The 72,089-nt window shown below is 43.3% G+C and overlaps 3 protein-coding genes across 3 annotated transcripts in view; 1 reads left to right on the forward strand and 2 right to left on the reverse strand.

Annotated features, from left to right (window-relative positions):
- Positions 1-24,901: 24,901 nt before the first annotated feature.
- On the forward strand, positions 24,902-31,958 carry LOC148507830 (uncharacterized). The gene is made up of 6 exons (XM_088445493.1): positions 24,902-25,067; positions 26,123-26,339; positions 26,437-26,528; positions 26,758-26,897; positions 28,267-28,371; positions 31,727-31,958. The coding sequence occupies exons 1-6, from the start codon at positions 24,938-24,940 to the stop codon at positions 31,832-31,834; spliced, it is 792 nt and encodes a 263-aa protein (XP_088301619.1). The 5' UTR covers positions 24,902-24,937; the 3' UTR covers positions 31,835-31,958.
- Positions 31,959-49,121: 17,163 nt separating this feature from the next.
- Positions 49,122-53,483, reverse strand: LOC148507831 (glutamine amidotransferase-like class 1 domain-containing protein 3, mitochondrial). The gene is made up of 4 exons (XM_088445495.1): positions 53,300-53,483; positions 50,922-51,098; positions 50,609-50,810; positions 49,122-49,424 (listed from the first exon to the last, which is right to left on the reverse strand). The coding sequence occupies exons 1-4, from the start codon at positions 53,400-53,402 to the stop codon at positions 49,232-49,234; spliced, it is 675 nt and encodes a 224-aa protein (XP_088301621.1). The 5' UTR covers positions 53,403-53,483; the 3' UTR covers positions 49,122-49,231.
- Positions 53,484-65,817: 12,334 nt separating this feature from the next.
- LOC148507832 (cis-aconitate decarboxylase-like) overlaps positions 65,818-72,089 on the reverse strand; it is a 6,305-nt gene continuing 33 nt past the window's right edge. The window contains exons 1-6 of the mRNA XM_088445496.1: positions 72,035-72,089; positions 70,986-71,040; positions 70,409-70,596; positions 69,902-70,006; positions 69,610-69,815; positions 65,818-67,713 (exon numbers count right to left, since the gene is read on the reverse strand). The exon at positions 72,035-72,089 is cut by the window's right edge and continues 33 nt beyond it. Coding sequence (XP_088301622.1) covers positions 66,792-67,713; positions 69,610-69,815; positions 69,902-70,006; positions 70,409-70,596; positions 70,986-71,040; positions 72,035-72,055 — 1,497 coding nt within the window. The 5' untranslated portion in view covers positions 72,056-72,089 and the 3' untranslated portion in view covers positions 65,818-66,791. The remainder of the gene's footprint in view (positions 67,714-69,609; positions 69,816-69,901; positions 70,007-70,408; positions 70,597-70,985; positions 71,041-72,034) is intronic.

Genomic DNA, 72,089 nt, shown 5'->3' on the forward strand with positions numbered 1-72,089 from the left:
TGAGGTTTCTAGTATATTTATTCAAGTCAATAAACATTTGGAAATTATTTGCCCCTGCTGTAGGAGCAAAAGAAAACTCTTTCTTAAGGAGAGAGATGTCTATATTTGACAATTTATATATTGATAAGTTAAAAATACCCTGTTTTCTTATTTCTACTTCATTTATTGGTGTTTTAGGTATCTTCTCTTCCTTTGATTCCTTTGTTCCTCCTCTGGTTCCTCTCCTTCTCTGTATCCTCTTTTTAATGGCGATGCTCTTTGGATCTCTTCTTTGAATAAGTATTTGGTGTAGCGATCTGGAGGGTGTGGAGTGAAACCAGGTGTCATACAATCACTATCTTCAAAGTCTAATCTCTCAAGACCAACAATTTTTCTGTATTATAGGAAGTGGTTTTTGAAAAGAAGAATGAGTGGATTTTTGATGTTTAAACCTAGAGGGGATCGTGTTCCATATGTTCCCTCTTTCTCTATATGGTTTCTTATTTTCCTTAGGGACTAAATGTCGGTCTTTACTCCAATCATGAACTTTATTGCGTAAACAATCTGTTTTATCCCTTTGAAAATGTTTCTCTTTAACCTGTGTTACCTCTATTTCTACTCTTTCCAGCTTCTTATTTAGTACAACTAAATATATATGGGTTGGGTATGAAATCCCAGCTGTCAGGATGCCGCTGGTCAGAATACTGACAGTGGCATCCCGACAGCCAGAATTCCAACACCCATAGGAAAAAAAGATAAGTGATTTCCTAACCCCTTACCCTAACCCTCCCTTCCCGGTGCCTAACCCTAACCTCCTCCCCTAGTGCCTAAGCCTAACCTCCCCCTCCCCACACCATAAACCTAACACCCCCTCCCTGGTGCCTAAACCCAACCTCCCCCTAGTGCCTAAACCTAACTCCCCCCTCCCCACACTCTAATCCTTACCCTCTCTCCCCGGTTCCTAACCCTAACCCTCCCCCTAGTGCCTATTATTAACCCCGCACCCTAACCTCCCCCTAACACCACAATATTTACCTTCGGGATGCCAGCAGTCGGGATACTGGTACCTTCAGGATTTCGGTGCTGGTATTCAGACTGTTGACATCCTGCACACCACGATGCTGACTATATCCATATATATATATATATATATATATATAAATCCAAAGAGGAGAGGGCCCTCACCATTTGCAGAAATAAGACAGCTATTTATTGATCACATACCACCAGTGTAATAGGCTAAGTCGAACGTTTCGGTCCCCATGTGGGACCTTTGTCAAGGTAAATGCAATACCTCACCCTGCTCAAGCCATCAAATAAAGTGCAACCATATTAGACAAACAACAGAGTTTAAATAACAAAGGCAATACCTACCAGGTGTGAACCATGTAATCAAAATGTCATGGTGTGGCACATGCTGACACGCACGCCATCGTTCTCAACAGCAAATAGGACAAGAAGGGTAGATTGCGTCAGTGGGTCATGTGGGACACTATGTGTCCAGCCACGTGATAACACCAGTCATGTGGGACACTATGTGTCCTGCCACGTGTTAACACCAGTCACTTTAATGGCTCAGAGAGAATGAGCTTGTCAGCAGATCACATGGGAAAAAACACCCAATCACTGTCCAGCCACACAAAAGCACCAATCACTAGGCAGCTCAAGTATCCCAGCAACATAACAACATTGACATCACAGACTTTGTGAGTCATCACATATGCAATCTGTGAGGGCTTGACTCAAGCAAGCCAATCAAGCTATCCAACTGTAGTATAGAAACCAATCAGAACAGGGAGTGGGTGGGCATGGTGTAGAAAGTAAACAACACGCTCATGTATTCAATACACCAAACATTAGATCCATCACAGTGAATGCACCTTATTGTCACAAGGCTCTCCCAATAGGCATGCCAATGCTAGTACAATAATACAAGAAAATATATCATTAAAAGACCAGCAAACCCGAAAACATATAAAAACAAAAATAATTTTACAAAAAAAATTGAATGAAATGTGCTCATTTAGGCCCCGCGGGGCAACAGTGTCCAAGTCATATATCCATTTAGCTTTGCAATGTGAGTGCCAATTCTCTGTCACCTCCCCTAATCAAAGGCGGTTGCCAGTCTATGACCATGCATTTCAAGGATGCCAGTGAGTGTCCCTTGGTGCAAAAATTTTTTGCCACTGGCTTGTTGCTAACACCAGTAGCCAGTGCTTGCCAAACTGAACTTTGGTGATTGGCCAGTCGTTCTCGGAACGGTCTTGTCATTAGGCCAATATATACCAGAGAGCAAGGGCAGATTAGCATATAAACAACAAACTCACTAGTACATGTGAATCTGTATTTAATTTTAATCGATTTGCCTGTATGAGGGTGTTTAAAGACACTACCGACATTCATACCATGACAGGTGATACAATTAATACACCGAAAACATCCTGTGCGCATATCCTTGACATTGGATGGCGACTTCCATAATGTTGGTCTCATCAATAATTGCCTGAGACTAGCCCCTTTGCGTGAAGATATCAAAGGAGTTTTATCCTTGAAGGGCAAGGATATGTCAGTTTTTACTATCTGCCAGTTCTTATGGATTGCTTTTTGAACACTGGTTCCATGGGTATCATATAAACTGGTAAAAATAATACGATTCTTCAACTTGTCTTGACATGTCTATTGGACCATAGCATACTTAAATTTCTTCCTCGCTTTTTGCCAGACAAGATTGGGCAACTTTCTTCGAGTACCCTCATTCCAAATAGTATAGTTCCATCTCATGCAGCTGAGATTCAACAATATCAGGTTCACTATTATTTCTCAATACTCGCAGGAACTGTGACACAGGAAGACTAGATTTCAGATGCTCAGAGTGAAAACTAGTAGCAAGCAAAAGGGTATTCCGGTCCGTCTTTTTACGAAGTAAAGTTTTAGCAATCTTTGTGTCAATCCTAAAGACAGTCAAATCAAGGAAGTCAACTTGTTCATTATGACCGTTTATGTAAACTTAATTGGAGTGGGTAGATCATTGAGTTCACTTATCATTGTCACAAAGCTATCATAATCACTGGACCAAATCATAAATAAATTGTCTATAAAACATTGTAAATATCTAATCCTATCTCCATACCTAGGAGAATATACGTCTGTTCAAAGAAGTGAATATAAATATTGGCATACATAGGATCCCCATTGGACCCCATTGCAGTCCCAGATTTTTGCATATAGAACCCATCCTTATATTGAAAATAATTGCATTTCAACACACACCTTAATAAGTCTATTAAAAATTCAACAGGAGGTGTAGATATTGTATTTTGGACATGCAAAAAAGCCTTCCGTGCTGCCTCTACACCGTCATCATGTGGGATGACATTGTAGAGGGAACCAACATGGATGGTTGCAAACAGCATTGACACAGGGACTTCACCCACATTCTTCAACTTGTGGATAAAGTCACTAGTGTCTTTAATATAGGTGGGTATCTGATCAGCAAAGGCCTGTAAAAATCCATTAAGATACTGGGCAAGTGGTTGCAGAATAGATCTTTGGGCCGATATTATCGGACATCCAGGCGGATGCACAAGCGTCTTATGCACCTTAGGAAGTGTGTATAGGATAGGGCATACTGGAAATTGTACTTTGAGACAGTTTGCGAGTGTTTCATGAGACAGTATCATCTATAATATTATCCACCTTGTTTTTTATATCAAACATAGGATTATAGGTCAATTTTTTATAGGTGTTAATATCAATCAATGGTCGGCAAACTTCAGTATCATAGTCAGCAAAATCCTGTAGGAGAATGGCTCCGCCTTTATCGGCGGGCGGTATCACCAAATCATATTTATGTTGTAAGTCTACAAGCACCCTGCATTCATCAGTAGTCAGATTATCAAAATAAGCTTTACAGTTGGTCTTATGGTCAGCGTCAGTCAAGCATTGAAAAGTTTTGATGCTTGAGTTTATCGAGTTGGGATCAAATGAACTAGGTTGTCTAAGAATCGGCAGGATATCATTATAGGGAAATTCCTGCCGATGGCCAAAAAATTCACGTAATCTCAACTGTCTACCCATTTTATAGTGGTCGACAGCCCACTGGAAGTCACTATGCTTCTGAAGGGAAACAAATGATAAACCTTTATTAAGTAAAGAGATCTCGCTGTTACTTAATGAATGAGATGACAAATTAAATATTAGATCTGTATCAATTTCTTGTGATTTTTTCTTTTTGTCTTCACCTTTTCGCGGGTGGGGTCTAACCCTCGACCTCATCCAAAAGCCTTCCGTGCTGCCTCTACACCGTCATCATGTGGGATGATGTTGTAGAGGGAACCATCATTGATGGTTGCAAACAGCATTGACACAGGTCACTCCTAAAAAAGGTTGTCTCAGGGGCAGGCTCTCCTGAGAATCAGATTCAGAAGCCGACTGGGATGAGTGAAAATCAGGTCTATTAAAACATCTAGTGCGAGTGCCACGTGGAAATCTGCGTTGTCTGGGGTTGTTAGTATCACCTATCAACCATTTATACACAGAGTACTGTTTATAGTCACTACTAACAGTCTCCAATTTACGTCTCTTAAATGCCAGTAATTCACTACTGTAATTAGCAAGATTAGTCTGTAATCTATCAAGCCATTTCTCAGTTTTATCATCAACCAAGCATTTGTGATGCTTATTAGAGAAGTTCTTAATCTCTGGTTTAAATTTGCCCAACTCACTACCCACCTCTTCAATCACCAATAATAATAAGTCAAGCGAACATTTATTCAGTACCCCACACCATTGGCTACTGAACGTTGGATTGTTCCGGCCGATGGTGGGGGTATTGGATACACGGAATAACCTTGGGATCTTTTTAGATCTAAAGTACTCTGAAAGAAATTGACCATGTAAAGTTAAATCAATTTCTCTTTTCTTGAGTTTTAACAACCTATGACAAATATCTACTGGAGTTTCAGCTGGTAACTTAGCAAATTCAAGTTGACCAAACAGCACTCATTCAGCATCATCGTCAGTCAGGCTAATGAATCTGTTCTCAGCCTCTCTTAATATATCCTCATTAAAAGATCTAGACGGCAATTGAGTCATATTACCCACAGAGAAACACTATACCAATGTAATAACCTGAAAAAAACAGCATGCACCTCAATGAACAGACTCAAATTCACCCCCAGGGAAAACAATTGTTTATAGCAGCAATACCATATTGTAAACAAAAACAATGTTTTATAAAATAACCAAAAAAAATAAGAAAAAACATTTTGGGTAGCTGGCTGAATAAAAAATGGCTAAGAGCATAGCATAGAGATTAAGCAACAATTACAATATCATCATTAGTAATATCATATAAAAAAAAGAAATAGGGTGCGAAGGACCAGAGTAATGTCCAATTCAGAACACTCCCATAGATAGTTTTGTAATAAAGTCCGCACTCGCAGCAGCAGTTCCATCCTTCTGGGGTGCAACCTCAATGCGACCCACAAAAACTTGAGGTCTATATGTATAGAAAAAAATCGAAAGAGAAGAGGGCCCTCACCATTTGCAGAAATAAGACAGCTATTTATTGATCACATACCACCAGTGTAATAGGCTAAGTCCGATGTTTCGGTCCCCATGTGGGGTCTTTGCCAAGGTAAATGCAATACCACACACTGCTCAAGCCATCAAATAAAGTGCAAACATATTAGACAAACAACAGAGTATAAATAACAAAGGCAATACCTACCAGGTGTGAGCCATGTAATCAAAGTGTCATGGTGCAGCACATGCTGACACTCACGCAATCGTAGCCACGCCAACAAACTCGGAAGAGGTTTCAAGCCTCATTCTCAACAGCAAATAGGACAAGAAGGGTAGATCGTGTCAGCGGGTCACGTAAGGCAGACACCCGCTACTTGTCCAACCGTGCGATAACACCAGTCACTTTAATGGCTCAGGGAGAACGAGCTATATATATATGTGTGTGTGTGTGTGTGTGTGTGTGTGTATATATATATATATATATATAAAAATAATGGATTTGGGCCAAGTCAGCTGCTCACTTCTTCCCTTCCAGTCACCATGCCCCCCCAATCCTGTCCTGTACCTACCAGTCATGCTTACCTTCCCCCATTCCCAGTCCTCTTCAGTCCCAAAGATAAGGCAATGGTGCATATCCACGCCACGCTCATATACAGGGCCGGATTAAGGGCAGGGCGACAGGGGCGACATAGGGGGGCCCCACACACAGCCCCCAGCCACATCCCCATAAAACATTTAAAAAAATGGTTTATTAATGGTGCTGCGGCCCACAATTAGGCCCCGCCCCTCTCGTGATTTGGCTCCACCCCCTTTTCAAACTGACCGGGCTACCTATCGGCTCCTTTCTTCTCCGCCCACACACAAGGCGGTCGGGGCCCGGGACCTGCTTTCTCTGCTCAGGTCAGAGGGCACCATGGAAGGAGCACAAGCAGCCGGAAGGTAGGGGGGTGCCTCGTTGCTGGTAGTGTAGTAGGGGGGGTGTCTGTGTGTTTTAGTGTAGGAGGGGGGTATCTGTGTGTTTTTAGTGTAGGAGGGGGGTGTCTGTGTGTTTTTAGTGTGGGAGGGGGGTGTCTGTGTGTTTTTAATGTAGGAGGGGGGTGTCTGTGTGTTTTTAGTGCAGTATATGATGGTGGGTGCTGATAGTGAATGATGAGGATTGTGCCTGGACTGTGTGTTGGTGATGAACGTATGATTGGGTGCTGCTGGGGTGTCCTTGGTGCATGACAGAGGAGGGAAGTAATTGGTGAATGAGGGAAGTGTCTGGGTATATACAGTATGTGTGTTAAAAAAAATTATTAAAAAAAACAACACATATATATATACACAGTATGTATGTGTATGTATATATATATATATATATATATATATATACATATACATGTGTTAAAAAAAAATATATATATATATATATATATGCATGTTTGTGTAATAAATTTATATATATATATATATATATATATATAAATTGATATTTGTTGATTGGAATTTGAATTGCTGGCACCACGGTCTTTTAAACTCTCTCTAAAGGAGTGATAACCTCATGGGACTTGTGATATATATATATATATATATATATTTTTTTTTCAACTTTTATTGATAGGGGTCCCCACAGACCTTAATCCAGCCCTGCTCATATATGTATGTATTACACTTAAGAATCCCTTTTTTAATTTCCTATTTATTTTTATTAATATTTTTTTAATCTGCCGTGCAATTAATTGGGTGTTGTTCTGCTTTCTCCTACTATAACACCATATAGAAAGTTTGGAGAAAAGAAGTTTTCTGTTCTCCATAAATAGACTCCCCACTGAGACGTACGGGGTCTGCATCACTAAGATATATGGCAAATATGCTCTGCTTTTTCCACCATATCTGTCTTAGTATTGTTGCTTCCTATTTATATACAATATGGAGTTGGATATTATAAATACTTGTATTTAACAAGTACCTAACCTGGTAGATACAAGGCATGAAGGCTCAATAAGGGATCTTTATCAATCTGCCTGATCTCGTGCACAGTGTTCTTAGTGGTATGTGAATTATCTAGTATGCTCTCTTAGACATCTTATTAAATATATATATATATATATATATATATATATAAAGATGGTGTTAAGTTAGTTTGTATCTTATTGCTACTTTTTGAAAATTTTAAACTATTAAAAAAAAAAAAACGTACCATATACATTAGCCATGTAATGGCTCATTCTATATCCTTGGAGCAAGACAATATGTTACTGTGTTAATTATTATTGTTACAGTCTATTGTTTGAGACTTTGTAAAGCTATATAAAAGAAAATCTATTTTACACATACTGTGATACCATTGATCCTAGATCCATGTGTTGGGTGTCTACAGCATCATGTGACTTTTGTTTCCTGTAGCAAATTGCAGTAGTAATCTAACAATTAACTTATATACAGTACAATAAAAGTCTGAGTACTGTATAAAAATAAAGATAACCTGAGTAAACATAAAGGTACAAAGGATAATCAAATGTTTTTTTTTTCGCAAAACAGTATAATTATTTCCCTGTCATAATTTATGATGTCATTTGTCAGTTACCAGTCAAACACAACATATGAGAATTTTCTATTTATAGTAAATGATTCTGCTGCTGCTGCAATTGTGAGTCTACCTAATTTTTTTGTTATCCTTGTATCCTCTTGGGTGGATTGCAAAATGCATTTTGTAAAATCATGCTGAATATGTACATGTATAGAATGTTAAATTGCACAATGAGTCTCGTCAGAGCTTTACTATATAAAACATGTAATTTAATTTGGGTGGATATAATCTATGTATGTTACATACTGAAAATGTGTACAGTACATGAATAAATCGCCACGTTTAATTGCAGACTATTAGAGCTCACTGCCTAGGGTGACAACTTAGCTGCAGTTCCTGAACATAGAACCAGTGACTGTGTTATTAGTTTTACTGTTAAGTTTCACCCACTATCACACAGTCTGTACCTGCTTTTTGCATGTTTGCAACTGGTTATGTGACCAAACAAAGGATCTGTGAGATATTTGCAAATGTGTATCGAAATCAAATCATTTTAACAGTGTGTTGAACAAGACAGTCACAGGCCTCACTGGCCACAGGGTTGTATTAGAGGAATGTAGTCATACCATAATGTCGACATGGCCATTATGTCAACATTCAGGATGTCGGCATGTATAGAATATCAACATTCAATATGCTGACATTTCACAATGTGGACACTGACATAATATCAACATTGTCAAAATGCTGACATTGCCGGCCCTTGTTAAATACCCCAATGAAACAAAATGTTGCCAAACCTCTAAGAACAGCTATTTTCAGGGGATTGAACATATTTTAAGCTAAATTACTTAATATGAATAGATATAAAAAGTATAAAGAGAAGTCTGTTGATGTATAAAACAAATTGCTGTATACATAAAAGTACTAAAAATCTCCCGTAAAAATGTGAATGGCGTGTGGTGCAGCTGCTATACTGTAGTGGTTGTATCGCTGGAGCCTTCGATCACACCCATCATCCTCCTCAGACTCAGCCTTTATTGCAGTCACTTAATACTTTTTATTTTACAAAGTGCTATTTTGGGTCATATTTTTTCTTCAAGTAATTAATGAATTAAACATGGAAAGGGTTAATTGCTTTCTAATTTACTACTGTACATGTTTATCAATTAGTGGATGGATGGCAATTTAAATCTCCAAACATTAACTGTAAGGTAATAATTGTTGCTACAAAAACCTTGCTGTTATATTACAGTTGCAGACTGAGACATATAGGGCCTGATTCCGCAAGGATAGCAACTGCGATTACTCATGCAATCGGCCGATTGTCGCGTACTGCGCTTGCATCGCAGTGCGCGTGCGCAAACTCAACACTGTGGTCGGGACTGCAATCGCAGTGACTAATCAGACACATCGCAGAGTGATTGACAGGAAGAACCATTTGGGGGTGGTGATGGGGTGGTCGGTGAAACGCAGGCGTGCCATTGCGTAAGAACACTGTTGCAGGGGCGCGCATAGACTATCCACTGTGATGCTAAAGCAGCTTGTGTGCACACTGCGTGTGATGAGGTTAGTAATTCGTAAGTAAGGTCAGAGCTTGTGCAAGTGTGCGCGAGGCTCCGATTGTACTCGATGTTACCGATGGTTTCGCAGTCTTGCTAAGTATTACGGATATGTGTAAGGTAAGGTGGATGTCCTTATGTCGTGCTGCGTTGGCATAGTGATCGCAGAGGATTAGCATATCATCATAGTGAGACTGCGTGTGTAATCGCTATTGCAATCACAGTTGCGATCCGTACTGAGGGCCTGATTCAGAGCCGGACGCTCTGACAAGAGCGCTCGCTCTGAATCAGGGCCCTCCTACCTAAAATTGGAGCAGCCCCCTGGCCGCTCGCATAGCTGTGGGTGACCACCCACAGCTTATGCGAGTGGCCAAAAAGATGGTCGCGATGGTCAAGACCATCGCGACCATCGGGCTTGTGACGAGACCCTGCGGTAGGGTCTCGCTGCCGCAAGCCCAGGAGTGCTTTTGGCTCTATCAGAGCCAAAAGCACTCCCACTGATGTGATGCCAGTGGGGCCGGCCCCAGATGGTAGGCGTTCCCATGGGAACGCCTCCGTCTGGGCAGCAATGCCCCCGGCACGCCCACTAAAGGGGGCGTGCTGTCAGTCACCAATGACAGCACGCCCCCTTTGGTGCGAGACCCATAGCGACGGCTTGGCCGTCGCTATGCGGGTCTCGCGCATGCGCACGATGGAGCTCAGCGCTCGCGAGCGGGTCTGAATCAGGCCTTAAATCAGGCCATAATTGTAGACACGTTTTTCTAGCCCTTAAGGTTCATACACACTGGACGATGTACTGTATGAATGATATTGGTGAAAGATTTCCCTTGAACTTTCTGTAGGACAAACGATATTGGGTGTTCACACTGAAAGATATCTTTAAAGGTATCTTTCAGTAAAGTCATCCTGCCACATCTCTGAACAGGCATTTCTTGACGATATCATCAGATTGGCCTGCATGTACGGACTGCAAAAGACATCATTAATGACCTGCGAACTGAACGATATGAACGATATATCATTGAACAATATCGCTATCGTCCATATCGTTCATAAAATCGTCTAGTGTGTATGTGGCTTACGTTTTATATACAGTGGAACCTTGTTATAGCTTTTCCTTGAGTTATGCTGGGCACACACTTGAACGATATATAGTTCGAAATAGCGACAAACGATATAGCTTTCAATCCTCGGCATATGTGTATACCCGGCCCTGCAGCACAGCCAATGACAATATTTCAAGCAGATATATTGTTTCATATGGCTGTCTGTATTACTTGAACGATATATCGTTCTAACTAGCGATGAACGATATATCGTTCTATTATCAGCCGGTGTGTGTACCTGATATCCCTGTGAACGCCGTTGTTCACAAACATATCTGATCGGCCCTGCAGCATAGCCTTTTAAATCCTAGCAACTGCTGTTGGTGTATCTACAGTACAGTACAAACAGCTTGAAAATACAAAGTACAAAAGAAGCGCTGTCTCCCTTATATTTACATCTATTTCACCTGTTGGGTGCCTTGTTTTTTTTAAAATGAGATACTACATCTATGTATGACAATGGAAAGTCTAAATTGAATGATATCTAAAATTAGGTAATTAGTTTGGACTAACATGAATACAAGTATATACAATTTGCAAATTAGCATAAAAAATAATGCTTATGTCTGTTACTGAATTATTTTTGCTGTGTCAGTTTTGATTTTAATTATTTATATGTTATTTCCTTGTAGGCATTCAAAATGTGCTGTGAACGGTATGTAGTCATTAAGTCAACATTCAGAATGTTGACATTGTCTAAATGTCGACAGACAGAATGTCGACACATCATAGGGTTAGGGTTAAAGAGAGTCTTCAACAATGCTCAGGGCTATGGTTAAGCTGCTATTAGGGTTAGAGCAGAGGTTCCTAAACTCGGTAGTCAAGGCACCCTAATGGTCCAGACTTTAAGGATAACCATGCTTGGTAACAGGTGACTTGATTAATATCTCCATCTTTTGATTTAACCATCTCTGCTTAACCATGAATATCCTTAAAACTTGGACTGTTAGGGTGCCTGGAGGACAGAGGGCTCGATTCAGACCTGGTCGCTAGATGCATTCGGTCGTTCCCAGCGTATGCAAATTCGGCTAATTGACGGCATTGCAGGCGATCGCACGGCAAGGCATAAGCACGCCTACTGTCTGGCCGTGCGATCGCTTTGTGTATGCAGACGCCCACTAGCCTGTCTTAAGATACCCACTTGCGCACGTCATCTCCAGGAAATGTATGCAACCATCATCGAGTACCATCGGCAGCGAATGCAGAGCTTGGGTAGACTATACCCTACCTCAAACACTGCGATCACTTCAGTGTGAACTACAACCAGGTGACATGTACTATGACGCTGCCTGTTAATTATGCACGCCTTTATTTTGGTCAGGCACGCCTGCGTTCACATCTACACTCCCCCGTTTCTAGTGGCCTGCCCCTATTACCATCCACAAACGGCTTCTCCTTTCACTCACTCTGGTGGGCTGTCTATGCTAGGCGAGCGTATGCATCCCGATCTTTCACAGTGGTTCACACACGCGCACTGCGATGCATACGCATGCGTACAATGTGAACCATCGGCAGCTACGAGCTAACGCTTCTTAGCGTCCGGGTCTGAATCGGGTCCCCAGTTTGGTAACCTCTGGATTAGAGTAAGGCTTACCTGAAAATGCCATTATCAGCATATTGCTGTTGACATAAACAAAGTTGACATACTGAACATGTTGACATCCTGATTGTCGGCATTCAGACCATGTCGTCATTTTGCTGTCGGCATTCTGAATGTCAACATAATATACCTTTGTGAACATATTAATCCTGTAGCTAACAGTGGCTATTGTTGACCTTTTCATAATGAATCCCCCTTAGGTAGTGTCCTCGTATAACAATTGAGCCATGTAGGATCCCACCCCTGGAATTCACACTATTACCCTAAATTATCATTATAAAGTCTTTTCACCCAGCCAGTAATATACCTGCTCGATGAGTCAGGCTGGGAACAGGTTGATGTTTGTCCTGAGGACAGTGGAAACTATTAGGAAGGCTGTTTTCTCTTTGCCTCACAGCAACTTCTAGTTTCATGACGACCAGATTGCCACATAGGTGACATAGACCATATAAACATGGCATTTCCTTGTACGTGTTACTATAATGTGACAAATCAACGCATTGCGTATCAGTTAATATTTTACATAGTAACTACTGGTCCAAGGTGTCATTTTCTGTTCAGCAGAAAAATTCCCAGTTGAAATGCAAATTAAGGCCCTCATTCAGAGCCGTACGCTCTGAGCAGAGCGCACGCTCTGAATGAGGGCCGGTCTCCATGAAAATGGAGCGTCCTCCAGGACGCTCGTATAGCTGTGGGTCACCACCCACAGGCTATACGAGCGTGCATTTTGATGGCCGCGATGGTCGTGACCATCGCGACCATCGAAACTGCGAGCCGGAGCCTGCGGTGAGGTTTTCAACCGCAAGCTCCGGAGTGATTTTGGCTCTATCAGAGCCAAAATCACTCCCACTGACATCACTAGTGATGTCAGTGGGCCGGCTTTTGACGGGAGGCGTTCCCGTGGGAACGCCCCCGTCAGGGAGGCACGCCCCCGGCACGCCTACCAAAGGGGGCATGCTATCAATCAACATCGACAGCACGCCCCCTTTGATCAGACACAACGAGCGAAGGACTTTCCTTCGCTCGTCGCGTCTGGCGCATGCGCACGACGGAGCTCCCTCCGTCATGCGCATGCTCAGTCCAGAACATCGACCCACTTGCGAGCGGACAGCCACTCGCGAGTGGGTCTGAATCAGGCCCTAAATCTCTTCCATGTATACGTGATGTTACAGTTGTACCTTATCTAGAAAATCAAACTTGATAGCACTATTGTTGTTTTGTTTGTTTCTTTTTTTTTTTGCGTACATGGATGTATCTGACTGTCAAAAAGAAAGTCGACACATACATATTACTTAATGTAAACCATAATATTTATTCTGTTCAATCACTATGGATGCTGGGTCTATGGGCCTGATTCATCAAGGAACGCACGCTAGCAGTAGCACACACCCAGCCGCTGCGAGAATATGATAATCAATGCATACACACTGAGACCACAGCACAAGATGCAGAAGCCCAGCCCCATATTAAACAGCCCATCTCCTTTTACGCAAAGCCTGATCAGTTCACAAGACAGCATAAACATCGGTAACATCGAGAACTATCGACCACATTTGCATAATAGTGGGTGACCAGACCTCGTGCAGGATCTTGACAACTTCCTGTGTGCAAGGAGTCTCATCACTGCATCCGTCGCACAAAGGGTGTGCTGTCCAGGGTTGTGCTGTCCATCATAGTGTGCTGTCCATCCATGGGCTGTAAAAACAAAAATTAACTAAAAGTAAAAAAAAAATAAGCTAAAAAATGTTAAAATGAAATTTTTTGTGCTGTACCCCACACTGTGGCACTGTTAGCCGTACCCCCCCCCACCCCGTATATCCAAAACACTGTGACGCTGCTGGCCATATTGTGAGTGACACTATAGGTTCATCATACTGCAGTGTATAATTCATAAAGTATTGTGAGTGACGCTGTCAGTCAGTAATACTGCAGTGTAATATTATTCATACAAGTATTGTGACACTGTTGGTCAGTAATACCGCAGTGTAATATATTCATAAAAAATTTTGTGATGCTGTAAGTGGAAACGCAATGTAGTATTCAACACGTATTGTGAAATTTTAAGTGAGTAGTGCAGTGTATTCATAAAAAAATTTTGTTACACTATAAGTGGTAGCTCAGTGTATTCCTAAAAAATATTGTGACTCTGTAAGTGGAAACACAGTGTAATATTCAACACATATTGTGACACTGTAAGTGGAAATGCAGTGTAATATTCAACACGTATTGTGACACTAAGTGGTAGCACAGTCTATTCATAAAAAATATTGTGACTCTAAGTGGAATTGCAGTGCAGTATTCAACACATATTGTGACACTGTAAGTGGTAGTGCAGTGTATTCATAAAACAGGATTTTGTTACTTACTGATAAATCCCTTTCTCTGATTCCATAGGGGACACTGGAGGCTTCAGACAGTGGGGTATAGATGGTGCTAAGTGGGAGCTGGCACTTTACATTTTTCAGTGTGACTAGCTCCTCCCTCTCTATACCCCCCTACAAGCCCAGTCTTAGGAAACGGTGCCCGAGCGGAGCTGAGAAAAACACAAATGGAAGAGGAGGCGGTGAAGCAAGTACACAGAACATTTTAGAAGGTTGAAATAACAGTAAGACAACAAGAGAAGAAATGTCAAACAGTTCTCTAACAGTCATAATATAATATAACCACAACCCTGGCAGGATTGAACTGCGCAGGGTGGGCGTCCAGTGTCCCCTATGGAATCGGAGAAAGGGATTTATCGGTAAGTACCAAAATCCTGTTTTCTCCTCCATCCACTAGGGGACACTAGAGCTTCAGACAGTGGGGACGCGCCAGAGCTTCCATCATGGGCGGGAGAGCACTGAGAACCCTGCAAAACATACCGGCCATACTGCGCTGCAGAGGCCACAATGGTAATCTATATAAAAAAAAGTATCAATGTATGCTGGCCAGACCAAGTAGCCACCCAGAAAAGTCACTCAATGGAAAACCTGACGAGCAGCCGTCCACGAGGAACCCAATGAGTGAGTGGAATGCACTGTGATATAAGGCGGAGGCTCCCTAAATGAGGCCATATACACCTGTCTGATGGTCAGACAAATCAAGCGGGCCAACAACTGCTTGGAAGCTTGCCAACCAGGACGAGCAGCATCCTACCAAACAAATAGAGTGTTTGTTCTACTTATGACTGTAGTCCTCTCCACATAGATATAAAGAGCCCTAACAACATCCAAAGGTCTTGATTAATGTGGATCCTGTGGAAGAAAACAGTACCACAATAGGTTGTTGATGTGGAAAACTGAAACCACCTTACGAAGATAATACATTCCTGTACGGAGTTCAGCTCTATCCTCATGAAATACCAAGTATGGAGGACAACAGGATAGAGCTCACAGATCGGACATCCTCCTGGCTGAGGTGTTACCGTCTATGAAAGGGATCTTAACTCTATGGACTCCAAAGGTTCGAACAGAGAAGACTATAAGCAGGAAAGGACGACCCTGGAGCCATGACACAGGGTGGGCATAACCGTATCATACCCTGCAGAAAAGTCTGCACCTCAGGTATGAATACTATCTTCTTTTGGTAGAAAATCATCAGAGTTGAAAACTCTTAGAGAACCCAAACCCAGACTGGCTGAAAAAATCTGCCAGCAGAAAAAGGCAGAAGTCTGGCTGGGTTGAATTCAGTAGGAGGAGACTTTCTACGTTCAAATATGGTGGTAATGTTTCGAAGTAACTTCTTACCGGGTTCTGAGCATAGTAGGGATTACCCTTGGTGGGATCTCTTTATGTTGTAAGAAGGCCCTTTCAACAGCCATGCCACCAAACCTAGCTGCTTTAAGTCTGAGTAGACTAAAGAACCTTGTAATAAGAGATCTTCTCTTAGACGAAGGAGCCATGGATCGTCTATTCACAGAAGTTGAATGATAGAATACCAAGCTCTACGAGGCCAATCTGGAGCCACTAATAAATCCTTGGCCTTCTCCCTTGTGATGTGTAGAATCTAGGGAGAAGATGGAATGGAGGGAACAGATAGACAGATTGGAACTGCTACAATGCTAACAATGTGAACACTGCCACTGCCTCCAGGTCTCTCATCCAAGAGCAGTGTGCAAACATGCACCAATACCTGACTGATGTCAAAGGACCGTTTTCACTATCTCCTGAATAGAAGTTGCCTATTCCAGAGGGAGGAACACCCACTGACATAATGTCCATGATCATTCCCAGAAAATGTAGCCTCTGCGTCAGTTGCAGATGTGACTAGGGAAAGATCAGGAACCAACCTTGATGAATGAGAGTGCTGTGAGTCACTGTGATATGCAATAATTTGTCCCTGGAATGTGTCTTCAGAGGAGATCATCCAGGTAAAAGATTATAGTGATCCCTTGTTTCCGAAGGAGACTCATCATCACAGCCATGACTGTGAATACCCTGGGGGCTGATGATAAGCCGAAGGGAAAGGCCTGAAAATGGAAATGTGAATTTTGAACTGCGAATCTCAGAAATGCTTGATGAGGTGGCCAGATAAGGATGTGAAGGTAGGCGTCCTTGATATCTAGAGATATCATGAATTTGCCTTCCCCTAGGTCTGCAAAATCCTTAGGGATGGATTGAGATCCATCAAGTTCAGAATAGGTCTGACCAAGCCATCCGGCTTCGTAACTACGAAGAGACTGGAGTAAAAAACCCCTTCCCAGTCTGATTTCTGGGAACGTGGACCTCCACTCTTGTGGATAGAAGCCTGCAATGCCCTGGGGCCCTCTATTTCTTCATGTAAAATGACAACTCCTGTCATTGGAGACTGGTAAACCTGGTAAAAAACCTAGGTGGAGGTTGAAGCTGAAAAACAAGCTTGTATCTGTACTTCTCTGAAGTCCCAAAGATGCGCTCCCATTCTGGGGTCCCCCAGGTGTGAGGGAAGCCCGTCATGCACGAGACTTGGTAGTGGACTTAACCTCCGGTGGCTTTTTCATGTCCTCTGGAACCATGGGAAGTTGATGGTTCTCCTCAGAAGAGACCATGTGAACGTCCCCGAGCATGAAAGGACCGAAACGAAAGTCCCGAGTAAGATCTTCTAGAGGAAGGAGCCGCAGACAGAAGAAATATATATTTACCCCCAGTACCTTGAGAAAACCATTTATCTATTTCCCAACAAATACACTTCCCATGAATGAAAGAGCCTACACAGTGTTCTTGCATTCTGTCATAGTTTAAGCCACAGCGCCCAACATGCCGAAAATGCCAGATCTGAAAATATTGCCAACGTCTTTTGACGTCACTCTCTCATACCATCAGTCAATTTCTGCAGTTTCACCAGGACGCAGAGACCTGCATATAAATGGGCCTGAAAGCATTCTCTTTCAAAGGCGTGGCCCCAGAGACCGGTAGCATTGTCTTCCTAGACAGTCTACTGTAGGGGGAGTAAGCTAACAAAGTGACATGCTGTCCCAGACTTGTGACAGGTGTACTCACCTTATCAGGTGAGCCACTCGAGCTCCTCACCAGATGTTCTACTATCTGTAGGCAAACGATAAAATGATAATAACCGCCGGAACATCTGTTTCCAAGCTGACATCAGAAGAGAATCTGCAAAAGCTTGTCTTTGTTTCTTTAGAAAGAAAGACTGTCGTGTAAATACAATACCTGACGGGTTGGATTTCCCTAGGCAAATTTTGGAGCATATTCGCCCTACGAACACTGGCATATTCTCCTCCTCTGATTGGAGAACTAAGGGTAACCATCTCTTTGAGACCTGTGTAGAGGATCCATATGTGAAATAGTCACACTCTTGAGATCCCATCCTTGGATTCAGCTAAGGACCCTGCCCATGCTGGATTTTTTAGAACCGCTGACCTGGAGACCCCTTTTTCTTTCCGAGAAGCCTCCAGCTCAGCAGAGAGATGGGACATAAAATTACATTTACTCCAGGTACTGCGCTTAAAGCATGGGAAGAGTACACAAACTTCCCACAATTAAAAAATGCAAGATCATGCACTTGGGTCTCAAAAATACAAAGGCTAAATATAGTATTATTCAGGGCCATCTCTTCCATTGGGCTTGTTGGGTTGTTGCCCAAGGGCCCGAAGCTTGTAGGGGCCCACCAACCCGCCCCCCTACAGCGAGTACTCACCTCAGTCCCAGTTTCACTTCATCAGCCAGCTTCAGACTAGTCAGACAGAGTCTCTCTGCATGTGTGGGAGGTCTGATGGGCATGCAGGATGGTTTAATTTTATTGACCATTTAAATTATTTTCCCGTGAATGGGTGGATAGGGGGCCCCAGTTCATTAATTTGCCCAGGTCCCACACTGCTGTTAAGACAACCCTGGTATTATTGGCACTATACTAGAAACTACTGAAGAGGAAAGGGATCTACAGTAGGAGTCACTGTTTCAGGTGACTTAAAGGCAAGCAAACATTGTAACAAAGCAATGAGGAAGGCAAGTCAGATGCTTGGTTGCACAGGAGAAGGAATCATTAGCAGAAAGAAAGAAGTGATAATACCACCGTATAGGTAATTGGTGCGTCCTCATCTCGAATACTGTGTTCAGTTCTGGAGGCCATATCTCCAGAAGGATATTAATACATTAGAGACTGTACAAAGAAGGGCAACTAAAATGGTGCAATGTCTACACCACAAAACATACCAGGAAAGACTAAAAGATCTTAATATGTATAGTTTGGAGCAGAGAAGGAAAAGGGAGGACATGATAGAAACGTTCAAATATATAAAGGGTTTTAACAAGGTAAAGGAAGGAGACATTCTTCAAAGAAAGAGAAGCATTAGAACAAGAGGATATGTTCTGAAATTGGAGGGTGGTAGGTTCAGGGGAAATTTGTGGAGGTGGTAGAGGCTAAGACAGTAGAGCAATTTAAACATGCATTGGATAGACATAAGAATATCATTCAGAAGAAGTAATGATCAATAAGAGTTGAGGTAACAATATGTTTAAAAATGGGGCAGACTAGATGGGCCAAATGGTTCTTATCTGCCGTCAAATAATATTTTTCTATGTTTAGCTGTGCTGTGGGGCAGTAATGCTAACCATTACACCATCCATGCTAACATGGAGTTCCTGGGGACTGAACACAGGGGCCCCTATAGTGGAGCACATTGTAACCTGTGCCATTCAAGACGGTGGATCTGACGTACCTGACATTGTTATTCAGGATTGTCACACATTAGGGAGTTAGATGACTGCCCTTGTAATTTTAGACTTTTTGCAGGTAATTAACTTTTGGGTTGCCTTAGTGCCCCTTTCAGTCATAATACATACAGACTCCACACAAACAACAGTAAAGTGTAGTGAAACAAGGTCAAAAGAAGGAACTGACATACAGAGAGGCAGGAGAGAGCCACACTTGTCCAAATAGCGCTCCTAGCAGTGCCAGAAAATTCTAGTAATAGAAGTAAGCAACCTGTAAGTAGTATTGCCTTAAATGCTCTCCTGACCAGCCTAAACCCCACGGTCTACTTACAGTTCCAGGTTAGGCTACCAGTTTCCTGTAGCAGCGTTGCAGAAAGTAAAGCCTCACTGGCTCAGGCTTTCTTATGTAGCAGACTGTCCCTCTGTGTTAATGGCCGCCAGCACCCTCAAGGGAAGCGCTGATGGCCGCTAGAGGAAGTAGCAGGACTCCAGAGCTAGGCTCCAACCCCCTGCTATGGCGCCTAAACTGAATTCTATTTGTTTTGGCTGCCCCGCTAATCGGAGCAGCCTGCTGATGTGAATGCCACTCTTATGTTAACCTGGCTACCTCACTAGACGGGGAGCCAGGTAATACTCACGTGGCTCCTTTGCCGTTGGTGTGCATCTGACTAATGGAGGTCAGCTATGCGCGCTGCAAGCAGCGGCATGGGGGACCTCCAATATGGAGACCATTGTCTCTGTAGTTGGGGACCCCAGGCGAACTGTGTGCAGTTGTGAGCGGGTCCTCCCAGCAAGTCCATCAATGCAGACAGGCAGTGCAGCTGCTGCCTGTCTGTTCCTATCAATGTAGAATTTATTTTCTTCAGTGCAGCAGCACTCTTTTTATTAAAACTCTGAGGAGAATGTGAATAACACACCAGCTCCCCTTGGGCACAAACTAAGACTGGACTTGTAGGGGGGTATAGAGGGGGAGGAGCTAGTCACACTAAAAATTTTTAAAGTGCCAGCTCCCACTTAGCACTGTCTATACCCCACTGTCTGAAGCCTCCAGTGTCCCCTAGTGGATGAAGGAGAAAACATATTGTGACACTAAGTGGAAACGCATTTTGACACTGTAAGTGGTAGTGCAGTGTATTCAAAAAAATATTGTGACACTGTAAGTTGAAACGCAGTGTAATATTCAACACGTATTGTGACACTGTGTGGTAGTGCAGTGTATTCATAAAAATATTGTGACACTAAGTGAAAACACAGTACAATGTTCAACACGTATTGTGATACTGCATATTCATAAAAAATATTGTGACACTAACAGGGGTATTCAATATGGGTGCGATAACATCATTTTTGCGTTAATATCGGAGCTATGACGTCATTATCGCAGGTTTTAGTTTTACACTGTATTCAATATCAAAGACTTAACGCAGTTTTGAAAAGTCTTTGATAAAAAACGGGGATAAGTTTTCACCATTGAATAGGTGTCGAAAAAAAGTGCATAATTGGAGTTTAGGGGTGCAGGCTTAAAAAAAATAGCCTGCACCCCTGGGACTGACATTTAAAAAAGAACTGTGTCAAAAAAAGTTGAAAAAAAAAATAGGGACACCCAAAAAATGTATTTAAAAATTGGGGTGAAAAAAAAAAAATGGGAAAAAACTGTTTAACAATAGGGAAATAGGTTCAGGGCTATTCTGCAAGTATGCGGCAGGTGTTTTGAAGAATAGAATTATAGCGGCAGGTGCACAATTGCAAAATTTTTAAAAACTTACTTTAGGGACATCAAAATATGCTAGTACCCATTTTCATGTACCCCAAATTTGATGGGACCACTTAAAAAAATGAAAAAAATAACCTAAGTGCTCTTCTGCAACACTTCTTCAATGTCGGGAAAAAAACACCTGCTGCGGCTATTTAAATCCCCGACTTTCAATTAAAGGCTAAAACGGGGGTACCCATAGTGTTCCCCCATGTTTTTTCAACTTTAGGGGGGTCTTACAATTATTTTAAGGAAAAATTCGTAACTTTACGCAAATCCAACTTCGGAGTTTCCCGTTTTCGTTAATTTTATATTGAATACGGGGATAAGCGGGAGCGCGCACCATACTTTAACGCAGATAAAAACTCCGATATGGAACGTTAACTTCGGCAGTGAAGTTAACGTTTCATATTGAATACCCCTCTTAGTTGAAACACAGTGTAATATTCAACACGTATTGTGACACTGTAAGTGGTATTGCAGTGTATTCATAAAAAATATTGTGACACTGTAAGTCGAAACGCAGTGTAATATGCAACACATATTGTGACACTGTGTGGTAGCGCAGTGTATTCAGAAAAAATATTGTGACACTAAGTGGAAACGTAGTGTAATATTCAACACGTATTTCTATTATTATGTAGGATTCAAACATTTTGTTGATTTTTGCTGCAGTGTGCTGGAGGGAAAATCCCTTTTTTTGTTCAGTGTAAACCCCGCCCTTTACAAGCACCTGTGCTATGTCATTAAGTTGATGCGAGCGACCACCATACTCTTTGTTTGCAGTTTTGTGAGGCATGAAAGGAGCCAGCATTGGGAGGATGTGCTGGTCTGATTAGTGCCATTAGGAGGTTTCTGGGGTACCTTCTAGGTGAGTCTGCTCTCAGCTCATACATGTACTGTTATTATGCAGTACATTAATTTGTAATTATATGACCCAGAGTGGGTGCTACTATTAGGTAGCAACAATTATTTTAGGGTGAGCGTTTGGGCGTGGGGCCCCCGGAGTTGCTTTGGCTGGGCCTTTTTTCAGGGCATCACCACTTAATTCACATAGATATTTTTTATCACCTTTCTAATTGCTTGTCTATTATTTATGTAATTTTAACCCCTTACCATTATATTAACACTTATTGATATATCTTTACACAACTATACTTTACACTTCACTTTCACCTTTTTTCCCTTTTTCGTGTGATGCACTGGGGATGGTCCTTGGCTGGATTCTTTTGGGGTTCCCTGCATCTCGGACGTGAACCCCATAATGTTAGGGATGCTGGTATAGAGGAGCCTTGACGTTGGCCCGGCGCTTATCCATATATTTGCAAATGTATGTAACCAATACCTCTGAATTTCTATTATTATGTTGGATTCAAGTATTTTTGTTGATTTTGCTTCAGTGTGCTCGAGGGAAAATCCCTTTTTTTTCTGTAAGTACTGTGACACTGTAAGTGGTAGCACAGTGTATTCATAAAAATATTGTGACACTGTAATAAGAAATGCAGTGTAATATTTAACACATATTGTGACACCGTAAGTGGTAGCGCAGCATATTTATAAAAAATATTGTGACACTGTAAGTGGAAACACAGTGTAATATTCAACACATATTGTGACACTGTAAGAGGTAGCACAGTGTATTCATAAAAAAATTGTGACACTGTAAGTGGTAGCGCAGTGTATTCATAAAAAATATTGTGACACTGTAAGTGGTAGGGCAGTGATTAATTCATTAAAAATATTGTGACACTGTAGATCATTTGTACCACAGTGTAATATTTAAAATTGGTACAAATTTACAAGTGTGCTGTACCCCACTTGATTCGTGTTTGTTGATATGGAGAACAATCAGTTGAGAGGAGAGCAGGAACCACATACTAGTGCTGGAGCTGCTGCCAGTGCCACCAGTCATGACGATACTAGTCTGTCCACGTCATCTACTAAAGCCGATGCACAAGGGAATACAGGGCATAAGTCAGGGCATTTAAAATCAAAGAACCAATCTTTTACATTGGTAAAGAAATAAACATCAAAGGGAAAGTTATCTGCAGAAAGACATAAACTTGGCAATATGCTTTTCACCACACGAAGTGGCAAGGAAAGGCTAATACCTTGGCCTTTATGTATGACTGGTGGTTCTGCCTCTTATGATGATGTAAGTCCTTCTCCCTGTAGACATTTTAAAACAATGAAAATTGTTAAGGGACAGGATCCAATTGTGCACTCAGAAATGTCACAAATCCCTGAGGAAATTCTAAGTGTGTGTGTCATGTGTGAGCCTGACCTTTCCAAAACTGTACTCGAAGAGAAGCCTCCTTCTACCACTTGTGCGTCCTCTGCAAATGAACAGCACAAGTCAACATGCTGACATACAGATCGAGAATGCTTCTGTGGAAGTGCACCAGGATGAGGAGGATATTTGTGTAGCTGACACTAATAAGAATGTAGATGATGAGGATGCTGAAGATGAGTATGTTGTTGATGAGGATGTTTGTGTAAATCAGGCCCCTGTGGAAACAGTTGTTGCCCATGATAAGGAAAAGCCAATTGGCATGCGTGGGCATAAAACAACAAAATCTACTTCTTATGTCTGGAATAATTTCTACCCAAATCTGGACAACAATTGTCAAGCCATCTGTACACATTTTCATGCCAGAGTAAGTAGAGGTAGGGACCTTAATCATCTAGGAACCTCCTCCCTGTTACGTCATCTACAGCGCATCCATCCAATGTGTTTGCAAAATTCAGAAACTTTGGCTAAAAAAGAAACAACAAGCAGTCCACCATTAGCTAGCTCCCTTCTCTCTGCTAGATCCAAGCACCTAAAGAAAACACAGCACTATAGTGGTGAAGTAAACAGTTATTTCTTTTATATCCAGCAATTTATTTACACATATTACATTTTTTTTTAAATGTCATAGGTATCTATGTAAAGCAACCATTACACATGTATACTGTAAATATTACCCATCACATAGTAATTTGCCAATAAAAAACCTTTTGTTATTGTTCTTCATTCAAAAATCAGTCCTATGTTATGGAGAATAAATCATTACATAATCATTGAATAGTCAATAATTTGATTAAATAACAGCGGCATTTGTTATACTGTTTGAGTGCAAACCCATAATGGGAGAATCGTCCATTTCTCACGGATTTCCTAATGAGGTTGATTATACTTACACTCTTACTATAACTGACAACATATTTTATTCTAGCATATTTCATTTGTTAAATAGATATAGAGAAATACAAACTTAAAACCTAACATTGATTTGAAATTATTTTTTTATTGTTTATTTTGCTTGTGCTGTTGAGTTGAGTATAAATATGTAATTTTAAATTGTAGCAAAATAATAATTTTGGTATTTCTATATATTTTTTTCAGTAAAAAATAGTGATAAAACATGTTAACTTTATAAAATACAAATTCTGTAGTTTGTTTCCTGAATAGCTTTGGAATTCCCAGGGCTGGGCTTGTCACACTTATGTCACATTGTATTATGCTGGTGATGCTGTCATATTGAAACCAGGAAATTGTCTTGTCATTAAATTAATTATGTGTGATGTGTACAAAATTAACCACCCAAGGCTATCATGTTTACTCTATCATTCAGGAAACTTTGACTAGACAAATTAACCTGTTCCCCATAATATGGTCATGGGCTGGGCTTGTCTTGTACTGTATATAAGTCAGTGTCAGCCCAAGACAGTTATATCTGCAATATACCAGCAGTCTTAGTACAGCTAATTATCATCTAATAAAAGCACAATGAAGGCTGATGCTAATCACATGAAGACTCTCTATGATGCCAGTGGCTTCCTGACTGCAATAGACGTGTTAGATATGAAAGAACTGCACCAAGCCAACAGCGACTATGGGAGACTGGAGGAGAAGTTTGGTGAGTATAGAAATTATTTACAGATTTATTACTGTTGGTTTTGCCTTTCAACATCAGAGTACAGTATACATTATATGTGATTTATCCATAGGCATAATTTACAGAGACTCACAATATTTATTAGATATCTTTTTTAATATTGTGTAAATGTATTATATACTATAGCAAGTGATCACAGTAAAGTTTTGCCTGCAGAAAGCGGGACAACTACACACAACTGTTTCTGCTGCTAATTATTTAATATTTCTCCAACTTCTGATAGTGAAAGTATTTATTCAGAATGTTTTCTAATCTATTTACTTGAGAAATGGAGATTTAAGTCATGATGTCTAAATGAGTTTATGAGAGAAGCTCTTACATTCCCTTCCCACTGTGTATCGGACAAAAGAAATACAGGTCCGGTGGTATCATTAGGTGAACCTAGATAATCATCTAGCGTGCCAATGACTAGGGGCACCTACAATACTAAAAGGGTGACATAATGTCACTAATTAATTGTTTTTAATACCCCACTCCCCACGGAGTCCCCACATGGAGAACTGGCCATTGACATGGAGAAGAAGCAGCCGGCAGCTTCTTACCTGTGAAGCGGTCAGCTCATCTGTCGCCCATCTGTCTATATCTGGGAGAGTGGTGTGGGGCTATGTTGTCACTGCCCAGTGCCACACTCCTAGGCTGTTGGGAGCAGGAGATGTTGCCACAGTCCTTCCCATCTGCTAAGGTGAGACATTGGGGAGAGTAGAGGGTGGGACCCGGGGTGACATCTCTGACGGGTGGGAGGGGCACCAACTAGGGCACCAACATTGCAGCAGCAGGCCCTGTACAAAGCAAAAGTATATATCTTTATTAGTTTTACTTTGCTAATTTAATGTTTTTACAATTATAAGGAGAAAAAGATTATCAATAACAAGGTACAGTATTTCAAGAAATTCCAAGCATTAAGCGTACAATCAGATTACAATAGGAAAATACCTGCACCATAATCTCACACTGTAACATTCTCTATCCATGCACATACTGTATATGTATGAAATGATAGAAACATATATTTTCAGGCAAGGAGCACACTCAGTACAATCTGCACAACATCCACATGCAGTATGAGTGGGTGATGAACTTGGCCGTCCACCCCAATCTTCTGAGAGCAATCACCGCTGTGCTGGGCCCCAATGTCATTCTCCTGGACTCACGCTTCATCTGCAAATATCCAGCCACCGATGTCCCACACAAAGACAACACCGCCCCCTACATTGCCTGGCATCAGGACATCAAGTAAGTAGGAAAGGTGCCTGGTAGATGGAATATGTGCAGTCAGTTACATGGTCTATTTGTCTGACAAATCACAAATGTCTCCCTCTCTGCATTGCAGATACTGGGGGTTTGAGGGAGGACCAGTGGCTTCTGTATGGCTGGCACTGGATGATGTGGACACAGAGAATGGAGTCCTACAAATCATTCCAGGTAATATCTATTTTCATGTATGTACATTCTAATCACAATGTCATGTGTGTTAGGTTCATCTTTTATACATCTCTTATTTTATTTATTTTATTAAAAGTTTCTTATATAGCTCAGCTTATTCCGTCTATCTCTTGTGAAGATGATGTAGGTGTATATAACCCATTCCTGGCTATATAAAGGAATTAGGAGTGGGACTTATATGCAGTGACTGTGATATGTCTTCCTCCAGGGAGTCACAAACAGGGGGTTCTAGAGCATAGGACAGCAGATGTCCCGGGGAACATGCTGACATCAAACCAGGAGATCCCAAAGCACCTGGTCAATGAGGAGGATTTAGTTGAGTGTCCACTCAAAGCTGGACAAATGTCTGTAAGTAAAAACAAAAACTAAAATAGTTACTTTATCTGTATATGATACATTAAATACGTTTGTAGTTTAAAGGCTAATTCCAAGTATATAGTGGAAGTTACTTCCCTACTCCCTTGCTCCAGTCCCTCTATTATGTGCTGTTGAGGTCCATGATTCTATTTGCTCAACTCAATGGAGGGCCCAAAGCCTCCTGCCTCCTGCTTGCATCCTTGAACCAGTTCAGGCCAAAGGTTTCACAATGGGCACAGCTTGTTGGCTATTCTTTTATAAAGCCCTTTGTTGTAGGTACCAAGTAGAAACATAAATCTCAGTTCATTCTACTAAGCGTAAGTGTGTTAAAGGGTATCTTTTTAAAATACTAATAAAGTTGAATTATCCTTTACTCCAGTGGGTCTCAAACTTTCTTGAAACACAGCACCCAAGAGTATCAAAATTTTTTTCATGGCACCCCTAAGCCAAAAGTTTGTTATTGAGAAATTCGGGAAAAAAAGTAAATTGTGCTTACCTGTCATCCTTAGGGTCAGTTGTGTGATGGTGGACAGGGTTGCGCTTCTGTTTGTCCACATATTTTATGTTTTCCCTCTTACATTAACCATAAACAGATTGATTTGGTGCTGAGCCACCATGCTGAGGCACCCCTGAGAGTGTCCTGAGGCACCCCGGGGTGCCACAGCACACAGTTTGGAAACCACTGCTTTAAGGCAATGGTTCATATTGAGCATCATGTAATTACCATGTACTGTGCTATTACAATTCCATGTGATAAATCAGTTCCTTCCATGTTTTTGTATTCAGCTATACATGATGTGTAGGTCCCTGTTTATTAGCAGCCCTAATTTAGTAAACCTGAACTTGTATAGGGATAAAGCTGGATAATGGGCCGTCATGACTCCAGCTTCATATATTTAATGACTGTTCTGTACCTTCTCAGTTCAAGACTTTTAACTTGCAATGGAGCTTTACAAAACAGCACATATTAAACTTTTAAAGCAATAGATATGCAAGTTTCAGTACCATGGAATGATACTATGCAGTATGCACAGTTATTAGGAATGGCCCTGTCATAGCATGGCTGTCATCTGGTGGAAAATAATAGTACAATGTCAGTAAACGTACAATTTTTGAGCATTAGTGCATATTTAAACAATTAATGATAATGGGATTGTATGTATTATTATCATTATTATCAATTATTATTATTATTATTATTATTATTATTATCATCATTATAATTATTTTCAATTATTATTATTATTATTATTATTATTATTATTATTATTATTATCATCATTATTATCATTTATTATTATTATTATCCTTATTATCATTATTGTTTATTTACATTTTGTATTCTTATTAATGCTGTCAGGTACATGATGGACTGACTGTTCACGCCAGCGAACCCAATATGTCCAGCAGGAGAAGATGTGGGTTTGTGATCCGCTATGTTCCCACTGAAGCTTATCCTGTTGAGGTCAGTAAAGCAAACCATAATTTACAAACTTAGTGATATGTAATAGTAGACATCATAGGAGTCAGCAGGGTTTAAGGTGGGTACACACCTGAAAGATATATCTGCAGATCGAGTGATCTGCAGATATATCTGTGGATGATGGTCGTTCATACACACTGAACGGCCATCATCTATCTGGCAGCCGCGGGTCCTGCTGGTGGGAGGCTGGTCTGGGGTAGGGCCATCCCTTCCCCGCGGCTACTGCTGTGTGTGTACGGCCAGTCTGCAGACCACCCGTACACACTTGCCGATGGACAGATATGTCTGCAGACATATCTGTCCATCGGCTGTGCAGCACAGCCAATGTGGTATGTCTGTGAATGATGCGGTTCACAAACATATCGTCCCAGCCATCGCGGTAAGCATTATTCAGGGCTGACAAACACATTCTAGGCACAGTGTGGGCCCTATGATATATGTGGGCACTGAGATAAATGGGGACACTGTGCTATAATGGGGCACTAATAAATGAGGACACGCTGATAAATGGAGGCATCTGCAACTTAAAGGGATGCCAGCTGCCGGCGTAGATTAAATAGCCAGGATGCATATTATACATTTAAAAGTACACATACAACAGACATGTACAATAGTAGCAGTGTGTGCAACCCCATCTTACAACATTGAAAAATTGTTCAATTGACACAAAATATATTCATACATGACTAACATGATTCAGTACAATTAATGTTGACTAAAATTTGGTGTAAGTGTTCCCATCAGGATAAACCCCTCTTTTCAATATCCTAAAATACCCATCTTGCCACAAGGATGTTTTCCATGAAACTCTGTTTTTAGGCTCCAGCGTGCCAAAGCCGAGGATTAGATAATGTTGCGGAAAGGTGTGACCATGCGGACCAATAAGAAGCTGCAACCTTATAGATTGCAGAATTTTATTTTAAAATAGTGGACTATGGTCCTGATTTACTGCTGATCACAGCTACAAATACGCATGCAATTGGCCGATTGTTCTGTTCGGCACATGTGTATGCATCGCAGTGTGAGTGCGCGAAGACTCCACTGCGATTGCAGTGACTACGCCGAACCATCGCAGAGTAATTGATAAGAAGTGACCACTTGGAGGTGGTGACGGGGGGGGGGGGGGGGTCGGTGAAATGCAGACGTGCCAGTGCATTTGAACGCTGTTACAGGCAGTGGCGTAACTATAAATTTTTCTCCCCCATGCCAAAAAAGTTTCAGGCGCCCCCCTCCCCAAAGATCAAACACACCCAAAAAATGGCATTTAAGGTGTGTGGTTACATGATACAGTAACGTGCCTTACACATTATGACACACTAAGTAATGCAACTTATAACACAGTGTGCCACACCGGATTGCCCCTTACAACACATTATGCCACACAGCAATGCCCATTACACTTCCACACAATAATGCCACGTATAACACATAATGACATACAGTAATGCCTGTATAGCAAATTTATGCCACGCTGTAATGCCCCTATTTCACATTATGCCACACTGTAATGCCACATACGACACATTATGCCACACAGTAATGCCTCTTACACATTATGCCACACAGTAATGCACCTAATAGCAAATTGTGCACACAGTAATACCAAATTCACATTATGCCAAACAGTAATGCCCAATACATCCCACCCTGACAGATCTACTTCACCAAACCTCCTCTCTGCTCCTGCTAGTCTATCACCTCAGCTCAAGACAGGTTGCACAGTTTTTATGTCCGTGTAGAACCAGATTATTGGGAACATAGTTTATAACCTGTAAACTGCGTGTATCAAGTTAGTGCCCCCTGTAGTTGTGCCCCTTATGCAATGCCCCCTGTAATAGTGCCCCTTATGCAATGCCCCCTGTAGTAGTGCCCATTATACGGGGCCCCCTGTAGTATTGCCCCATATGCAATGCCCCCTGTAATAGTGCCCCTTATGCAATGCCCCCTGTAGTAGTGCCCATTATGCAGGGCCCCCTGTAATTGTGCCCCTTCATGTAGTGCCCCCTGTAGTTGTGCCCCTTCTAATAGTGTCCCCTGTAGTTGTGCCCCTTTTAGTAGTGTCCCCTGCAATTGTGCCCCTCCTAGTAGTGCCCCCTGTAGTTGTGCCCCTTTTAGTAGTAGTCCCCTATAGTTGTGCCCCTCCTAATAGTGCCCCTTTTAGTAGTGCCCTCTGTAGTTGTGCCCCTTTTAGTAATGTCCTCTGTAGTTGTGCCCCCTGTAGTTGTGCCCCTTTTAGTAGTGCCCGCTGTAGTTGTGCCCCTCAAGTGGTGCCCCCTGTATTTGTGGTCTCCCTCAAACCTCCCCCCCAACGTACTTACCTGACTCCGCGCGCTGTCATCCGGGCTGTCTCTCCTTCTGCCACGCTGACTGGATCTAAATAGATCCAGCAGAAGCGGCCGCGCAGGTTCCCCAGGTCGCGGGTGACGTCATGACGTTACCCGCGCACTGCATTACTGGGAACGCTGGCCTCTGAAGTGGTCGGAGGCTTCCTTAGCTCCGATCACTTCAGAGGCCAGCGCCCACAGTTGCAGTGGCGTAACCACTGCCCCCATCGCCCCCAAGCTACCCGGGGCCTCCAAGCCACCGTGGGGGCTGCGGGGGCAGTAGTTACACCACTGGTTACAGGGACGTGCATAAATTAGCCACTGTGATTCCATACACAGCTTGGGCTTTCACTGCGTGCGATGAGGATAGCAATTGTTGAGTAAGGTCAGACCTTGTGCAAGTGTGTGTGAAGCTGCGATTACACTCGATGTTACCGATGGTTTCACAGTCTTGCTAAGTATTACGGATGTGTGTAAGGTAAAGGGGGCGTCCTTATGTTAGGCTGCGATGGTTTTGCGACGGCAATCATTAGCATATCTTCGCAGTGAGACTGCATGCGTACTCGCTATTGCGATCGCAATAGCGATCCTTACTGAATCAGCCCCTACAGTATAATACTAAAAAAACAAAGGGCCCCTGGGGATTTCCCAGATATGGTAATTTGAGTGGTCTATATGTTTATTTGATTTCAGCCCTATCCGGGAATGCAGCTTTCAATTGTATTATGCATTTTTTGCTGATCTCTTCCCGTAAAAGCATTGATGATCACACATTGATACATTTAAAAGCTCAGAGCAATACACTGTTTTATCGTGGACTAACAGATTCTATGTGGTTTACTTATGTACAATGATCATGATAACATTGATTGTTATGGGTTAAGTGTGGCATAGGAGCTCAGAGAATGATGTACAGAAAATTGCAGAAAGTGACCTTAGATAACACAGAAATATAATGAGCAGTAAATTCAACAAATGGACTGAAAGATTTTATTTTACATTTTTTATTATAGGATCCAGAAGGTCCCCGAACTTTCCCTGCAACTGTATTGGTGGCCGGAACTGATGAATATAACAATTTTCAAGACCACGCTCCTAATTTCTTCACCAAGATATTTTAGTATTTTTTTAATAATAGCATTTATATTTTTTTTACATATTATTTTATACATATATATTATTGTAAATTCTTATTTTATTAAAGTTTTATGACCGCCAAATATGTTGTATTGTTAAATAATTTATTATGCTGTATAATATTGTATTGATATTGCCTTAACTGTTTTAAATAAAAAAAGGTACTTATAAAACAAATGTCCCTATATATTCTATAATAGCTGTTAAAACTGACTTCCTAGAAGGAGTTTGTGATTTATATGTCCCTGTAAAAACAAACTAGAAAACCATAATTAGTATTTTATTTTAGTAAATAATTGCAACACACTGGACAGTTCCTTGCTCAGTTACAACATGAGGATGACTTATTCTAGTGGTTGCAAACAGAACTAGTAGCAACTGTTAGTTCCTGTCACTGCGCTGGTATTTTAGGATTGTCATTTCTTAGTATTGTGTCCTGGATGTGTAATGTTGGGTATATATTCTGAAATATGTTGTTTGTTCGGCTGACAAATGACATATCGCATAGTGCTTCTGTGGGTGTGTACAGACGATATGTCTGTGAACAACGTCGTTTAGAGACATACCATGTCGGCTGTGCAGCACAGCCAATGTCGCCATATCTTGCAGATATATCGGCCAACCCGCCATACAACCCATATGCTGGCACCGTCGCCAATGACATCACTACCGTTTCCTGTGGCCAGACATGTCAGGCAGCGTATTGGTAAGTGTATATGCACAATATCGTTTAGTGGTGGCTCCAGAGGTGGGGCTGCAATGCAGTCCAAAATTCAAATAGGGGAGCCACACCAACTGCCAACCCAAACGATGCCAAGCCTCGTCAGCCAGGACTCACTCGCAGTTGGCGTGGTTCCCCTATTTGAATTTTGGACTACGCTGCAGCCCCACCTCTGGAGCCACCACTGCTAGGGCCGTAGAGAGCGCCACCGGGCCCCGGTAAAGAGGGGGCATGGCCTAATCGAGGGAGGAGTGGCCACGTCCCCTTGAAAAAATAAAAAATAAACATTTTTGCAGCGCCGCGCGCCGGGGAGGGGGCGCTGTGAGCCCCTCAGCTCTGCACAAAGTCAGAGGGGGGCGCGATCAGTGTGATCGCCCCCCCCACAAGCAGAGGAGATTGCTGTGGCTGCTGCTTAGCAGCCGCTAGCAATCTCCCACGTGCTGGGCTGCAGCGAGGGAGGGAGGGGGGCGCCGCCGGACCCGGGCCCCCGCCAGGCCCCTCTGGAAGCCCGGGCCCAGGTAAAGTGTACCCGCTCCCCCCCCTCTCGGAACCTCTGACCACTGCATACCACTTACCAAATCATTGGATCGGTTGGCCGATCCATCGCTCAGATGTGTACCCAGCAGAGTCATACTGCCTATGTATAGCAGACAATTCACTTCTTGCACTTTACTCTTACAAACTAGAATGGAGGCTCCAAGTATTTTGCACATATTTATTATGTAACTGGTAAATGGCCTATCCTCCCGAAAAACACCCGTTTTCGGTGGAAATACACAAAAATTAAGTATCAACCCAATGTACCATGGAGGGATTATATCTCAATATCTGCCGTAGTCCCTCCATTTCCAACAGCAGCCATAGCCCCCAGAGTGTTTTATGTTTCGGATTTACCAAGTTCCAGCAGTTTACTTCATGGCAGTCCCTATGGCCTGTCCCTGTGTCTGAGTCTGAGTTTTGATACATTTGAGCGATAAATACAAGCGCAATGGGCGTGCTTGATGGCAGCCCATATTCACTTAAAAGTGTTCGCAGCCCCATAGGTCACGAATCAAAGTTAAGTGAATTCAGGCTCAGAGCAGGTTGCGAAGGCAACTCGCACCCTTCGCATTGAATAGGAGTGACCCCTTAAACAGGGCCGTGCAAGGTTTCTCAGCGCTCTAGACAAAATTTCAGCCTATTACTCCCCCCCCCCCAAATGTGCGTTGTGTCAGTAAGTGTAACGGCGTTGTAGCCAGTATATTATATACTGTTTACAGTGCCATTACACTTATTGACACATATACACACAACATTCTTTGCTTGTTAATATACTGTATATATAATATATATATTACATACTGATTACAGTCCACTACAGGCAGCGCTTATTCCTACTCCCAGGCTGTCAGCCCGGGCAGCATCCATTCCCTGCTCCTCATCTCGGAGATGATGAGCAAAGGGAGAAGTACAGAGCTAGCCTAGGGGGCGGCTGATTGATTCATTAGCTTGCTTTCACAAACAAGTGAAAGCAAGCATTGTGGGCAGCACGTGAAGTCAGTGCTGATGCTGAAACAGCGGGCAGTCTGACTGAACCCAGCCGGACACAGGGCAGATGCTGCAGCTGCGGGGGCCAGGGAGTGAGGAGACAGTGTGCAGCACTGTCATTGCACACTGTATCAGTCACTGACAGACCGGTGGCCCGGGCTGGCTTTACAAGTGCCTTGGCCCGCCGCGCTGACTTTACATAGGGCAATTAGAACACTGTCTGTCATTATGGGCAGCGAGCGGCACCCTCCAGTGGCCGGCACCCCTAGGCAGCTTCCTAAACTGCCTTATGGTGGCACCGGCCCTGCCCTTAGAATAAGCTGTTTAAACAGTTGAACACTGACATTTCTCACCTTAATTCATACAACCTTCTCCAAACTGGCCTCCCACGCTAGCCTCTCGCTCCACTCTGATCTGTCCTCAATGTTGCAGCTAGACTCATCTTCCTCTCCCGTCGCTCCACATCTCCCTCCCCCCTATGCAAAGCCCTACACTGGCTTCCCTTCCCTTACAGAATCCTCTTCAAACTCTTCACTGTCATGTATAAGGCCCTCTCTAACTCCACTGTTCCCTACATCTCCTACCTCACCTCCATACATACTCCCTCCCGCCTTCTCCGGTGACTGTCACTGTTCCTCCATCCTGCTTACTACATCTCACCCCTATATCCACGATTTCTCCTGCTTTGGCCCCCAGCACTAGAACAATCTCTCCCGCCCAATTAGACATTCCCCTAGCCTGCATAGCTTCAAACAGGGGCTGGAAACCCACCTGTTTGTAAAAGCATATCCTTCCACCACATGACCATGTCACCTTGCAGTGTACTTCAGCCTATAGCGTCACCCACTCCTACGGATCTTGCCTTCTGCCCTCAGACACCCTTTCACTGGCTCACTCCCCTTCACTAGCTCACTCCTAATGTTAACCGCCTGTTGCCCCTTCCCTCTAGACCAGTGTTGGCTAACCTTGACACTCCAGCTGTTGTGGAACTATATATCCCAGCATGCCCTGCCACAGTTTTAGCATGCCCTAATAGCAAAACTGTAGCAGTGCATGCTGGGTTATGTAGTTCCATAACAGCTGGAGTGTCAAGGTTAGCCAACACTGCTGTAGACTGTAACCTCCTAGGAGCAGGGTCTTCATCCAACACCTGCAGGGTCTGCCTAGCAGTGGCAGTGACTACCCATTGTAAGCACTGCTAATCACAGCCGGACAGGCAGTCTAAGGGGGAGGTGTTTTCTCCCCTTGGGACTTGCAGTTCGGACTGCAATTAACATAGAGAGTGCTTACAATGGGAAGTCACTCCCCTGCTGTAATGGCCAGAGGCACACTTCCAAAATTAGGGGGCTTGCCTGTCTTTACGGGAGTCCGGGAGGAATACCTGATTTTCGGGAGGCTCCTGGCCGAATCGTGAGGGTAGGCAAGTATGACATAATGACTGCATACTGTTGCGCTGCTGATCCCGGCTAGTGATGGCCATCAGTGTAATAACCATCGATGGTCAGCATTGATGGTGCCATCGGTCATTACAAGTTATGGCATTAAATCCATCTACAGTAAAACATTGATGGTTTGCACCTGTCGAAGGTCACCCCTGCAGGAGAGCACAGCGGGTTGCGAGCATTGGATTTCCGCCAACAATGACAAGACCATCGGTGGCAAAACATTGATGGTCGATGGTCATGCCTAGTCCCAGCTAAACCTGTCATGCCCAATTTAATTGGGTGCCAGGGCATGCTGACATTTAGAGAACTACAGGTGATAGCATGCCCTCCTATATGGGCCTGCTGGGAGCTGTAGTGCACCTGTAAAATAAAAAAATACAGTAATCTCACACCATGAAAAGGTACTTTACTAAATAATCTCGCCCTCAAACATCCATATTATCCACTTTATTATTAGATTGCATTGCAGAATTGTCATTTAAAGAGCCGATTTAATTCAGAAAATTGAACTCAGAGGGTGGAATTCAATTGTTTCCAGCCCCCATCGCGCCCGACGGAGCTATTCAATTGTTGCTCCTGTCGGACGCGGTCAGCTGTCAGCACTCCATTTCAGCTTGCAGCCCCAGAGGGGTGAGAGCTAAAATGTGCGACAAGTGACCTGTTTGGGCGCCCAAACATCACTTTTCACGGTTGCGCCCAGCACTTTGGTCGGGGGTAGCCGGGAGATGGTGAGTAACACAGGGCTGTCAGGGGAAAAGAAGTGGATAGATCCCCTTCAGTTTTTGTACCCTGACGTCATCAGATACTGTTCAACGTCATTCCCTACTATCCATGTGGACGTAGAGGGGACAAGTTTCTTCTTTTGGTGGACTGTATGGGCATGGAAACACACTTCCGCCCTCACTGCACGTCACTTCCATGTACTAAAACTGAATGGGAATATACCTTTCCGTCAGGGGGAAGGGGTCTCAGGTTTTGCTGCTGAGGGGGTGACTTAGCGGTCACCCTCCTCGGCAGATCTATTTTTAGTAACAGCTGCGGTAGCCAGCTCCTGCTTCTCAGCGGCAGCGGGCGAAGTAGGAGTGGCATTAACTCCACGGTATGTGGAGAATTAGTAAATAGACCCTAGAATCACAAGTGAAATAATTAGCTCCACCTGTGGATCTTTTAAATGTGTCATTGCATAAGGAATACACGTGTGCAGCTGCTGGGTGACCTGTAAAACGTGAACTATGTGGGGTGCAGAGGACTGAGTTTGAGAACCAGTGCATTAGATACTCCAAATAAAGCATCCTGGATCAGCTCCCTGATAAATGGTGTCTCAGTGAGCTCGGGCAGGTCCTAGAGACTGCCTGCTCAGCTTACCTGTCTGCACTGAGGATGGAAGCAGCACAACTTCCTACACTCGGAGCAGCTTTAAGAGGCACACCAAAGGTACCTGTTGGGGACCAATATGTTAGTTCAAGACTTAAATATTGGCCTCAGTATTTTATAGTGAAGAGGAATTTGTGTATTTATCTCAGTCATAGAGAGCAAACAGTACCAATAAGCCTAAACCAACTGATTTACCTATAAGGGGCAGATACAATTAAGCATGGAAGCTGATGGGACCGGGGTGGGTATGAAATACCGATGACTTAAAAGCCGTCAGTTGAAATCCGGACCCTGGAAACCCGAGACATCATAATCCCTATGCTGGCTGGTAAGTATATTTAATCCTCCCCTCGCCCTCCAGCTAACCCTAACCCTCCCTTGGGGGTGCCTAAGACTCAGGGGGTTGTGCCTAACCCTAAGGCCCCCCTGTGGTGCCTAACCCTAACCCCTCCTCCCTGTACCCTAAGCCTAACCCTCCCGGGGGGTGCCTAACCCCAACCCCCCCTTCCCTTAGCCTAAACCTAACCCTCCCGGGGGGAGGGGTGCCTGACCCTAAGTCCCCCCGGGGGTGCCTCAATCTAACTCTCCCACCCGCGGTGAACACATCGTGACTCCTGGCTAATGCACGTTTGCAATGCCGGGCGTCAGGATTTCGGAGTGCGGCTAATGATAGGTGTCAGTATTTAGATGCCTATCTTTAGTACCTTGCTGGGCTTTCAGTTTCGGGATGCTGGCGGTCAGCATCCTGACTACATCCCGATGGGACCCTCTCCGGCAGCCTCCCTACATTCACTGATAGAGGCTGATTTTGAGCAGAATCAGCCTACCGTAACAGATGGAAAATGCTTTCAATTGACTCTGCCTATAATCATCGGTCTAGCCAACTTCCAACAACTCTCTGATCCTGCATTGCTAACTGCTCCCCCCACTTTTTAGTGTGTGGTATGAAATGGAATACATAATTCCAATTAAAAATATGAAGTATGTCTATTTATTGGTCCTATTATCAATAATTATGCCCAGACACACATACAATATACAAGGCTGGTGCTAGGGTGTTCGGTGCCCCCATGCAAGCTATAAATTTGTGCCCTCCTACAAATATGACCTCTTGGCATGTCTCTTTACAATTCACTTATTCAGATTTCTATTTTACTCTTAGGGGTATATGTACTAAAGTGCGGGTTACAGATGTAGAGGTGTTGCCCAGTTGCCCATAGCAACAAATCTGATTCTAGCTATTATATTCTAGAATGTGCTAGATAAATGATAAGTAGAATATGATTGGTTGCTATGGGCAACAACTCCACTTCTATAATTCTCTGCATTTCTCCGTCTCTCTTGTCTCTTCATTTTCCTTTAACTGGGTTCTTCTAACCCAGTTAAAGGAAGTAGGAGAGACAAGAGAGAGAGAAAAGCAGAAAATAAGAGTAAAATAGAAATCCAAATAAGTGTATTATAAAGAGACGTGCCAAGAGGATATATCACTTGGAGCTAGAAACTGCAGTTGATTACAGGAAGATGTAATCATATAATTCTGTTATTCTGCAGCAGTTGGGATCCTGGCTGTTAGAATTCCGACATCGGCATCCAAACAGGGCTAGCATACCAACACTTATTGTTCGGCATGTTAACCCTTCCTCTCTCCCTATCCTAACAATAACCCTCCCTTTTCGGTGCCTAACCTTAACCTCTGCCTCCCCGCACCCTAAACCTCCCCCCTTAGTGCCTAACCCTAACCCTCCCCCCTTAGTGCCTAAACCTTAAACCTAACGCGCTAATTATCTTTGGTATTTTGGCAGTCAGGATGCCAGCATTAGGATTCCGGTGCTGGTAATATCAGCGCGGGCATCACGCCCGCCAGGATATTGACTGTATCCCATTGTACTGGGAATACAGAATGGTTGCTGGATGCCATATTGTTGTGTGATTTTATAAATGTATAAGGCAATAGATATCTGTGTCAGACATCAGATGTGCAATGCCCAAAGTTCACTGTTTAAGTTAAGTAAATAGTGTCTTATTGTGCCCAGATATGTAGCCAGATATTACCAATCCTGAATAAATATAGCGTTACCTTCAGTTAAGCTAAGTACATGCCATAAATAGTAAAGTGTTGTTGGATGTCCAACATTCATAATTGCGGCAACAGTGCCCCCTACTGTCTATTCTTTCCTCTTTCTTAAATGCTTAGGCATGAGTTTCTTCCCTATATAATATGTAACCTGTCAGTATGCGTTAGCCTATTGTCGATGTACGAGATCCCAGCTTCAAGGTGTTGAAGGAGGCTCCTGGGAATGAAACCATCTATGTTTTAAGTAGATCAGACAAGAAAGTTAAGTATTTTTCCTTTTACTTTGTAATAAATATCTTTTTAACATATATTGTTTGTGTGGCTTGATTAATTCTTTGTATCCAAGAATCGCATTCTCGTTCCACCGAGAACACCCATTCTGCAGGTTACTTTACTTAAAGCCACTGGAAAATGGAATACGCTTCAGGCATCATTCAGAATCAGTTCTACTTTTGTTATTCTGCAGTTAACTTTACATTACCTAAGGCTGCTGCAAAATGAATACCTTCAAATAACAAAACTGCTCTGTTGCTTTAGCAATCTTCATAAACCGGTTATGCCTCTGCAGATTACATTACCTAAAGCTGGTTATTCACTAGGACATAGGCGTCGGAATGGGCTCGCGTCCCCAAAAAAACTTTTGAAAGGTGCCGCGGATGGTCAGGAGCTATGCTTAATTGCAATAGGTTGCACAGCCCCTGTACCACATGGAGGAGGCAGTGTAATGTGCAGTCTTTAAGTTAAAAGACCGTACATAACGCCTCTTCCTCTGTGCTGCAGGCAGGTGAGAGAGTGAGAGAGAGGGAGGGGGCGAGGCGCAGGAACGATTTTATGTTGTCCCCCAACATAAAAATCATTCCAAAGCCCCTGCACTGGGAGATATATTGGGTGTTCAATCGAACAGAAGATATATAGTGAGCGCGTCTGTGGGTGTGTACCCCTGATATGTCTGTGAATAACGTCATTCACAGACATATCACATCGGCTGCGCAGCACATCTGGTGGCCAATATATCTGCAGATATTTCGGTACATCTGGCTGTGTGTACGTGTGGCCCGCAGACCGCCCGTACACTTGCTGCAGGGACTGACATCACAGCTGTGCAAATTCATATGCACACCCAGCTGTGATGTCAAGACAACATTTCCAGCAGCCAATCGGTAAGTGTGTATACTTACCTCAGTCAGCGCAAAGGCCAGTCAGCCATCAAGTCGACCAAGTGTATACCCAGCATAAGGCTACTGGAATATTTGTGCCTTCATGTAACAAGAACTCATCAGTGGCTTCAGGCAACATTCTGTGATCAAGGAAACACTTACCACAAACTACTGGTTTATGCGGAATAAAATAATTGACTTGCAGCAACAAAGACTCCCTTATTGCTTCAGGCAACATCAGTTGTTTTCAAAGTTTAAGTAAATACATCGAGATTTTAGTTGTCATTACAAACAATACTTCTGTTTCATATCTGGAATGTACTATATACAGAAAACTGTATTTATGAATGACAGTGAGTGTCCTCAGCACAGCTTCTTATTTGCACAAGTGCTCAAACTTTTCTGCCTAGGACATTTTATGATTAATGGTATCACCTCTGGCCAGGGACATAGCAAGACCTATGGGGGCCCCGTAGCAAAATTTCCACAGAAGCCTCCCCTCCCCGTGGGGCAAATAATTTCAAAGGTAATCAATTTTAAGAGATCTTATAATGCACTTTCAGCCTATTTAGCTGATATATATATATATATATATATATATATATATATATATATATATATATATATATATATATATATATATATGGGGTGTGGATCTGGATTGGTTTTGCCAAAACCACCCTTCCATGTTTTCGGTTCTGGGTTTTGTGTTTTGGAAAAAAAAAGCATAAAAACAGCTAAAATCACAGAATGTGTTGGTTTTTCTGCTCCTATGCTATTATTAACCTCAATTACCTTAATTTCCACTAATTTCCAGTTTATTCTGAACACCTCACACCTCACAATAGTGTTTTTATGTCCAAAAGGTTGCACCGAGGTAGCTTGATTACTATGCTAAGCGACATGAGTGGGCAGCACAAACACGTGACCCATCTAGGAGTGACACTGCAGTGGCAGACAGGATGGCAGTTTGAAAAACTAGGCCCCAAACTGTACATAATGCAAAGAAAAAAAAGAGGTGCAAGATGGAATTGTCCTTGGGCCCTCCCACCCACCCTTATGTTGTATAAACAGGACATGCGCACTTTAACAAAGCAATCATTTCAGCGCCAGGGTCTGCCACATGACTGTGGCTGAAATGATTGGTTCGTTTGGGCCCCCACAAAACAAGCTGGCAATTAATCTGGCCCTGCACAAACTGGCTCTACGGAGGCAAGATGTCGTTCTCATCCTCCTCATCCACCGATTCCTCACCCTCTTCAGTGTTGTGTACATCCTCATCCTCACAGAGTATTAACTCGTCCCCACTGGAATCCACCACCACAGGTCCCTCTGTACGTTCTGGAGGCTGGTCTCCCTGGAAGAGCTGATAATTAATTTTGATGAACATCATCTTCTCCACATTCTGTGGAAGCAACCTCCTACGCCTTTCGCTGACAAGGTTCCCGGCTGCACTAAACACTCTTTCGGAGTACACACTGGAGGGGAGGCAACTCAGGTAAAATAGAGCCAGTTTGTACAGGGGCCTCCAAATTGCCTCTTTTTCCTGCCAGTACAGGTATGGACTGTCTGACATGCCTACTTGGATGCTGTCACCGATGTAATCCTCCACCATTCTGTCAATGGTGACAGTATCATATGCAGTGACAGTAGACATGTCAGAAATTGTTGCCAGGTCCTTCAGTCCGGACCAGATGTCCAAACTTGGTCCTGCCTGCCCTGCATCACCGCCAGCGGGTTGCTTAGGATACCTAAGTTTTTTCCTGGCAGCCCCAGTTGCGGGAGAAAATGAAGAAGGAGCTGTTGACGTGTCACGTTCTGCTTCAGCTGACAGTGTTTTCACCAGCAGGTCTTTGCACCTCTGCAGGCTTGTGTCGGCCGGAAAGAGAGACACCACATAGGCTTTAAACCTAGGATCGAGCACGGTGGCCAAAATGTAGTGGTCTGATTTCAACAGATTGACCACCCTGGAATCCTGGCAAAGCGAATGAAGGGCTTCATCCACAAGTCCCACATGCCGAGCGGAATCGCTCCGTCTTAGCTCCTCCTTCACTTTCTCCAGCTGCTTCTGCAATATCCTGATGAGGGGAATGACCTGACTCAAGCTGGCAGTGTCTGAACTGACTTCACGTGTGGCAAGTTCGAAGGGCTGGAGAACCTTGCACAACACGGAAATCATTCTCCACTGCGCTTGAGTCAGGTGCATACCCCCTCCTTTGCCTATGTCATAGGTTGATGTATAGGCTTGTATGGCCTTTTGCTGCTCCTCCATCCTCTGAAGCATATAGAGGGTTGAGTTCCACCGCGTCACAACCTCTTGCTTCAGGTGATGGCGGGGCAGGTTCAAGAGTGTTTGCTGGCGCTCCAGTCTTCGGCACGCAGTCGCTGAATGGCGAAAGTGGCCAGAAATTTTTCGGGCCACCCAAAGCGTCTCCTGCACGCCCCTGTCGCTTTTCAGAAAATTCTGCACCACCAAGTTTATTGTGTGAGCAAAACATGGGACGTGCTGGAATTTGCCCAGATGTAATGCCCGCACAATATTGGTGGCGTTGTCAGATATCACAAATCCCCAGGAGAGTCTAAGTGGGGTAAGCCACTGGGCGATGATTTCCCTCAGTTTCTCTAAGAGGTTGTCGGCGGTGTGCCTCTTACTGAAACCAGTGATACACAGCGTAGCCTGCCTTGGAACGAGCTGGCGTTTCTGAGATGCTGCTACTGGTGATGCTGCTGCTGTTGCTGCGTAAGGTGATACATCTACCCAGTGGGCTGTCACAGTCATATAGTCCTTAGTCTGCCCTGTTCCACTTGTCCACATGTCCGTGGTTAAGTGGACATTGGGTACAATGGCATTTTTCAGGACACTGAGGACACTTTTTCTGACGTTTCTGTACAGTCTCGGTATCGCCTGCCTAGTGAAGTGGAATCTAGATGGGATTTGGAACCGGGGACACACTACCTCCATCAATTGTCTAAATCCCACTGCACTAATGGCGGATACCGGATGCACGTCTAACACCAACATAGCAGTCAAGGCCTCAGTTATACGTTTTGCTTCAGGATGACTGCTGTCATACTTCATCCTCCTTGCTAAGGACTGTTGGAGGGTCAATTGTTTAGTAAAAGTAGTGATGTTCCTACTTCCTCTCTGGGATGATGAATGACTCCCAGCAGCAGCAACAGCAGCAGCGGCAGCAGGAGGCGTAGCAATGCAGGATCCTCCGGAGGAATCCCGGATAGGAGAGTCAGTCATGCCAGTGACATGGCCTGCAGGACTACTTCCGATCCTGACTAAGGAGGAAATTGACGAGGAGGGAGTTGACGGTGTGGTTTGCAGGTGCTTGGATACAACAGGGCAACGGGATTTAGGTGTCCCTGGACTGCTTACGGTCTTAGCCAAAGTTTCTGAACTTGACAGTAACTTATTATGAAAACGCTGCTGGTGCCGTATAAGGGAGGATGTTCCTAGGTGGTTAACGTCCCTACCCCTACTTATTCCACCTTTACATATGGTACATATGGCAAGACAGTTGTTGTCCGGATTTGGATAGAAATATTGCCAGACCAAAGAGGTGGAATGTTTGGTCTTCTGCCCAGGCATGACCGTGATGGGCTTTTTCATCCCACGGACAACAACTGTCTCCCCCGGAGCCTGATTTAAGCAAACCACATCACCATCAGAATCCTCCTCGCCAACTTCCTCCTCAGCGCCAGCTACACCAGTATCCTCATCCTGTTGTACTTCAACAGTGACATCTTCAATTTGCATATCAGCAAGTGGACTGTGGGTGCTCCTTTCAGCACTTGCAGGGGGTGTGCAAATCGTGGAAAGAGCCACCTCTTCCCGTCCAGTGCTGGGAAGGTCAGGCATCACAACCACCACCACACTTGGACTCTCCTTGGGGAATTGTGATATCTTCTTAGAAAGCACAGTTCTTCGCTGTGCTTTTGCCAGCTTAACTCTTTTGATTTTTTTAGTGGGAGGAGGGCTTCCATCGTCATGTGAAGCTGAACTACTAGTCATGAACATACTATTGATCGACCTTAGCCGTTCCTTGCCACTCCGTGTCGTAAATGGCATATTGGCAAGTTTACGTTTCTCTTCAGATGATTTAAATGTTTTTTTCAAGGTCATTTTCCTGAACTTTGTCATTTGGGATTGTATGTGCCCTCTATTATGACATTGGGCATCAGCCTTGGCAGACGACGTTGATGGCATGTTATCGTCTATGTCATGACTAGTGGCAGCAGCTTCAGCACTAGGAGAAAGTGGTTCTTGATCTTTCTCTATTTTATTTTTATCGGAGAAAGTTTGGTCCTCCATTTATGTTATATCGATTTGATATATAAGTGCGGCTAAACACAGAAAATATTTTTTTATTTTTGCTGGAGAGTAGTGCACTTTGTGGGTTACACCACCCTTTAAGAAATGAGCCAGCCGGCCCTTTACTTATGGGACACAGGCACACGCTTGGCGCTGCTCCTTAGTTGATGCACGTGCGGCTACTGCGCACACAATTCACAAACACAGAAAATATATATTTTTTTGGTTTGGACTGGAGTGTACTTTGGAGGTTACAGCACCCTTTAACGGTCAAGCCAGCCGGCCCTTTACTTATGACACAGGCGCACGCTTGGCACTACTTTGTTGATGCACGTGCGGCTACTGCGCACACAATTCACAAACACAGAAAAAATATTTTGTTATTTGGTTTGGACTGGAGTGTACTTTGGGGGTCACAGCACCCTTTAACGGTCAAGCCAGCCGGCCCTTTACTTATGACACAGGCGCACGCTTGGCACTACTTTGTTGATGCACGTGCGGCTACTGCGCACACAATTCACAAACACAGAAAAAATATTTTGTTATTTGGTTTGGAGTGTACTTTGGGGGTTACAGCACCCTTTAACGTTCAAGCCAGCCGGCCCTTTACTTATGACACAGGCGCACGCTTGGCACTACTTTGTTGATGCACGTGCGGCTACTGCGCACACAATTCACAAACACAGAAAATAATTTTTTTTTGGTTTGGACTGGAGTGTACTTTGGGGGTTACAGCACCCTTTAACGGTCAAGCCAGTCGGCCCTTTACTTATGACACAGGCGCACGCTTGGCACTACTTTGTTGATGCACGTGTGGCTACTGCGCACACAATTCACAAACACAGAAAAAATATTTTGTTATTTGGTTTGGAGTGTACTTTGGGGGTTACAGCACCCTTTAACGGTCAAGCCAGCCGGCCCTTTACTTATGACACAGGCGCACGCTTGGCACTACTTTGTTGATGCACGTGCGGCTACTGGGCACACAATTCACAAACACAGAAAATAATTTTTTTTTGGTTTGGACTGGAGTGTACTTTGGGGGTTACAGCACCCTTTAACGGTCAAGCCAGCCGGCCCTTTACTTATGACACAGGCGCACGCTTGGCACTACTTTGTTGATGCACGTGCGGCTTCTGCGCACACAATTCACAAACACAGAAAATATATATTTTTTTGGTTTGGACTGGAGTGTACTTTGGGGGTTACAGCACCCTTTAACGGTCAAGCCAGCCGGCCCTTTACTTATGACACAGGCGCACGCTTGGCACTACTTTGGTGATGCACGTGCGGCTACTGCGCACACAATTCACAAACACAGAAAATATTTTATTTTTTTGTTTGGAGTGTACTTTGGGGGTTACAGCACACTTTAACAGTCAAACCAGCCGGCCCTTTACTTATGACACAGGCGCACGCTTGGCACTACTTTGTTGATGCACGTGCGGCTACTGCGCACACAATTCACAAACACAGAAAATATTTTTTTTTGGGGTTTGGACTGGAGTGTACTTTGGGGGTTACAGCACCCTTTAACGATCAAGCCAGCCGGCCCTTTACTTATGACACAGGCGCACGCTTGGCACTACTTTGTTGATGCACGTGCGGCTACTGCGCACACAATTCACAAACACAGAAAAAATATTATTTTTTTAGCACTTGGGGGAGCACCCCTGATGGACAGAGCACCCCCTGGACAACACTACAGCACCCCTTTAGGACTGGGACACTGCACAGGACTTTGGAGTGGACACAGCCCCTATGGAGAACTGACTGCACAACACAGTCCAGCCAGCCCCTATGGACTTTGAAATAGTGGACATAGCCCCTATTAACAACAGCAGCACAGCACAACACAGCCAGCCCCTATGGACTTTGAAGTAGTGGACAACAGCAGCACAGCGCAGCACAGCACAGCACAACACTACTCTGCACTACACTACACTACACTACACAGCCCAGCCAGCCCTAACTCCCACCCTCCCTCTTCACTGTCCACAGCCGAGTGAGAAAATGGTGCCGACACGGGTACCTTATATAGGATCCAAAACCCGCGAGACCCGGAAGGTGGGATGATGACGTTTTGCCTCGATTTCAGATCCGAGTCAGGTGGGAAAAGTCGAGCCTGACTCGGATCTGCCTCGGATCAGGGGGGCTCGGGGGGGTTCGGATTTCAGAAATCCGAACCCGCTCACCCCTAATATATATATATATATATATATATATATATATATATGTCTCCCTAATCTTAATTGTTTAGGATATAATGTGGTATACAAGAAGTCTACGATTCACTAATATATCAGTCAGTGTGAAGAAGCCACCCTGGGCCAGTGACAACAGATGTCCTGCAGCAACACCCTGGTGAGAATAGTCAAGGGTCAAGAAATGGCAGTGTAACTCTGTGCAGGGAGTGGGCCAAGTCCCAGAGGAGATCTGGACCCCATTGCAGCAGCACTCCCTGCACCTACTGTAGCTGTTACAAGCTGCCGCCACGGTTCTACCTCTCTGCGGGTCCTGGCCGTTACCAGGCAACTGGGACGCCGCATCAGCCGATGGTCCCAACAGTCACTAGGGACTCCAGGCTGCCACAGGATGTTCTGGTCTCAACTGTTACCTAGCAGCCCGGATGTTGTTGTATGTGCAGCATCACAGCTGCACTGGTTCTTTCATTAAGGTGCTGGTCTCTCTGGCAGGCCTCTCATTGGTCCTACTCTCTGTTTTATGGCACCCAGCCATGTTACTCAATGCTGGTTATAGCTTCTTCTGAGTCAGCCTGCTTACCCTGGTGTATTCAGTTCTGTTGGCTTCCTGTATTGCTGTGCACGTAGCCGGTCTGATCTATGGTCTCATGATTTCTGCAAAACGTCTACTGCCAAGTATTACCTTACTTACTTTTAGAACCGTGACAATTGTTTGTCATCATCTGTTACAATCTGCTGTTACTTGTGCCTGCTGTTATTATCTACGCCTCATGTTTCTTGCAAACATCTACTGTGAAGTATCTCCTTACATTTGGTACCGTGACAATTGTGTGCAATCACCTGTGATTAGCTCCTGCTGTTATTATCTACGCACATGTTTAATCAGCCTCATTGTATGTGTTTTTCTACTATTCCAGCCTAGTTTATGTGATCACCTGTAATTTATATAAACCTCTACTACTCTGAGTTTAAGGCATGGCAGTATCTCAGTACTGGTGAGAGTATCTCCGATATATGCTGAGTCCCCCCATTTCCAACAGCAGCCCCCAAAGGTTTCTATGGGGCTGCAAAGCAGGTTTACCAAGCTCCAGAATAGTTGGCCTTATGCTACAGTAGCCTATGGGCCACTTATTCACACATTCTTCTGGATACAGAGCCTCGCTCCCTAGCGACGCATGCGCCATCTGGAGACCTGGAAGCAGTGTGATAGCATCACGCTATTTCCAGCTCTTCGCCAGGACGTGCACTTAGCGGAGCCCATCTCCTGGCAAGAAATTGTTAGTAAATTTGTGTGAAAATATTTTTTTTAGCTTTGTAAATTTACACTAAAACTATATATCACATCCCTATTAGAATGTTGAACCTTCTGATAAAAGAACCAAAGATTATAAGGAAATTATATTCTCTATCTGGGACAGTCTCCTTGTTATCACAGACTAAATGGGTGTGGCTTGTAGTTCATGGGAGTGCCCAATACAATTCTTCACTATGGGCGAGTTAGAACTTTAGGTAAAGGTATAGCAATTTTGTTATCTACAGTATCTCTAGATCCCTCATTTCTTTGGTTGAAAATTACTATTAAAAAAATAAATACATAAAAAAAATTAGAAGTGTAGTCAAGTTAAACAAATGAAATACCAGAAACTACAAGTGATAGAAACGTAATTAAGCTGAAATTTTGGAGTAAAATTCATTAGAACTAATTTATATAAACATAAATTTATGACGTTCAAAGCAGAAAATTCCAATATAAAGAAATTGGAATATAGGCAGTAGGGTGGGGTTAACACAAAGTCAAACGAGATTGAAAAATATTCAAAAAAGTGGATTTTGCCTTTAATACAATTGTTGTCATTTTAAATCCTGCTGGCAAAATTGATAGAGAAACAAAAACACACTTTTCAAATGAGAAATAAACCCGGCAGTGTCTTTATTTAGGCTGGAGCTGTAAGAGGAATGGAGGATAAGTGGCTGCATGTACTGTAAGTGCCCTGAACCGGGGGGTGAGGGAGGGCTGACGACTTGCAGCCTTCCACCATCAACTTATAGCAGGTGGTAGCACAGTCTTAAGCTGCATACAGACGGTATGATCTGTACCACCAACGACTTGAAACATATCTTTCAGTGAAGTCATCCTGCCACATCTCTGTACAGGCAAAGTTGACAATATTGTGCAAGTTGGCCTCCATGTACAGACGTTCATAGATATCGTTAATGCGGGAACGAGCATCGTTGGTCGTTCACTGCATAAAAATGAACTCTCTAGTTATCATTCATAGATATTGTACAGTGTGTACACACCTTAAAGGTTGCAGTATTTAAAGATTCATGCAACTCAAAATACAGATGTGGAAACACAAATGTGTCTTTAAAACATCTTTTTGTGGCATATTTATGGTGTGTACAGAATAACTGATATTCCAAATAAAAAGCACCAGAATCACCTACTGAATTTCAAAGTTAGTTTATTCAGGTCAACAAATAAATACACAATTATTCAACATAATGGAGTTTTATCTACATATTAAAATTCAGCTGTATACATTTTCCTTACTAACTTATATAAGCTTTATTACATCTTTAACCATCTCACCGATGCCATGGAAGATCTCATGTATGGGGCTATTACACATGAAAGCGCTGGTAGTGACCAGTTTATTTTTCGTGTCCACATGAACTTCATTGACCTGTTTGTTGACATGTTTACAGCCAAGCTGTGTAATGGCTCCAGCTGTCCCAGCATGGGGCCACCTGCGGAACAGACAAATGACAGGAGGTTACAATGGTGATTAAATGACAGTGTAAAGTACAATACAAATGTCTTCCACATTCCCAGGGTTTATGTTTTACTTATTTATTATCTTTGTTCCTTATAGATAATGACTTCTAGCATATCAGACATAGGGATCCTGTGGGTGTCTGGCTACCAGGTTGTATAGGGAGTTATTGCTCCACATCCAGCAGAGCTACATGGCGATTACCTCTAATCTATATTACATGTTCTAATTCATATATAGGCCAGATGAGGATTACAGGTGTTTAGCAACAGCTGGAGGTACAGATTCTGGTGTTGGGCAAACTCCCTTGTTCCTCTTCCTCCAATCACCTCCCAATTTAGGGACTGAAGTAAATATACATGTGGACAGAGCTGGACTGGGAATTATTAGTAGGAAGACGGATGGCAGCTGGGTTGGGGAAGTAGTAGAAATATATGATAGCAGTGATTATTAATAGAAGTAAGGACACCACAACTGGGGACACTGAATTTCTCCATCAAGTCCACCACCACACTATTACGTGTGTGTGTAATATATTTTTTCTCTTTTATAGTGAACACAATGTAACATTCCTCAACCAATTTTTATGTATACCTTGTAACAGCAGAGTCTGCATAGGGCTAATGACTGACCTGCGCTTGCCTCTCATATGCCTCACCGCCTGCCCTCCTCCTCCCCTGTGTTTGTAGCATAGAGCCTGCACAGGCTTTTACGGTGTGCTCCAATTGGGCGGACGCTGGTGCAGCTGTTAGCAGTGCTCTGCCATGCCATAGTGAATAGTGTGGTTACAACAGACAGAGGCTGCTAATGCAGATCAGTGATCTTATTGGTGGTGGGTAGCGGGGGATCCCTGAAAGTGCTGGTCCTAGTGCATTTGCCTCCTTCCTAATCCAGCAATGCCAACCAAGACAGGCCATCAGCCCATCTAGCATTTGACAGAAGTGCCAGATAGCCAGTATGCCCTCTGCGGGGGAATAAACACTTGATAGGTTTCCAGAATTGTGTGATGGCACAAGTCCTACTAGCATCCACCCAGTGTATCAGTTATAGTAACATTAGGGTCTGCTTGTTTCCAAAAACCTACCAATTATAAAAAGGGAATTATGGCCTTTTAGCCACACACATTGCCCTGTAATCTAGCACATGGCTGGAACATACTTTTCACATTCTGTATCGCAGCCAATGGTGACTTCACACCCAGGGAGCAGTTTTGCAGCCAGCACAAGGGAGATACAGCACAGGCCAATGGGCTTCTTAGCAGCATGAAATCCTTTAATCGTTTCTTCAATAGCTTCTATAACAGAACAGTCCTTCCCTTCCACTGCCCAGGTAGAGAGATTCTTAGCTACTCCGAAACCTCCTGGGTAAGGATCAACAGAGAAGACCGAATGAATAATTCTCCTCATCACATACATTTATCTTACTTACTATGGTTTGTACAGATACACAGAATATGCATCTATCACTGTACCTGGTATGATGAGTGCATCATATTCACTGACTGTCAGATCAGTAAGGTCCTTAATGTTTCCTCTTGCGATCCGCGCACTCTCTGTGAGCACATTACGGGTTTCCTCAGTGGGCTGTCCTTTCACATGGTCCACAACATGCATCTGGTCTATATTGGGTGCGAAAACCACATATTGCGGCAGGAAAACAGAGAGAACTCCTGATTACACTAAGAATACACACACAGTAACATCACAGGCAAACACACCGCAACATGGGTAAGCTCATAACATAATCATATACAGGGTAGAGTTGTATTGCTCTGAGAGAAGCACCGAAGGCCCATTAGGGTACTCAGAAAAAAGAGCACAGTGTAACAAGACAGTAACTGATGTAGAGGACTTATGTTGCTATATTGCAGCAGATATTGGTAACTGACCCCATGGCACAGGGTCTGCAGCCAAAACATAAACTGATAGTTATAGTTGGTACATGCAGTTGGAAGGTCGTCATCACACTATCATACCTTCCCCTACACATGCTGTAATGTCCATGTCCCCAGACACCTAGATGTGATGCGGAATTGGGCAGCAGACTCCCCTCCCATCCATGGGTGTAACTACCATAGGTGCAAGGTGTGCAGCTGCTATGGGGCCCAGAGCTGAGGGGACCCCATCTTCTTTGTCAAAGTTACACATGTTATATACATTTCTCACCATTGGGTGGTACATAGGGGCCCTACAAACTTTTGCTATGGGGCCTTCAAATACCTAGTTATGCCCCTGCTCCCATCTAGTCATGAGTCTTAGGGGCCCATTTATCAAAGTGTATTTGAGGTATAATCCCTGGGGTTTACCTCAAATACTAAGCATCCCCAGGATGTATTAAGGAGGGACCGCAGCAGGTATCTCATATACCTGATGTGATCCCTCCATTCCCGCTGGCAGCCGCCTCCCCCATAGGTTTCTATGGGGAGATGTGATGCTGCCAAATTTACAAATATCCGGAATGCGATGCATTCCCGATATTGGCCCCCACAGCTAACGCCATCTGAAGATAACTTTAGCCACTGTAGCCTATGGGCTACACCGCGCACTATTAGCTGGCAGAGGGATCCGTCGGAACCATCCCCGGCTATGGCACGGGACTGCACATGCGCACCACCCCTTGCAGTGGCCGGCAGCTCTCCGGAGACATCGCAGGGATGGACTCCTTTCACAGCTCGTGTCCCTACATGTCCCGGATGATACATCCAGCCGATAGGATCACTTTTTGCAAAGCGATCAGGGGCGTTCCTGGCATGCCCTGATTGCATTGCAAAAGCGATCATTGATAAATGGGCTCCTATGTCATGAGCCTTAAGTGATATCATTATTCTCCATAAGGGAGACATGACAGTATCTATTAATTATTGAATTTTGGGGGAAGATAAAAACCAGAAGATGCTTACAAGTATACAGTGTTCTAAAATAATGTATTACTTCTATATGCATGGTTAGGGTGACAGCTGGCTTGTGTACGGAGTTAGTTTTTCTTACAAATGGATGAAAAAAAAAGTGACACTCTAATATATATTTATTTATTTTTTGTACATTGCTGCCTATTTCTTACTCGGGACAGAGACAGATAAAAAAAAAAACATTACCAAGGAAAGTGTGGGAATCACAAAGCGCCTATCAGATAAACAGGGGCAAGAGGTTTTATTTATTTTTTTGGGCCAAACATTTTTGAACAGTACAGTAACAAGGTAACAAGTCCTCTAAGTACAGTATGGCTGCCAAGTCAGCCAGCACCTTATTGTATTGAATATTTTGTTATTGCAGCAACATAATCAGAATCAGTGAATAAGAATGTAAAAATTACAATGTAGCAGAGATATGTGGGCAAACTAATAATGCAGGAAAGGTGGTAATAATACGGCAGGTTAGAGAACTGACTGACTGATTGCTGTAACTGTAGAATAATATTATTACAGAACTTGCTGGTCTGAACAAGGCTCTATGCAGGTAAATGTATTTCAAGCATGAAATATCAATGTAAACTACTACAATGACTAGTAATACTATTTAGATAAACATTCTTATTAAATTGTGCCAGGACTATAGTTACACTGTATGTTACACTAAACATTGTAAACTAAGACATGTTATATTCTTAATCTATTTGTACAACTGGTACATCATAAAGTGTCCTCTGCTATATGACCGTGTATACAGCAGATGTAAGAAGGGCAGTATGTCTGTAACATGTGACTGATATTACAGCATCTTGCACAATAATTACTTCTAGCATAATGAAGAAACACAAGTACGTGTATACAGCCTCCATTGTATAAGACCCTGTAATAGTAATAACTTCCATGTGCTCTGTGCAATGAAACACTGATATATCTCACCTGATAGCCAGCTCTGCTCAGATGCACAAACACAGCAGAGGACTCGTGGATCTCACTCCCATCATACACCCCGCAGCCAGAGAGGATCACTGCCACCTTCTTGGACATGATGATTGCAGCACACTGGTGTCACACTGGCAGCAGGAGCCTGGAATACCTGATAGTAGTGGCAGCTGCTGGAGAGAGAGAGACTGCTGATGCTGAGAGCTGTGTGTGACCCCGGCACTTTTATACACAGAGAGGGGGCGTGTCTAGGGGAGGAGCCTACAGACAGGGAAGTGCTGCCAGCAATTATTCCACTGTAATCATCATCTAACTAGAGCTTGGGGCTTTCCCACTCTATGTGACTCACCTAGGGAGTGTATTCCAGACCTATTTCATTAGATTTCCCTAGTTTTAACATGCTAGAGCAGTGCTTCCCAAACTTTTTTGAATCGCAGTGCTCTAGAGTATCAGCATTGTTTTCACGGCACCCCTAAGTTTGTTATTGAGAAAAAAAATATTAAGTAAATTGTGCTTACCTCCCCCAGTAGTGCCCCTTATATAATGCCCCCATTAGTATTCCATCCTATGCAGTGCCCCCCCATGCAGTGCCAGTGCCCCTTACATATATAAGGACAAAGACAAAAAAAACTTGATTCCCCGCTCTTGTGCCAGCTGCCATCCGCTCCTCCTTCCTCCTGGGCCCACTCGGGACACTATGGGAGAGACGTCATGATGTCTCTCCCATCACCCACTGCGGGAGCTGGATGGTGGAGCTCATGAGTGAGCTCCAGCACGGCTCCCGCAGTGGGTGCAGCAGCCAATGAGAGTGTGTCTGACTCTCATTGGCTGCCAAAACAAACATACCGCAGCCGGGTAGTATAAGTGTACTACCCGACGCCGGGGTTTGTTACTGTGTAGTGCGGACCGCACTCCATGCAGTCCGTGCTACACTGACCTGTGTCCTGGACTGCAGCCGGTGGCACCCTGCCCACACCACCGGTCCAATGGCGACCAGAGCACGTGCCCTGCTTGACCCCCCCCTAGATACACCACTGCTACTACTACTTTAAAGCAATGATATTTCACACACGATTCTTAGTAAATTTCTGAGTTAGATTGTTTTCTATTTAAAGGATTTGTGAGTTGGTTTGTTTGGTTATTATTAACACATTACTAATTTGTAGGGATGTGCGCCGAACCATTTTTGCAGGATTTGGATTTGGCTCTGATTCGCCATCCGGCTTTGGATTTGGATTTGCCAAACTGCCGTGACTGGTTTTGGATTTGGATTTTTTTACAAAAATTGACAAAAAAAGCTAAAATAACATAATTTGGGCTTTTTTTGTTGCAACTCACAATATTGTTTTCACCTTTATTGGCTAAAGGCTGCAGCGAGCTGGCTGGTTGCCAAGCGACAGACACCGCAGTTTAAAGCACATTTATGAAACATTTCCACTGACTGCCACTCACTACTGAGTCACAGTACTTGTGTGTTATGGACACACAAAGGGCTAAGGCCCAAGAAGTCACGGCGCTTTTATACACAGAGGGCTACGACCCAAAGAGTCACGGTGCTTTTATATACAGAGGTCTACTCAGGGGCATCTTAAGAGAGGAGGGGGACCATGTGCACTCCCCGTGCGGTGCCCCCTCCTCTCTCCCCGGTGGCCGGCAGCTGACTTAGTAGACTCCGGGCACTAGAGTGTGCCCGGAGTCTACTGTGCATGCGCAGAACGCCAGAAAAATGGGCATGGCGCCCATTTTCCGACATTCTGTGCATGCGCAGGAGACTCTGGGCATTAGAGTGTGCCCGGAGTCTACTGCGCATGCGCAGAACATAAAAAAAATGTCCGTGGCGGCCTTTTTATGGTGTTCTGAGCAGCGCTGAGCTGGACGCAGGACCACGGACAGGTAAGTTTAAAATAATATGTGTGCAGTGTGTGCGGTGCGGGCCCCCCTGGACCCGGGGGCCCGTGTGCCCCACACACACTGCACCCATTATAGATACGCCACTGGGGCTACTGCCCAAGGAGTCACGGTGCTTGTATACACAGAGGGCTACAGCCCAAGGAGTCACAGTGCTTTTATACACAGAGGGCTTATGCCCAAGAAGTCACAGTGCTTGTATACAAAGGGCTAAGGCCCAAGCAGTCACGGAGCTTGTATACATATACACAGAGGGCTTATGCCCAAGAAGTCATGGTGCTTTTAATTTATTTAAAATTTATACACAGTGAGCTTATGCCCAAAAAGTCACAGTGCTTGTATACAGAGGGCTAGGGCCCAATTAGTCACAGAGCTTGTATACAGTGGGCTAAGGCCCAATTAGTCGCTGTGCTTTTATACACAGAGGGCTTATGCACAAGAAGTCACAGTGCTTGTATACAGTGGGCTAAGGACCAATTAGTCACAGTGCTTTTATACACAGAGCCACGGTGCTTTTACTTTATTTAACTTTATTTTAAATTTATACACAGAGGGCTTATGCCCAAGAAGTCACAGTGCTTGTTTGTATACAGAGGGCTAATGCCCAAGCAGTCACGGAGCTTGTATACACAGAGGGCTTATGCCCAAGAAGTGCTTGTATACAGTGGGCTAAGGCCCAATTAGTCATGGTGCTTCTCAGGGGCATATCTACCCATTGGCCAGGATGGCACTCGCCAGGGATGCCGGCCAAAAGTAGGCTCTGTCCAGCAGTGCCACCAGCAGCCAATGGGTGGACTACCCAGGGGATTGAACTAGCCCTGCTAGTCTGCCGGGCCCCAAGTGTAGGGCAGACCACAGTGAGAGTGGTTTGCCCTACACAGTTTACAAACACACAGCCGTCAGCACAGTGGGAGAGTGTGGCTACTAGGGGGCACTGTATAGGGGGTGGCCGCTACAGGCGGCACATTATGGGGGGATGGACGCTGCTGGGGGCACTGTATTGTGGGGGCCGCTACTGGGGGCACATTATGGGGGGGATGGCCGCTACTGGGGGCACTGTATAGGGGGGACTACTACTGGAGGCACTGTATAGGGGGGGACTACTACTGGGGGCAATGCATAAGAGGGACTACTACTGGAGGCACTGCATAGGGGGAACTACTACTGGGCCACACTTCCTGAAATTATGGGGTAGGGGGGCACCAGTCCATTACCTTGCGAGGGGCACTCGGATCCCTAGATACACCGCTGGTGCTTCTATACACAGAGGGCTTATAACAAAGAAGTCACTGTGCTTGTAAGCACATTAGAGTACAGCACAAAAAAAAGTCCACTGAATAGTACAGGGCCAAGCTAATACAGCATACATCAGCGTACTGTGTGTGCCTCCGATCAGCCCTGACTCCCTCCCTCGGTCCTAACTAAGTAACATGCAGAGCTCAACTCTGCACAGCGTGAAGCGTGACGTGGTGCCGAGTCCCGGGCCCCGCACTTTTATCGAGGCCAAACGGTAAGCCATGTTTCTATGCCATCTCTTTTTCTAAGAGGTTGTCAGTGGTATGCCTCTTATTGAATCCGGTGATACACAGAGTAGCCTGCCTCTGAATGAGCTGACATTGTTTGTTAGATACTGCTTCTGCTGCTGCTGAAGGCGATTCACCCACCCAGTGGGCTGTCACAGTCATGTAATCTTTAGTTTGCCCACTACAGCTTGTCCACATATCTGTGGATAAGTAGACAGTGGGTACAATGGCAGTTTGAAGGCCAATAATTAGGGTTTTTTTACGTCCTGGTACAGCCAAGGAATGGCTTTTCGGGTAAAATTAAACCGAGATGGAATTTGGTACCGGGGACACAAGACCTCAATTAACTGTGTAAAACCCACTGCATTAATTTCGGATATTGGACGCAGATCTAATACTAGCATAGCCGTCATGGCACCAGTGATCCGCTGTGCAACTGGGTGAGAGTTGTCATATTTGCTTCCCCTTTCAAAGGATTGTTTAACAGTCAATTGTTTTGTTAAACTACTACTAGTAGTCTTCTTGGTCCACTTCTGGGATGAAGATCCACCCCCAGCAGCAGCAGGCCTAGCGCTCAGCCCTGGAAAGGGGAGGAGACACCTAGCAATAAAAAATTGGATGCTGGAGCCGGACTACCTCTGATCATTACTGAGGATATTGAGGATGAAGGTGTTGGTGGTGGAGATTGCAGGCGCTGGGATCTAGTAGAGAGAAGGGAGCTAGCTGATGCTGGACTGCTTGTTATTTTTTTTAGCACCAGTTTCTGATGTTATCAAATACTTGTCATGAGCTTGCTGCATATGATGTAATTTCGTGGAGGTTCCTAGATGCTTAACGTCCCTACCTCTACTTATTGGGGTTCCACAACGGCTACAAATGGCTCGACAAATGTGGTCAGGATTTGGGTAAAAATAATTCCACAAATAAGAGGTGGATTTGTTGGTCCTATGCCCAGGCATGACAATGGCCTTCTTCTTATAATGGCCAAGAGCAGCTTCCACTGGTAGCTGACTTACACAAATAACATCCGCATCCTCACTATCCTCATTAGTGCTAGTGACAGCTACACAAATATCCCCCTCATCCTTTTCAATTCCATGTTGGCATCCTTAATTTCTATGTCATCAGCAATTCTTATGCTGCTCATCCCCACAAATACAGAGGGAGTAGAAACTGTGGAAGGCGGCTTCTCTGAACGGTCAGGTTCACACATAGCACTTGTGGACACACTTAGGGACAAATTTACTAAAGTGAGAGTTTTTAGAAGTCAGTTTTAGAAGCCATGTTGCCCATAGCAACCAATCAGATTCTAGCTATTATCTTCTAGAAGGTGCTAGTTAAATGTTAAGTAGAATCTGACTGGTTGCTATGGGCAACATCTCTTCTAAAACTCACTTCTAAAAACTCTCACTTTAGTAAATTTACCCCTTAGACTCTCCTCAGGGATTTGTGACATTTGTGTTTCTGAATGCACAGTTTGATCTACTGTCTTAGTGGTTTTAAGTTTTTTTACACTTCTTCTAAAGTCTGAGTGAAAAAGTCTTTCATTGTCATGAGAGGCAGAAGATGCCTCACTGACAGTTGCAGAACCACCACTCAGAAATAAATGCCAAGGCCTGAGCCTTTCCTTGCCACTGCGTGTGGTGAATGTGATGTTGCCAATTTTCTGTTTTTCTGCACTAACCTTTAGAAGTGTTTTTGTCTTTACCCCTGTAAAATGTCAATTTTTTTTATTTCAGATACCGTGATTTTTTAAAGTTTCTATGCCCTTGAACATCAGCTTTAGATGATAGTGAAGGACTAGTATCATCATCATGACTGGTTGAGGCAGCTACAGTACTTAACATTTGCTTGCTGCTTTTGCTCTCCTCTCGGTTGGTTGTCGTGATCCATATTGATGAAAACACTAAAGTTGTACAAAAAAACTACTTACTAGTATTATGTATTTACTAATCACCACTCACTGCAGAGTCACAGTATTTGTTTGTTATAGACACATACCGTGGGGTATGGTAAGCAAAGTCACAGTACTTGTATACACAGTGGGCTATGGCCCAATGAATCACAGTTCTTGTATACACAGTGAGGTACAGCCAACAGAGTCACAGTGCTGGTATACACAGTGGGCTATGGCCCAAGGAGTCACAGTGCTTGTATACAGTACACAGTGGGGTACAGCACAAATAAACAGTTCTTTACTTTTATGAATTTTTTTAATTTTTATGAATAGTTTTCTTGCATTAACTTGTCACAGTACTTGTGTGCTGTGAACACACAGTTGGCTACAGCCCAAGGAGTCACAGTGCTTGTATACACTGTGGGCTACGGCCCAAGGAGTAACAGTGCTTGTATACACAGTGGGCTATGGCCCAAGGAGTCACAGTGCTTGTATACACAGTGGGCTATGGAGTCACAGTGCTTGTAAACGCAGTGGGCTATGGCTCAAGGAGTCACAGTGCTTGTATACACAATGGGTTACGGCCCAAGGAGACACAGGACCTCATGCAGAGTCGGTCGTTGCAGCCGCACATTCATACGCAGCCGATGTTCGCTGAACTGCGCATGCGTAAAGTTTGCAATGCGCGTACGCAAACTAGCTGTTACGATCAGAAATTTCTCTCTCCTTGAACACAGCCAGGTCGTTAGTTTGAGTGACAGAATGAACCGTTTGTGCGTGGTAACAGGGGAAGGTGCTTGAAAACGGGGGAGTGGAGATCCGAACGCAGGCGTGCCTAATTATGCGAACAGCATTTAATGGGAGTGCATAATTAACAAAGTAGTGTCATGGCACACGTGACATGGGAGGTTTGTACACTGACTTGATCGTAGTGCTTAAGAGAGGGTATGGTCAACCTTAAGCTCTACGACCAGCTCCGATGGTTCCCGATGCTCGCGATTAATGCTTATATCCCAGGAGATGACGTGTGTTGTGATCGAGAAGGGGGCGTAATTTAGTCTTACGCCCGCTTCTTACCCTCGGTCGTTCAGCAAACGATCTCATCTTAGGACCGCAACTTGTGATCGCTTCATTTGCATAGCCGGCCCCTTTCCCCTACGACCGTGCGGCCGCAACGACCGACTCTGAATGAGGTCCACAGTGCTTGTATACACAGTGGACTATGGCCCAAGGAGTCACAGTGCTTGTATACACAATATGATATGACCCAAGGAGTCACAGTGCTTGTATACACAGTGGGCTATGGCCCAAGGAGTCACAGTGCTTGTATACACAATTGGCTATGGCCCAAGGAGTCACAGTGCTTGTACAAACAGTGGGGTATGGCCCAAGGAGTCACAGTATTTGTATACACAGTGGGGTACAGCCAACAGTCACAGTGCTTGTATACACAGTGGGGTACAGCCAACAGAGTCACAGTGCTGGTTTACACAGTGGCCTATGGCCCAAGGAGTCACAGTGCTTGTATACAGTACACAGTGGGGTACAGCACAAATAAACAGTTCTTTACTTTTATTAATTTTTTTACTTTATACAGTCAGGTTAATAAATATTGGGACATTGACAGAATTTTCATATTTTGGCCTCTATTCACCACCACAATGGCTTTGAAATGAAACAAACAAGATGTGCTTTAACTGCAGACTTTCAGATTTAATTTGAGGGTAATTACATCCAAATTAGGTGAACGGTGTAGGAATTACAACGGTTTCTATATGTGCCTCCCACTTTTTAAGGGGCAAAAAGTAATGGGACAAACTAAAACAATCCTATATCTAATTTTCACTTTTTAATACTTTGTTGCAAATCCTTTGCAGGCAATTACAACCTGAAGTCTGGAACGCATAGACATCACCAGACGCTGGGTTTCATCCCTGGAGATGCTCTGCCAGGCCTCTACTGCAAATGTCTTCAGTTCTTGCTTGTTCTTGGGGCATTTTTCCTTCAGTTTTGTCTTCATCAAGTGAAATGCATGCTCAATCGGATTCAGGTCAGGGGATTGACTTGACCATTGCATAACATTCCACTTTTTAGCCTTAAAAAACTCTTTGGTTGCTTTTGCAGTATGCTTCGGGTCATTGTCCATCTGCACTGTGAAGTGCCGTCCAATGAGTTCTGAAGCATTTGACTGAATATGAGCATATAATATTACCCAAAACACTTCAGAATTCATTCTGCTGCTTTTGTCAGCAGTCACATCATCAATAAATACAAGGGAACCAGTTCCATTGGCAGCCATACATGTCCACGCCATGACACTACCACCACCATGCTTCACTGATGAGGTGGTATGTTTTGGATCATGAGCAGTTCCTTTCCTTCTCCATACTCTTCTCTTCCCATCACTCTGGTACAAGTTGATCTTTATCTCATCTGTCCATAGGATGTTGTTCCAGAACTGTAATGGCTTTTTTAGATGTTGTTTGGCAAACTCTAATCTGGTCTTCCTGTTTTTGTGGCTCACCAATGGTTTACATCTTGTGGTGAACCCTCTATATTCACTGTTGTGAAGTCTTCTCTTGATTGTTAACTTTGACACATATACACCTACCTCCTGGAGAGTGTTCTTGATTTGGCCAACTGTTGTGAAGGGGTTTTTCTTCACCAGGGAAATAATTCTTCTGTCATCCACCACAGTTGTTTTCCGTGGTCTTCCGGGTCTTTTGGTGTTGCTGAGCTCTCCGGTGCATTCTTTCTTTTTAAGAATGTTCCAAACAGTTGATTTGGCCACACCTAATGTTTTTGCTATCTCTCTGATGGGTTTGTTTTGATTTTTCAGCCTAATGATGGCTTGCTTCACTGATAGTGACAGCTCTTTGGATCTCATATTGAGAGTCGACAGCAACTGATTCCAAATGCAAATGTCACACCTAGAATCAACTCCAGACCTTTTACCTGCTTAATTGATAATGAAAAAATTAGAGAATAGCCCACACCTGTCCATGAAATAGCTTTTGAGTTGATAGTCCCATTACTTTTTGCCCCTTAAAAAGTGGGAGGCACATATAGAAACCGTTGTAATTCCTACACCGTTCACCTGATTTGGATGTAAGTACCCTCAAATTAAATCTGAAAGTCTGCAGTTAAAGCACATCTTGTTTGTTTCATTTCAAAGCCATTGTGGTGATGAATAGAGGCCAAAATATGAAAATTCTGTCAATGTCCCAATATTTATGCACCTGACTGTATACTTTTTTTAACTAGTTTTCTTGCGTTATCTTGTCACAGTACTTGTGTGCTGTGAACACACAGTTGGCTACAGCCCAAGGAGTCACAGTGCTTGTATACACAGTGGGCTACGGCCCAAGGAGTCACAGTGCTTGTATACACAGTGGGGTACAGTCAACAGAGTCACAGTGCTTGTATACACAGTGGGGTACTGCCCAAGGAGTCACAGTGCTTGTATACACAATGGGCTACGGCCCAAGAAGTCACAGTGCTTGTATGCACAGTGGGGTACAGCCAACAGAGTTGTGCTTGTATACACAGTGGAGAACACCCAAGAAATCACGGTGCTTGTATACACAGTGGAGTACAGCACAAAATTTTTTTATTTTTTTTTTACTTTTTAAACTTTTGACTTTCTTGAAAGTTTTTTTTACTGTTTTAAACTTTTTTTTATACACACAGCAACTTGTGAATCTGGACACAGCCACTTTAATCAGCAGAGAATAGCGCAGCATACATCAGCGTGCAGTGTGTCCCCTATACACAGTCACTTTACCAGCACAGCCACTTGTGAGTCTCTGGACACAGCCACTTAATCAGCAGATTATAGCGAAATCTCAGAAGTCAGTAAGTATTCTGCACAGTCTGGATACAGGAAGAAGCTGACTGTCACGTTTGGCATTGGGAAATCCCCTACTGAGGAGATGAAAGCTGAGGTCCCGGGTTTAGGGAGGAATCGGAGGCATGGGGCCTGTGTATAAGATCTCCTCATCCACAAATATCGGATGTTGGCGAGACCTGCCCAAAGGTGCGGAGTCTAACCTGCTGGGAGGTGTTCACCAGTGACCCCTCCAAGCGGGATATTGGTTTAAGCTGCACCCAGCAGGCAGGTCGCGGTCCTTTGGTCAGGTATCCGATACCCACGGGAATGAAGAAAATACAACAATGGCCAAAGAGAAATACTTCAGTAAGAAGTACAGCTGCACCAAGAGTTAGTATTTGTAGTTGTACACAAGTAAAGGGTTTTTGATGCACAGTTGCACAAGGAGGTGGCACTTGTAACTGTACGCCAGTAAAGGTGTCTTGATGCACTATTGCACCAAGAGGTGGCACTTATAATGGCACGCAGGTGAGGTGTTCTGATGCACTTCTGCAGAAAGAAGATGGTACTTGTAAAGCACACAGGCAAGATGTTCAAACGCAATGTTGCACACGGAGTTGGCACTTGCATAGCACACAGGCAAGATGTTAGGACGCATTGCTACGCAAGGAGTTGGCACTTGTATAGCACACAGACAAGCTGTTCAGACGCACTGTTGCACAAGGAGTTGGCACTTGTATAGCACACAGGCAAGATGTTTGGACGCACTGTTGCCCAAGGAGATGACACTAGTAGACTCGAGGATATCACGATGAGGAAACCAGAAACGAGGTAACGGCAAGTATACGCAAGGCAGGGACAACATTGCACAGGCAACTTCCTTCTGTCCAGAGACTGGCTTTATACCCTAAGGTAGCAGATCATTTGTGGACAGCGTCAGCTGACCACCACCATGCTACCATTGGGTAAAGGGTAGTCAGGTGTTGTGAACTGTTATGGCTGTGTCCATGACGGCAACCGCAGCAACCAAGGCACAGCACAGCTCATGGATGTCCACATGGCTCTAAGTATAATGCTCAGCGCGTCACTCGCTGCCGCACCTGACATCTGACCACCCGATGGATCAGGGGAAGCCGGTGCTATGGTGAGTAACGGCCGATCCTAGGCCGCAACCTGACACTGAATTGCTGTCTAAGCCAGTGGTTCCCAAACTTTTTTGAACCACGGCGACCTAGAGTATAAGCATTGTTTTCATGGCACCCCTAAGCCAAAAATTTGTTATTTAGAAATTAAAAAAAAATATAGCAAGTAGTAAAGTGAAGTAAATTGTGCTTACCTGTCATCCTTAGGGTCAGTTATGTGGTGGTGGACAAGTTTGCGCTTCTGTTTGTCCACATATTTGCATTACATTGTCCATAAATAATTTGATTTGGTGCTGGACCACTAACGTGAGGCACCCCTGCAAGTGTCCCAAGGCACCCCAGGGAGCCACGGCGCACAGTTGGGAACCACTGGTCTAAGCCTATAATTATGGCTTGCATAAATGAGAAAGTTGTAGCCAATAAAAAGAGCACAAAAAGCCATGCCCAAACCCATCCCCATTCAGAAACATTATGTTCGTAGGGTGTAATTATTTAATGGTTAATAGCTGAAAATAAATGAAGCTGCGACTATAATATGTTCCATTTGTATCTTCTACAGATTCTGATGGGGATGAGTTGCATGAGGAACCTGCAGTCATGTCTAGACACATTTTGCAATATACCTGATTTCAATATAATTAATTGTGTGTGTTTGAGCTGTGCTTGGCACAGCATATATACACTATTTTTACACATGGCATAAATGCAGGGAATATACTGCCAATGCTGACCTGACCCATCTCTTATTGGTGAGAATATTTTTGCAGGTGTTTTTTTGCCTTCATTTTGCAGCCACTTCTGCATCAGGCCAGAATGTGATTGGCAAATGTCATGTATTTTGAGCTCAACCAATATTTATTGAACTATAGCTAATCAATCACTAGCACAGGCCACACACATACATGCACACACATGCATACACACACATGCATACACACACACACGCATACACACACACGCATAATCACGTATGCACACACGCAAATACACATGCGCACACACACACATGCAAGCTCACACACGCATACACACACATGCACGCACACACGTTCACACACACATACACACGTGCACGCATGCACGCTCACACGCTCACACACGCACACTCTGCGACATAAGGCAGCTGCCTAAGATTAGTATCATTATAGTGCATGTTGGTAAATGTAGTTGAAAAACAATCACTCACTAATGATGTGAGTGTGGTTAGAATGTAGAAGAATGGCCGGATAGTGATGAATTTGTCCGTGTGTTTTAGTGACTACACTGGCTGTTGATCTTGCCGCTGGCCCAGCTGGCAACAGAATCAATGTGGCCACCCGTAGGTGCCATTATTTCCCAGTAAATTAATAGGCTGTATTATCATGAATGGTGCTTTAGCTCATAAAGTCAGAGGTGGACGCAGATGCAGCTGTAACTTTTGGCGATCACCCATCTACGAATCTATGCAAATAGTGCTACATTGTCCTTTCCTGGTGTACATCCGTGTGTATCGATGTGCAAGGACTGAGACGCCCACTTTGAGCGTCTGTAGGTGCTGTAATACCGCCTGGTGCATCTTTAGATGCTGCCATCTGTTGTACAGTTGAAACTTGCACCAGCATTACTACGCAATTAAACGCCCATAAGACGGTTTATCTCCAGACATCTGTTTAGCCACCTCCCAGTCATCACCCAGGAACGCCCGGCACTTTTCCAAGACATTTCTGATACCCTGCGTTTGAATCGCAGCAGAGCCTCTGTGTGTACACTCTGCGTAACCCCTGAGCTATAGGAGTCTTTAGGGAGTGTCACATATGTGCAGTAGCAAAACATCACTCAACTGCATTCACGTCGTCATTACCTGCCACTCTGAATCAGACGCAAAGTGTCTCCCTGCACCGTGTACATAATACGTCTTTCTGTGTAATCATTATATAATAGATTATTTATCTATCTATTTATCTATCTCTCTATCTCTCTCTCTATCTATCTATCTATTTATCTCTCTCTCTTTCATAATTTGCATTTGTAGTTGCACAGATATTGTAATTTTTCAGCTGACAAAATAATATATAATAAAGTGTCAATGATTAAAGAAATAATCAGTAAGAACAGCCTTTATAAACTCTACCCAAATTGATAAGTTAATTGGTTCTCCATCATAAGTTATACACTTTAATAAAGAAAATTAATAAATGGTCACTGTTATTTTACAAATACAATTTAATGCAAGAAACATATAAAGTATTGTTTTCTAGCAAATACAGCAGCAGCTTTGATTTATATTCTAAACAATATTACATATGTAAATAACCCAAATCTGTGGTTCATATGTGGACACACCACTGAATGACTAACCAGGCAACAATAAATACATAAAAATATTATAAAATACAAATCTATGTAAATATTACCAACAACAAAATGTGTTTAATCATAAAAAACAAATAAACCAAATATAATAGGATGTGTGTGAGAGGCCAAGAGAAATCTTATAACCCAACATTTCTCAGTTTCCTTAATGGGCTCCTCACCTACACTTATTAAAGGTAGCCAATTTTTTGGCCTGAACAATGTTCAGCTTATTAATTCATTAGGATCCAGTAAGATATGTGAGGCACGTGACACAAAGTGCCCCGTGCTTTATTAATGTTGTTACTTCCTAGTAAACTAACAAACAAAACTTTTATTTTATAGAGCATCTGCTCCTAGAAACAAATGAAATAGTTAGATCTAACAGTACATCTTACCACTCAGTATATTCTCCCAGCATACTACAGCTCAGCAACATAGCGGAGGGGGATGTCACATGTGCACAGGGGTCTCTGTACCTGTCACTGACATGACACTGAACTGGTAGCAATAGACTTGCATTCACCATCAATACAGGTCCTTCATTTCATTAATATGGCCAGGATACAGTATATAGAGATTGCCAAAACTCACTAGACACATCAGACTTCTCTAGACCAGAGATTTAGAGCTGTGATGAGGCCCAGCTTCAAAAATATTATAATAAAGGAGCAATGACACACTTTACATATATAACTATTCTTGATTTTTGAGACGTGTTACAATTGTGCTATTTTAATGGTATTATTTTTGTGTCATACATTCGATAGATCTGTCATAAATACTAGTACACTGATTGATAAATAACATACTAAAGTCCCGCTTTAGAATTCTTGTAAACAGAGTAATAATAATTCTTATGAGTTATTGGAGTAGCAGTGGCAGTAGGGAGCTGTCTTTGACACTCTCTAGATTGTCTACTATCTGTATTACACCTTGCACCTGGTCTTCCTGCAGGACATGTCGGGCATTGGAGGAGAATTTCTTCAGCAGGGATTCCCGGCTCAGGGGTTTTCTCCAATGTCCATAAAAAGTGTCACATTTCCCTATAATCAAATCCCCATTTCTCAGCAGCAGAGCCATCTCTGCGTACATCTTGTCAAAGTTGGCTTCATTATCTCCAGGATGCTCCACCACCACTTTGCTCAGGAGATTCTGGAGTTCATTACGGAACATGGTGTCTTCATGGAAGGAACGGACATTAACTTCACCATCTAGGAGTGCGGTGCAGGCATTGAACTGGAAAGAGTGGCGAGCCTGGTGTTCTGAGTCTGGATAGGGCCTGTCAATGTATTTGGATACTGGGACTCTAAGAACAATAGACTGAATATCGGATGGGTCGAATGAGCCATATTGTTGGACAAATGTATTTCTAACTGAAGCAGCAGCATCAGCGACCCAGTGCATCCCTAGATGTGCAGGAAAAGACTTGAATGCAATGTCTTGCTTCTCCAGAAGAAATTCATAATGTTTTCCTGGGGGAGATAATGGCTTAGGCTGGTAATCACCATAAAAAGCACTAAATCCAGCACAGCCGGGCACATCATCAAGTATGAGTGTATTGGCCTCCATTCCCTTAGCAGCCAGAACAGCAGCTTCCAGACCTAACCTAGTGGCATTGCCAATGTGCAGGGGCTTAGTCAGGGTGGCAGCATTTGCCATAGGAGCACCAGCAAGGGAGGCTGCAATTGCCAGGGCATGAGTGCATTGCTCTTTATCTAATGAGAGGAGATTGGCTGAGGCTGCAGCACTTCCCATGGTGCCAACCACAGATGGTGGATGAAATCTGTAGTGAGAAAATAGTATAATATTATTTATTTATGTAACAATAACATGTACAAATTATCTTATATAATAATATTTACAGTATTCTTTAGTGAGATGTTCCTGCCTTATAGTGCCCAAGCTCTAAGAAAAGTGTCCTTGTTTTGCCCATGGCCATATATATAATATATATACTGTATATGTAAGTGTGAGTGTAGAGCTCAGTGAGGATCTGAGTGATTTGAGATCTGGTGATGAGTTGTGGTGTAACCTGCAGGAGCCGGGGAATATGAGAAAGAGGAACAGATGGAGACAAACAAGAGAGATCTGGATTATGCCAAACAGGAGCTCAGCAGAGTCTGGTGTTACAGAGATAGTGTTAAAAGTTATAGACACAATCCTGGCATAGGCTGGAAACAGATAGATGCTGAGCTCCATGAGTGCTGCACAAGGCTGCTGGACTTTGGCGGGTTTGGGTACTCATGGGGGTGTGGGAACTGGAGGGAGTGTGTCTACACCCCTGGTAAAATATTTACCTATTGCGTTTGCCTACACAGAGGTTCAGCACTTGTACAGGGAGCATGATCACAGCATCACATGGGGGCATGGTTACATGTCCCCTGCGATACTGCCCCTACAGAGACCCATGTTGTCTGTACCCACTCCCCCGCATTCAGTATTGGATTTGTCAGACAGGACCTCAAAATAGTTTAGGCAAATAATTGAGGAATTATAACTCCTAATTGGTGGTTCTGGACACTATAGATACAGTTATATAGAACACCTAAAAAGGACCAGGGGAAGAATGGCTGGATGGAGCATATACTCAAAGGGGGACTTTAAATATACATTGATGTCTGAAAAGTTTCTATATACCCAGTTTGCAATTAGAATCTGTGTAAAAGTATACAAACATTTATATGCATTTATTCTTAACAATTAAGCCACCATAATAAATATGTAGCTTTTTATTCAAGTAAACACATAATTGGTACCATAATAGGAAGTACATTTCATCAACCATTGGGACTAAGGGGGCGATTCAGACCTGGACGCAACGCAGCGCACTTTCGCAGCCGTAAGGGTCAGGATATGCAAATTCCGCGATCGCACAGCAAGGCTTAAGGATGCCTTCTATGTCTTAGAGAGTGACGGCAGAGTGAACGCACGCCGGTCTAAAGACGCCCCCTTTTCCTTCGCAGGACACGTCAACTCCGGGAAGTGTATGTAGTATCAATAACATCGAGAGCCATCGGAGCTGCTCATAGCCCTTGAGGTAGACCCTACCCTGCCGCAAGCACTGCGATTACTGCAGGCTGAAATACAACCAGGTGACGTGTACAGTAACGCTTCCATGCTAATTATGCACACCCATGAAACGCCGTTAGAGCACACTGCATTCACACATCCACCCCCGTTTTCATAGACCTTCCTCTGACACCACCCACAAACGGCACGATCTGTCACTCAAAGTAGCGCTCAGCAGAGCCGTAGCTAGGGTAGTGCGGCCGGTGCCATCATACAGGGCACCACAGGTCAGGGGGCGCTGTTTGGGCCTGTCAAATATCTGTTTATTATCATTCTTGCTTGTAGCTTCCTCTTATTTCATTCCCAGCATCTCTTGGCCTCTCCTATCTCTTCCCTGGCCCTTCCCCATGAAGCCATGGCCCTTTTTTGGGTGCATTATGTCCCTTTGAAAAATGAGGGGGGCGCCAATGCTCTTTCTGGCACAGGGCATCAAAAAGTCTAGTTACGGATCTGGCGCTCAGTCTATGTACTTCGAGCGCCTGATTCCCAATCACTAAGACTGGCTTGCACACACGCACTGCATCTTATACGCATGCGTAGAAAGCAAAATCAGCCAGCTACGAGCAAACGTGCATTGCGTCCAGGTTAGTATGAGCTCCTAAGTACTCACTTTTTAGGAATGCTCTTTGCTTCGCTGGAGAAACCCATAAGTCTTCCTTGAATTTCAATCCCTACATTGAAAGCCGTCAGCAGTTCCTCACCACTGATCTTTCTGCCATGTGACAGTATCTGTGACAGTGCCAGGATGGCAGGAAGCACGGCACCAGAAGGGTGTGTGGCAGGGTGCCACGTGTCATCAAAGTCCATGGAGTGAACCTATGGTGACAGGGAAATGATTAGATGGACTGAGCAGCTATATAATAAATATTATTTTATTTTTATTTATAGTAAAGTCTACTTACAGCAACTCCATTGGCATAGGCAGCCAGGGTCGGAGAGAGCTTTAACCCTTTCTGTCCATAGACAGAACAAAGGGCAGAATTTCCATATGTTGAAAAATATAGGTCCTGAAGAAACGAAATAATATAATGTCAATATTAACAGAAATTCTAAAGACTCAAATTATATTTAACTTGTGTAACTAAGGAGATCAGATCCAGGTCTTCTAGTGCCCAGAGCACAGGGCTCAGTTTTATTTACTTCTTTGTAATTTTATTTTGCAAGTTTATTGTTAGTGATTATTAATCTGTGGATATAAGTGAGTGTGTCTATGAGAAGTAACAATTAATAATAAAATAATAATAATTATTATTATTATCAATAATAATAATAATAATAATAATAATAATAATAATGTATAACATAGCCATATAAAAATGTGACGACAAGAGGTGTATTCAGAGAAGTGTTTATCCCATTGCCCCAAATAAGAATATACAATATCACAGATCATGTCCATGTATTATTACCTGGCAGTATTTCACCACGATATTGAAGACATGAGTTGTGCTGCCGACCAGTCCGACCCCAATGCTGTCCAGGATCATGCGCTTACTTCTGTGCCGCACAATATCAGAGAGGTGATCGGGGCGGATCTCATGGATGAATGATGCAAAACTGTTGGTGATGGATTCTTCTACCTGTTGTCCTACAGCCACTGATAAGAGACATATAACATTAATGTTCCTGACTTTCCTGTGTTATATTTCTTTTTTTGTACTCATTTTCTCCTTTCCTGTGAAATGGTGCCTTTTTTAATCAGATGAAACCCTATTTATAAGGAATTCATCCAAGGGTTCCAAAATATGTCTATCTGCTTTTTAAATGCTTCAAAATAATACAGTATCTACCCTGTTTTTATTCTATTCTAGTGCTTAGTAGTAATTATACAGTTGTGTGATATAGCCCAATGTCTTTTTGGAACCATAACAGTGTCACCCAATTGTATTTATAAATTGATTGCAGTAGGATTATCACCATATTAACTTCAAAGCCAGATCTGTTACAGTGGAAACATTAAAAATATATACATTTTTGGATAATTACCTTTCGCAGTCGACTTGTGGATGTGCCTTGAGAGTTGGTGAAGTTTCTTTGTGTTCTAAGAATTATAGAAATATTGTAAGTACATACATTATTTATTGAAGTTACATTTTAACACCTATGTTATCTAATTGTGTAACAAGCCTTTCCATATTTTAAATACTATGTGAAAATTCTATGCATTAATGTATTATATGTGCTGTGAAATCCATAGACAGCTCAACTTTCTTTAGCCCATGTACGGTCTTATCCTGAACCTGAACACTGTAACCGTGTCCTATGAAGCTTTATCACATTGTGCTGCTTGTTACATCCACCAGAGGGAGCTACCCGTTACACAGTCTATGTATGAACTAAAGCTTATACACTTTCATTTAAATTGATTAAACAGAATATTGATTAAATCAGTTTTTTAGCTATTTTAAGTTGTCTCTTTGTTCCATGCTACTTATACAGTTATTTTATAGCTTTGTACCTTTACATTACATAACACTTTAGCAACATTATAAAACTTTGTAAATTATATTAGGGTGTAATTATTTTAAATATTTTACTTTTTTCCAATTGCATTTTCTATATATTTTTTTTTCTTAGGAGTCCCTATAACAAATGCTGGGAGATTATTCCATAGAACTGCCAAGTTGTAAAGAAATGCTTCCTACCTATAACTGTTCCAGTAACATATCTGTTCTTAGCCTCGTTTACATTTCCACTATTTAAGGCTTACTTAACAAATGCTAAACTACTTTTGTTACATCAGTGATGGCAGGGATCATGTTGGGAAGTTAGATATACATGTCTATATTTTTATACATGCACAATTTATATTGTTAAATTATACATAAATAGAATATAATTAACAAAAAATATATATATACAATAATAAACAATGGTAACAATTTGCATATTTTCAGATTGGCTAGTATGTTCATTTAGCTAAGGTTTTAACATATTTAGTAAATGTGAAAAATTTCTGAATACATCTCGTGGTTGTGAAGCTTCTAGTTTTCAATAATAAAAAGTGACATATTTACATTGCAAATAGTACTTACTTTAACACCTGCAGAAAGCATCTTGAAGTAAGATATGTTTTAAAATTATGAGGAC

The sequence above is a fragment of the Taudactylus pleione genome, unplaced genomic scaffold (genome assembly GCF_031769625.1).
Source record: "Taudactylus pleione unplaced genomic scaffold, aTauple2 ptg000381l, whole genome shotgun sequence".
Taxonomy (NCBI): domain Eukaryota; kingdom Metazoa; phylum Chordata; class Amphibia; order Anura; family Myobatrachidae; genus Taudactylus; species Taudactylus pleione.

Coding starts and splice junctions, on each gene's coding strand:
- LOC148507831 (XM_088445495.1), bottom strand. CDS start 53,402: ATGTCCAAGAAGGTGGCAGTGATCCTCTCTGGCTGCGGGGTGTATGAT. Junction 50,811..50,921: donor TGATGCACTCATCATACCAG/GTACAGTGATAG, acceptor ATCCTTACCCAG/GAGGTTTCGGAGTAGCTAAG. Junction 49,425..50,608: donor TGCGATACAGAATGTGAAAA/GTATGTTCCAGC, acceptor TCTGTTCCGCAG/GTGGCCCCATGCTGGGACAG.
- LOC148507830 (XM_088445493.1), top strand. CDS start 24,938: ATGAAGGCTGATGCTAATCACATGAAGACTCTCTATGATGCCAGTGGC. Junction 26,340..26,436: donor GCCTGGCATCAGGACATCAA/GTAAGTAGGAAA, acceptor TCTGCATTGCAG/ATACTGGGGGTTTGAGGGAG. Junction 26,529..26,757: donor AGTCCTACAAATCATTCCAG/GTAATATCTATT, acceptor GTCTTCCTCCAG/GGAGTCACAAACAGGGGGTT.